Genomic DNA, 71,562 nt, shown 5'->3' on the forward strand with positions numbered 1-71,562 from the left:
CCGGCTCAAGTTGGGCCCATTTTCTCTTGTCCTATCACTCCTTACTTGGGAAAAGAGATCGATCCCAATCTTGCTATAGCCCGCTTTCGGGTAGTTGTAGAGAGTGATCACGTCTCCTCCTCTCAGCCTTCTCTTCTGCAGGCTGAACAGCCCTAAGGTCTCCACCTTTCATGTTACTCCATCGCTTCCCCTGAGCGGCACTCTCCTCACGCACGCCCCTGGGCCCGGACCCACGCTCGCACACTGCGCAACCGATGGCGACTGCCGCTGCCCCCAGCGGGGCGGGCGTGCCGTTCGCGGTGCCGGTGTCACTCCCGCAGCACCCGTCCCTGAGCCGCCTCCTGCTCATAGCCTCTGTCATCCCAAGAGAGGCTCCTTCTCCCCGCGAGGCAGACGAGGCCGGGCCGCACAGCCTCTCGCTGCTCTCGCTTCAGCAGCTGCCCGCCATCGGTGCGGCACGGGGCGCCGGTCTCCCGGCGGCGCGAAGCAGCCGAGCGGTGGGCGGGCAGCCGGCCCTCCTTCGCCACTACCGTGTTGGCAGCGGAGCAGTTGACCCCGCGGTACGCCCGGGGGGGCGGAGACCGCCGCGCGCCTTTCCCAGTAACTGCCGCCCCGCGGAGAAACGAAACGGAGCCTCGCGTACGTGCGCACGGCGCTCCCGCCGCCGCCCGCTCCCCGCCCTCTCTGCCGAGCACGCCGCGCGCTGCTGGCCAATGGAGCGACAGCGCGCCCCGGCCGCGCAGCGACGTCACCGCGACGTCACCGAGCCGTCCCCGAGCCGTCCCCGCGCGGCCTGCTGTGAAAGAGAACGTGCGGCACGGGGCGCGCCTCCGGCCGCCGCCGCGTCACGGCACCCCCCGCCTCTCCCCGCACCCACCGGCCGCCGGCACCAATCACAGCCCGCCTGGCGCCCTGGCCCCGCCCCACCCGCGCCGTGACCCCGCGGCCCCTCCTCCGCCGGCGGGCACGCGCAGCCAATCGGTGGCCGCGATCCCCGCCCCCCGGCAGTAATCCCCGTGTCCCCGCCCCCGCCCCGTCCCCCTTTCTCCTCTCCCCCCCGTACCGAGCGGCTGGCGGCGGCGGCGCAGCTTCGTACTGACTGGGCTGCCGGCGGCGCCTCCTCGGGCTCGGCGACATGGAGTGCGCTGCGGCGGGAGCCGAGTTCAACATCCTCCTCGCCACCGACTCCTACAAGGTGGGCGCGGGCACGGCGTGTGTGCGGGTGGGAGGGAGGGGGTCACCTCTGCGGGCGCCCTGGCGCCGCCGCACCGGACCCGCCGGGCCTGCCGCTGGGGCGCTCCGTGTGCGATGAGCCAGGCCGGGCCATTCCCTCCAACGCCGGCTCTCCCTGCCCACCCTCCTGGGGCTGGAAGCGCCACCCCCCTCCCACCTTCCCCCCCCTCCCCACGCCCTCCTCGCATCCTGAGAGAGGGTGCCTGGCCTGGGGAGGGGGCCGGGCGGAGGCCTGGCCGGGGGCCACCTCCCGTAGCCCCGTGCCACCGAGGGGCGGTCGAGCGCCCTCCCGCGCGGGGTGCTTGGGGCCGCGCTGCCGGGGGCTGGGCGAGAAAGGAAAGTGAAACCGGTTGGGGGTTACCGTCGCCGCCCTGCCGGAGCGGGGCGGACAGGGCAGGGTGCGAGGGAAGGGCGCGCTGGCTGCGGGGGCCGCTTGCCGCCACCGAGCATCCTCTGGCCCGCGGCGGCCGCGCGGGGCTGCCCCCTCTCCCTCGCTGGGAGTGGGCGCACAGGTTGCCTCAGGAGGACGGTGGAAAGCGAGCAGAGCAGTTACTCTTTTCTTTCTCCTGTCCGTGTGGCGAAGCAGTGGCGGTCGGTGGCTGCCTGCGGGTTTGTAGCTGGCTGTGAGGCAGAGTGCTCTGAGGTACCGGCTCACTCGAAATACGGATTTTGTAGCTTTCTACTTAGTGTCTGCTCATTGCAGTGTCAAATCTGCTAGTCCAGGTGTTCATTTAGAGTCCGGAATCACACATCACTATTCTGTATTCGTTGTGTGAAATTACTTGAAAATAGTGTTGCTTGATAGCCATGGGCCAAGTGCAGGTGCACTCTGCACGCTTCCAAGTGGTGATTTCTGACCCAGAAGCTCTTGATGTGCCTCACGACATGAGTATGCCCTGGCCTGAGTCCTGCTTGCATTAATGTCTGGCCTGAGTCTGCGTTGCATTAATGTAAGCGTACAGTTTGCAGTCGCTGGGCAAAGCCAGCATGTGTCTAGTTGGACAGATGTGCCATGTGTCCCCTGGGTTGAAATACTAACTTCTTTACTTTCAGGAGCTGTATTGCAATATCAAAGGGATTGTTGGTCACCTGAACAAAACTACCATATCAATCTTGATTGTCATTATAAAGTATTTATTATGCTATAGCTCTTTAAAGATTTGACTACACTGGTGGATTTTGGGGAGGAGAGGAGCAGAGTGGGTACTTCTAGGAAGAAGAGTTGAAAAAAGCAAACACAATGTTATGGCCAGGTCTTGCTACAGCTAACTACTAAAGTACAAGCCCCAGGTACTTGTGCTAATTGCTGACTTGTGCTGTGGTACCTTTCCAAAGTCCTCTGTGATATTGTTATCATATGATGTTGCATAAAGGTGCTTTTTTTGGAAAATAAATTCTTAACACTTCTTGTTGCTGATTGTGGGTAAGTGTGCTGGAAGACTGGAAGATGCCAATAAATCTTAGAGCAGCTCCGAGTATTGTAATGTTGCTACTGGAGGCTCATAAAACTGCTTTCATTAAGGACTTAATCTGGCTATAGTGCTCTGTTTTAAGTGTTTCTTATCAAACTTCTTGAAATATGCAAGATGCATTTTTATTCCATGTCTGAGACTAATCAAATATTGTGGGTCTGGGTTAAACCAGTATCTGTTTTAAATTTAATTTGCATGCTACTTTTCTAAGTGCAGTGGATCTGCTCTAAGATTAGTGGTGTTGAGGAGCAATGGAGTGACAGATGACCAGTTGACTCCTATTTTGTTTGTAGGAAAGATGCTTTGGTAACATTCCAGGAGTGGTAGAAATCTTAGCGGCCCTATTTAGTAAAATTAAGTAAAAATTTCAGCAAGTTACTAAATTTAGTCAAATTTAAAGCTCTGCTTTAGTTGGAGTGTTTTTTCCAGCTTAAAACTGAATTTGGATGAGATTTTCTGTGCCAGCTATTAGATTTTTATATTGCATTAAAAAGAGTTGGAATTGTCTACTTTGCTTCTTAGGATTATTCACATTGTCCCTCTTCCTGTATGCTTTTTTTCCAGATCTTAGTAACTTTAGTGTCTTTGAACAATGCTTAAACAAGTAGCTTCTTCTATCTTGTTAGGTAATGTGAGCAAATATCACTTATCTTCTCCCTGGATGGTACTGTCATTTCCTAATCGATGAAACACACTTAGTGAGAGTACTTTCAGTAACAACTACACTAAAATAGCTGATAGTTTGCAACATCAAGCTCTTTACAGGAGTTACCAAACACTTACTAGCAGTTAAAACAAAAATGAGAATTGATCTTTTCTCTGTCTATTTTAGATATTTCTGCTGTATTCACATTTGTAGCCTCTGCTTACAGTATGGTCTGTATATAACATTCAGGCTGGGGGGAAAAAATGTATCAGTTCAGAAGCTTACTTGGTGATCCTGTCACAATAGGCACTGATCCATTCAAATTAATGTTGATGGCAGAAGTCATGTGAAAATAAACAGCCTGGGGGATGGGGGCGAAGGGAGTGTGTGTAGAGAGGGGAAATGCTGTCTGTCCTAAACAGTGCAACCCTAACTTAGGCAGCTGTTCATGAGTAAAAAGTTATGGTATCTCAGGGTCGTATCTGTGACAACTCATTAGTTTGAGTGTTAGCTCCAGTGTACAAGTTCTGTGTAGGTGCAGTTGAGAAGCTGGGGTGGAGAAAAAATTGGTTACTGGTTTAGTACATGTCAAAATTGAGAAACAGTCATTTGGTAGGCAAAGGTTTGTCTGTTGACTGTTAATTTAGCCTCTTCTCCCTCAATTCGTTTTCTGATCGTGTGTGCATCATAGGACATTTCCTTGTCATAGAAGATTATCAAAGATTCAGTTTCAAAATCTTAAGAGATGTTTTTGAAAAACAATGAAGTGTCATGTTAACTTCTAGTGTATTCAAAATTTCTAGATAGGAATAGTTCCTAGTGGGTGAATTTGAGACCTGCTACACACTGGACCCAATATGAAGCTTCTACCATGAACTGGAACTTACTGAATTGTACAAGTGTTCAGGATTTTGAGGCTGGGCTTCAAATTGTCCAGTTTATCCATAACCCCCACAACAAAATAAATGTTTTTACATCGGTTCAGTCTTTTTCTTCCTGTGTACTTTGTTGCATTTTCTTAAGCTTCTCCAAATCCCCCAACAGTGTAATTCCTCCTGTGTGCTGGATATTATATGCCGTCCCTTCAGTCTAAGCGTGGGCATATGGTATGGTGTGTGTGCATCTTCTGACAAATAACAGTGGGCTTTTTAATTCTTTGGATCATAAGACTCTTAAGAGGTTCATCAATGTGGTGTTATCTGGAGAACCTTTTTGTGTAGATGTTCAGTATAGCAATGATGTTTTTAATAGTAAAGTTTTCTGATAGTGACTTGTTTATTATTGAAAAAAGGAAGCATTTGAAGTCAGATTCCGTGTTACTAGCAAGCTGCGAGTGAGGGGATATCAGAAGACTCTTTGAAGCTTTCTCTTTCCGCTGCTTGGTGTCTTACGCTTGTGTACCAAGCCATCCCATCAGTCTTGCCTCTCTGCCACAGCGAGGGTTCTGTTCCCTTCTTGCATTCCTGAGCAAAAGGGTCCATGCCCTTCAGTTCCTCATTCGTCTGACATCGTTGACACACCATGTCTGTTTTCTTTCTCATTGATTCCCAGTCCACCATTTATCCCACATTTATTTCTGCAAGTGCAGTAAATCTTCAAGGACATGTGTAGTCTGAAAGTGTATTGGCAGGACCAGCTTAGCAGAGCTGTATCGTTCACTCAGAAAGTACTAGTGTGTACCAGGCCTGGGTTGGATGGGCCATGAGCTGCAAGTGGGGAAAGGTTATCAAAATGGGGGCTGAACTGTGTTTGCTAAAGTAATAATAGCTTATTTTGCTTTTGCCAGTGAAATATATTACTCTTGCTTGGAATATTTTGTAATTAAGCTGATAGCTATAATAAGCTGCTGTGTAATTACCCCATAGGAGGAGCTGGCTTGCTATCTAGACTGTAAATGAGATCAGTTTCAGAATTCAGTTCTTTCTAGACACTTCAAGGAAGCCTCAAAGATGTATTTTAACTCTGTGTGCCTTATATGTTGAATTTTAAGTATATGTCACTTGGAATGACTTCTTTTGCTCTGTGTGGGTGTAGGAGAGCACTTTTGAAGCACTTCACGTGAGCGTCATTCCAGGCTCTGACAGCCTGTATGTTCTTTATTTAGAAGGCTGGAGGTATGCAGGGGAGACACAGGAGTACTCTTTAGTGTATTGGTTTTGACTAGTACTTGATGAATATAAAATATTCTTTTCAGCAGCCCCCACATATATTTTTTCAGAAAAGAAAATAAATCTTGTGGTGGGGGTGTGAATGTATTCTTTTAACTCCCGTAATTCTGTTGGTGAAAAAGCATTAGAAGCTTCTGGCTCAGTACTCCTCATAAGAAGCAATCCTCGCTCTATCTTGCTTCATTAACTTCCAAGTTTTGATTTGCAGTCACAGTCCTGTTACAAACCCCAAGTCGTCAGTGCTCTAAAGGAACACTGCAGCTCTCCAGAATTCAGCACATTGTTAAATTAACAGAAAGTAACCCCTTCCAGAATCACTGCTACTTCTGTTGTTGAAAAGAGGTAAATGTCTTTTCTGTTTTCATTAAGGCACAGGAAATTTATAGTGGTCTGTGAAGTAGTACAGCTGACTAATGACTGATATCTAAACAGTAAGCATAAGATATTTTGTCATCCTTTATTATGATCTTGGGTGCAAAGAACACAGAAAATTAAGAACTACTTTTTTTTAAAAAACATATTTTCTCTGAGCAGTTTGGAATAGATTCAGTTCTGGTACTTACGCTGGATCTTGTTCTTTAAATGAACATGGACATGGTCACTTACAGTATCTCTGCTGATAATGTGCAGCTTCTGTAGGAATTCAGTTACTTCCATATACTCTCCTCAGTTTTCTTAGTACTGACTGACCTCTTAACTTTTCTTTTGCTTGCCTCTGGTCTCATTTTTCGGTACACATATAAGGTAACAGATGAACTAGAAGAGAGACGTTAAAAGTGATACAGCCTTCAATCATAACCTGTGTTCGCTTATCCCTCATTTCATAAAAGCAGATGTCTCGCAATATTCTCACTTTAGTTCTTAAACATCTTAATCTGTATTTGCTTCACTTAAACATTCTTAATAAGTGGTCTGGAGTCTAGGGCAACTTCTCTACAGTAATTTGAAGCTCATGCGTAACAAAAATAGTAAGATTGTACTTGAGTGAAAAAAAAAATCTAAGTGTCAAGTGTCTTGCACTTCACCTGCTATTGTTGGATGTCCTTTTTGGTGAGTTATTAAAGATTGATTCTTCTGAGGTTTACCTTTTTGTTCAAATAAGCTTATTGTTTAATGACACTGAGTTTTGGTTTGTCTTCCATTTCCACTGTTGTTTGTGATGTGCATTCCTTTTGAGATTGCTTTGAAAGCTGCAAAAGCATCCTTGTTGAATATATCAGCTAGTCACAGTTGTGGCTTTTTGATTGGGTTTTTGTCCTGAAGTGGGTCAGAACTACATTATGACTGACTGCTGTTATGTCTTGTTTCAGTTAGGTATATCTGATAAAACATTCCCTTGTTCCCAAGTACCGATTCATCTCCTCTTTCTTATTAAAAGCAAAAGCTGACAACCACTCCGTTGGCTAAACCAGGTAAAGGGTTATGTAAAGCAGGCTTTCAAGCTTTGGTCTCTTTCCACAATGTTTTCAAATAATATGTAATAACCTAACAAATGGGGATCTTAGAGGGGCTTTGCAGAAGGCTCCTCAGTGTAAATGTCAGAAGTACCACTGCAGTAAAATCATCTGTGGTGGTTTAGGCCCTTCCAGGGATAAAAGCCCACTCTCTAAGGACAGGGAGGGCTCAATTGCCACTTATGGTCCTGGACAAAACAGACAAGACTACTCAGCTTGGAAGAAAAAGAACTTAATTTAATTTGCCTCGAACTAAAACATAACAAACAGAAATATCCAACGGAAGAACAATACAGAGTAGAGCCAATGATGGAAGTGCAACAAGACCTTTAAGATCGCCTTTCCCCACCCCTCCTCTCTTCCCGGGCTCAGAGTCTCCTATAAGCGGTGCTGGGGGCAGGGTGTCTCTGGTCCAGCTTGCTCCTTCTCTCTTTCAATCTTGACTGTGAGGTCTGTGTTGCTGCCTCCCTGTTACCTTACCATTCCACCTCCTCCTATGCACTTCGAATTTCTATTCTTAGTGATGGCAGAGGCACCAGATTGGCCCGACTGGTCTGGAGGTGAGACCAAACCCAGAACTGGGGGAAAGCCTGAGAACTCTTCACAGGGGCAGCACTGCAGCCCCCTCTCTCTGTTACCAAATAAAAGCAGCTCCTCACAAAAACATGAGATCATCTAATTCAGTAAGTTGTATATGAGGATGAGGATTCCCTGAGTTCCAGTGTCAACAAGCTGCTCTGATGCTGCACTCTGCAACAGTAGCTCTCAGTTTTACTTAAACCAGGTGCACTGGGTTTGTGTGGCAAGCTTGTGGTAGCAGGGAGGCTTCTGTGAAAAATCTACTAGATGTTTACCATATGTCAGATAGAGCCGATGCCAGCTGAGTCCCAAATGGACCTACCAAGGTCCAAGGGCAAGCCTAGCAGTGACAGCGGTAGCATGCACCTCTGACATTTAAGAAGGGTGGAAGAGTTCACATGCCACAGCAACTGCAGCCATACTGAGGAGTGAGAATATGTGAGAAACGGGGAGGAGGTGCTCCAGGCCCAGAGCAGAGGTTTCCCTGCATCCTATGCTGCAGCCCATGGTGAGGCCCTGTCCCTGTAGCCATGGAGGCCACAAGGGAGCAGAGATCCACCTTCAGCCCAGGGAGGACCCCAAGCCAGAGCAGGGAGACGTACATGAATGAGGATGTGACCCTCTGGGAAGCCCACACTAGAGCAAGACCTCCTGCCCCTAATGACCCATAGTGAGAGAGGAGCCTGTGCTGGAGCAGGTTTATTCCTGAAGGGCTGCACCCCATGGAAAGGATCCACACTGGAGGATTTAGTTAAGAGCTGTCTCTCATGGGAGGGACCCCATGCTGGATCAGGGGAGGAGTTTGAGGAGACCTTGTTGAGTAGGAAGGAGCAGCAGAGACCCTGTCCCCCTATGCTGCTGTGGGGCAAAGTGGTAGAGAAACTGGAAGTTAAGCCTGGGAAGAAGAAAGGGGTGGGGTAAGGTGGTTTAAGATTTTATTATATTTTGTAATTACCCTTATCTGATTGATAATAAATTAATTTCCCCAAGTTGGGTCTGTTTTGCCCATGATAGTAACTGCTGAGTGATCTCCCTGTCCTTATCCTGACCCATCAGCCTTTGGTCGTATTTTCTCTCCTCCCCTGCCCAGTTGAGCACTTTGATGGGCACCTGGTGTTGGGCCAAGGCCAATCTACCACACCAGGCTCCCGTCAATTTTCACCTACCCTGGAAAGGACACAGCTCACTTCAGTGTATGAAGTAGTACATAGAGGCAGTAGTACATGTAGGCTGTAGTACAGGAACCAACCCATGCCTTGGGCCCTCATTGTGCTGCAGACTGAAGTGCTTCAGCTGAGTGACTCAGTGACTAGCTTCCAGGGCCATGCTGCTTCTGGCTTATTGTTCACCTATCCCTCTGATTCTTCCTCTTTGTGCCTATACAGTGCCATTGGTTCAGTAACTGGATTCTGTACCCGTTTTCCACTAAAGATTTTTCAAAATAACACCAGGAAGTTCAAATATTGTGTTTATTGAGCTGGTGTTACATCACTTGTAGAGTTATGGTACAGGAAGGATACTCCTGGCTAGATATTTAGGGGTTTTGTTTTCTTTACTATACGCAGGGTTTAGAAGCTTCTTTCTGATGACTAATGTTAGCATCCATCTGACATAGATTAGCATCAGGAATAAACCACTGCTAGATAATTTGGCCACATTTGACTTTTCTCCACACGTCAGACCTACTTTTCTCATGTTTTCAAGTTGTTAAGTTATATAGATTTAAATAACCTTTCAAAGTAATTTCATTACAATCTCTTGTCTAAAAAAGCTTGTGTAAAGATTGATTTTTATACCAAAGGTTTTCTTGTCTAGCTTATAAAAATGGCATATTTTACTTCCATCATCCCTGTTTGGTGATGAATACCTGTACATTTCTTTTTCTTAAATTTTAACTCTTAATATTTGGGCTGGTTATATGGATGACTGATTAAAGTGGAATTTGTGCTTCATTATTGGTTTTTTTTCGAATGGCTGACTTGACTTAGTTAACTTGATGTAGTCCTTGTGGAGGAATTCTGTGTTCAGAGTATAGCTTTGTGTGGATTAAATTTAATAAGGAGCTATCACAAATAGAGTAGAAGTGCTCTATTTCAGTCATAGTACGTAAGTTTGTTGTAGGAGGATGTTCCATGGCAGGTTGTCATACTTTTTGCAGACAAAACCTAAACCATAGCCTTTGAACTAAATATTAAAAGACCTTTGAAGGTATTTTGGGGTTTTCTGTTCTTGTAAGGGTGTCTTAATCCCAGTATAGGCATTTGTTTGTTTGAATATTTGGGGGGAGGGGCAGGTCTGTAGAGAAAGGGTTTCCTATTGACTGTATAGTCAATCCTACTTATCAAGAGCCCCTCTGTACAAGTTCAGCTTCTGTCATCCCTGAACTGTAAAAGAATAGATTTATCAATAATGTCTTGATCTATAAGTCACATAAAATACGTTTCAGATCCCCTACATTGTTGCTGGTTGCTCCTTCCACTCTTCTTTAGAATACAGAAAGATGCAGAACTTCATCTGACATCAGGCATTTTTGAAGCATAGTTTTCATTGTACAAATGCCTTGTAGTGTTGCATTGGGAGTTTTATTCAGTTGTTTGGCTTGTTTTTTAGTGGTTCTGTGAAGTGTTCCTGCTTCCTAGATCTTGATCCTTTTTCAGATTGTTTTTTACCACCAGGCATTTCACTGCATGCCAAACCTCCTGACCGTTGCCATGGTGGATGGGTATTAGTTCCCCATGTCCTACTAGTTCAGAAATGCCAGAAAGTGGACAGAGCTGTCGTGATGTTTTATGGGCAGATGCTCCTGCTAGGTATGGTGCCCTGACTGAGAGCTTGGAAGCAAAACATATGGATAGATAAGCAAACAGGAGATGTAGGTCTTGTGCTTAACTTCTCATATACCTATACAGCATGCCAGGAGTAAGCAGTACTTGGCACTTTTAAGATTATGATTACATCTTTAAATACTGAGTAGTATGCAAGATGCCTTACAGACACCCAAAGGGTGTTTCAGCTTTATAGATGAATCTGATAGTGTTGTGGAATGTCAAAAGAAGCACAAGTTACTTAAAATTATGGAAGTAATGTTTGCTTAGATGTAAATATCTTAATTGCCAGGGATGTGTGTTTTTCCACTGTTTAACTAAATCCTAGTGTGTGAAGAATGTAATTGAATCTTACCGATAGAAGTTGCAAAGTTATTATTTGACATTGATCTCTTTCAAGTACTTGAAACAATTTAATTGGTAAAATGACATTTCTGCCATACGTAATTTTTTGTAATTAGGTCTGAATCCCTAGAAATAACTATTTTCTGGATACTAGCTGGTATATATTTTCAGGTTAAGATCTCATGTCATAAAAATAATCTAAACCTGTGATTTACTGTGAGGAACTTGAGTGGGGTTTTTAGGTTGAAATTACCAACTGGAGAGAGTCCAGTGCAGGGCCACCAAGATAATCAGAGGACTGGAGCATCTTCCTTATGAGGAAGGGCTGTGGAATCTGGGACTGTTTACCCTAGAGGAGACTGAGGAGAGATCTTGTTAACACTTAACAAGTATTTAAAAGATGCATGTCTGTTGTCTCCAGTAACAGGACAAGGGGTAATGGACATAAACTGGAAGACAAAAAGTTCCCTATAACCTAAGGAAAAACTTCTTACTGTAGGGATGACAGAGCCCTGGCACAGGCTGCCCTTGTAGGGTGTGGAGTCTCCTTCTCTGGAGGTTTTCAAAACCACCTGGATGTGTTCCTGTGTGACCTGATCTAGGTGGACTGGGGAGTCATTTCTGGGACATCTGCTGTTTACATTTGAAGCTGATGGGCTCTGAGCATTTACTCTGAAATAACATCCAAGCTGTAGCACCCAAGAGGATGATGAGTTCCCAAGTGATAGAATCAAATCATAAAGAAGCTCCAACTGCAAGTCCAGTCCCAGTCATCAAAAAAGAGCACAATGTTTCATACAGTTGCTAAAACTTAAATGATAACAGTGCGAAACAAGGAGTTTCTACTCTCTGTGCCTTGCAGTGAATGAACTTTCTAATGATTTGTTACATGCTCTTTTCTCGTAGTCCGTTTAATACTTTTTTTTTTTTCTAAGGAGATTGTGCATGTATGTGTGTTCATAGTTGCATTAGTTAGAGACATGTCAGGCAGCATATTTTTGACTGCTCCCCAGTAAGCGGGGTGCTGGGGAGGTGGTGTCTTTGGGGAGTGAGGCATTTGTTAATAGTAGTCTAGTTCATTGTCCAAACTGAGTTAAATACTAAATATAAGTGGCATTACAGAGGAAAAAGAAAACTGTATTTTAAAAATCCTTTATTATATAGTTATAGCAATACAGGTAAGGGAAACATTGAAATAATTTATTTTGTGCTAGAGGTACATTTGAAAAACCAGGACAATAAAGAAGTGGTAGAGCAATCCCTCTTCCAATTCTTTGTGATATTAGAAACAAAAAATGTTAAGGTGATTTGGAGTAAGAAATATCAAACTTATAATGAACTCGTGCTCTAACTTGTAAATCTGTGTTCTTGAGAAATTCAGACATGACTTTCACACCTTCCTGAGTTTTGTTCTGATGTGTGGTGATGCCTGACTTGACTGTAAGAAAAGTTTTTCCATATGGAACGTACAGAATTGTTCACAGACTTTTTGTCGTTAACTTAAGACTTCTGATAGTTTCACCTTTGGGAATGCCTTCTTAAGCATTATGTATCCTGTAACTTCAACGTTGATAGTATGAAGTTGATGTCATTGTGTATTCCTTGTGTTTAGAACGGAATTACGAATTTTGCGTGGAATTTTTCTTTTTACACATTAGACTTGCAAAATTTATCTCATAAGTTGCTAATGTTTAGCATCTGTTTGATTCAGATGATCCATTACTCAGATTTCTGGGTAGGTCTACTATCAGTAGCTGAAAACATCTGTTGAATCCAGCATAACATTGTATGTTCATATGACCAGTTTCCATGTAATACATACTTAAAGACTGCAACTTCATGTTTCCTTTTTGCCGAATATGAACTTCTCAAAAATTGGGAAAAAAAAGTCCATCTAGCAGACTTTGTGGGGAAATAAAAACCTCAGGTAGATTTTAACAGCATTACTGATAGCAGCAGGTTTGTAACCTGGCTTTCACATAACCAGGGCTTGAGACACTAACTCTGCTTATGGTGGACGAGGAGCTTGGGTAAAGGCCATTGTCAATACCTTCTTGAGTCTGGATGGCTTTTGTTTGAACTAGGTGATTAGAGCCTTCAAAACTTCAGCCAGATACAAGTAGGTACCTCCACTTTGGTAACAGCAGGGCAGGCTTGTGCTTCCTGTACCTCTTCAGCTTGGCCAAAGTGCAGGAGAATGAAAAATGACCCAGCACGTGGGTGTTCACTGCTCCTCCTGAAATCCTAGCCAGTGTGTTTCACAGTTAATCAAAGTGAAGTCATTGAGGGAGTGGAAGAGCTGACCATGAAGATTACTGTAAGGGGAAAGGCTTGTCACAGAAGAAAAGAGAAAGCTAGGGAAGACACTCTTTTGAACTAAAAATTGAAGGTGACTAAAAAAGGGGAAAACTCCTAAATATTTACTGTGTAGAATGTGAAAGGATAAACCATTATAGTCCAGAAGAGTTGGGAGTTACTCTAAGCTTTAACATGCAAATATGATTTCTCTTGTGCTTTGTAGTGACGTTTTGAGCTCTTACTGAAGTTTTTCTTAATGTAGGTTACACACTACAAGCAATATCCACCTAATACAAGCAAAGTATATTCCTACTTTGAATGTCGTGAAAAGAAGACTGAAAATTCCAAATTAAGGAAAGTGAAATATGAAGAAACTGTTTTTTATGGTTTGCAGTACATTCTGAATAAATACTTAAAAGGTAACGGTCTCAAATTCCAGTAAAACTTTACCTGTAAATAAGTATCTTAATTTTTCTCGAGCCTGGAGTCTTACAGTTGAAACAATTGCAGTTTATCTTGGTACAGTGTAGGTAGTGACATGCATAAGGTCTTATTTATGTGGCTCTGAAAATGAGATGTCCCCACTTGTAAAATTGTGTTGACTTGTTAATTCAGGCACTTCTCTGCTATGTTTATTTATACCAATGGTTTATTAAAAATGAAAAGCTGATAGTCTCCCAACCTCAGTGAGCTAAATTGAAATGAATGGAAATAGAGCAAGACTGCATAGAATCACAAGAAGACAGAAGATTTGGGAGAAAACACACTTCATGGTTTGAACATAAGCCAGCAAATACAGACTAAAGTTTACCATGTAGACTAAAAATGGTTTTAATTTCCCTTAAATTTTGATTGACATTCAGCTTAGACCATTGAATATGGCAGCTACATGTGAAAGTGTTTTCAAAATTGCAGTTTAATATTTTATTTGCTTTTTTGCATTATGTGCAAATATCACCTGTTCAGACCTGAATTCGAGTTGCCTTCTGCTAAACTCCAGAAGGGAAACTTTTTAGTCATGTGGCTTATCTTTGTCTTGATACAGAATCCATAAATATCTCTGCCAATTCTGCCAGATTGGTATTTCACTATATTCAGAGCACTTGATAATCTTATTTATTTTGTCTTTAGCCATCTGATGATTGTTCTGTAACTTTTGCAGTAGATGATTGGTCCTACAGCAGTAGCGATGCTCGTTCAAATAATGTGGCTAGTCTGTCAGTTCCTGTCGCAAGGCAGAGTGGTTGTAAAGCCTTTCCATGGGCATTCTCTCTGGAGCAGCATAGCCTAACCCTTGTGCTAGTCTGGCTGTGTCTTGTGTCATGTGCCACCCTGCACAAGCATCACATTCGTCTGAGAAAAGCACTGCTGCTAATACTCCTGACAGGCTTTTGACCGTCATAAAAGTAATAATCTCAAGTTGTTCCTGAGTCACCTGCAAACCACAAGTGTATCTTATGCAGTTGGGTTTATTGAGCATCCTAATCTAATGTAAGAAATGAATGTAAAATTTGGTTTTTTTATAGTTAATATACTGTGTTTTACATGATCTCCATGTCTTTGGTGGTATCAAAGTGACTATTCTCTGAGCCTTTTTGTTATTTATGTTATAGTTTGTTGAATATTCTAAGTTCCTAAGCTTTCATCTGTTTCTGAAATCACAGGTAAAGTGGTGACCAAAGAGAAAATAAAGGAAGCCAAAGAAGTATATAGGGAGCATTTTCAAGATGATGTCTTCAATGAAAAGGGATGGAACTATATTCTGGAGGTAAAAATTTGTGAAACTGGTATGAGATCATCACAAAGGATTTATGAATCAACTGTAGAATAAATACAGCAGTCATCTTCTAACTGTGATAGTAAAGACTGGTTAAATTTAGCTTTTTATGTTTAGTGTAAAGGGAGTAACAGCTGTCAAAGAATAATCATATAAACTGTAATTCCTTAGAGGAAAGTAATTTTCATCCATTCAGATGCCAAATACAGCTTTGCAGGTAATAAGGATTTATGGCTGCTGTCAGCCAGTTAGTGTGAAAGGGGGGCTTGTTGACAAGTCTCCATACATAATATAGGGCTTAGTGGTTGCTTGCATCATTTACATTGCTTTCTGTAACTAATCATAACCATTTTTATTCTAATGCAGAAGACATTACAACTTCTTGCATGTGTAACTAGTTCCAGGAAATACATGTTTTGTTCAATTGTTTCCTAAAGTTTTCAGATACTTCAGTTGAACTTTATGATGAAATGCAAGGTTTGAGCACTTCTGTCATACAAGTCCTTCCAAATTAAGTCTTTCCACAATCATTCTCCTTCCCTTTTGTTTAAAAAGTTGTCAATCTTCAAGTGATTGCAAACATCTCTTCTCCATAAAAGCAGCAGATTCAGAATAATAGCATGAATCAGAGCTGTTCTAATCTCTGCAGATTAATGAAATACTAAGTTTCATTGTGGGTTCTAGTGAACTAATATTTTTGGCATTTGAAAACACATTTTTCAGTTCTTTGCATTTATTTTTCCCTGGAGACTCTACTTGTATGTATTTTATGGTGGCATCTGTCTCTGAATATCTCTGGAAGTCATCTTTCAACCATGGAGAATGATAAGAGGTGCAAGAGAAGTGAATTTCAACTAAGTGTTGCAAATAGCAGCAGGATAAATAAATGCCCCGTTTTCTAAAAGGGAGTTGTGGAGTGGTTTCTAGAGGACTTGCTTCCATTTCAAATAACTGCAGATGTGAATCCAATCCAAATTTGCATTTAAGCTACATTATACATTGTGAGCTGCTTTGGTGTATGTTTCAAGTAATTTTGATCCCCCTTTGTCTGAACTACCAAATTAATACACTTAATGCTGCACGTCTGTCCACACGGAGTTTTAATGTGGTTTTAATTCCATTCAACTTTTGGTTTAGTCAAAAGAAGCCTTCCTGCATACTCCCTGTATACACTATTTATTCCTTTGGGAGATTTTCTTGTTAAAATTGTGCGTGTATATAAACAAATATGATTTCCACTTCTTGATCTTAGAAGCTGTTGGCTCTCAAATTGTAAGCGTGTCTACCTTTTGGGTCTTTGTGTGGCCTTATAAGCACACAGAGATCCTGCTTCTGCTCACTGAATTCCTGTATATAATCACATACCTACCACTTTGCTCTCTGGCTCTGTAACCTAATATGTAGTGTTGGCCAAAGTGGAGGAAGCAATGGCTGTATGAGTAAAATGCCAGCATGAATTTGAAATACACACACATGAATTTGTACTGAGAGTAAATGAATGAATATTGGTAGAGTGAAGGGCTGAAAGAAGGAAATGGACTGCCTGGAGAAGGAGGGGATGGTATAGAGGCTGGAAGTTGACAGGAGTTGATGAGTGATAGAGAACTGTACAATCTGGTTCTACCTAAAAAAGGACTATAATACAGTGTTATGGCGTGACCATACTGCTTTTTCCATGGACAAAATCAACATCTATAGCAACTCTGAAATCTGTTTTGTTTTTTCACTTAACTTCACTTTTGTCTTCATTGAATCATTAATAACTTATTTTGAGCCTTTCTGAAGGCTTCATTGTACTTTGTTAATCCTCAACAGACATCTCCAAGTCTGACAACTGAAGCCTGTGTGGTATATGAACACAACTTACTTCAGCTTTTGAAGAAACTTTTAAACTGTGGAGTATAAGAGGCTTCTGATCTGTTTTGGGCACTGGAGAATACGTTTTGATGCTACCCATGAATCTGTGTAATTTCTCAGAATTGATGCAATTTTTGTTGCCTTTAAATAACTCATGAGAAGCTTTCTGTCAAAAACTATTAATATACAAAACATTTTAAATATTATCAGTTTAGTTTGCAGAGTTCTTTCAGAAAATTGTAATTACTCTCTTACATTTGCTGTTTGCAACTCGCTCTTTTTCAGAGGCATAGTTCAAACAAAGTTTCATCCTTTGGGGGTGAAGGATTGAATTTGACCAAAGAATGACACTTCAAGATTAGATTCCATGTTTAGTGAATAATTGAGATGACAAAATGTTCTTTAAAATAGGTATTAAATGGACCCTACTCTAATAAATTAGCAAAGCACACATCTACACTCTGCAAAACTAGCCATGTTTTTGAAGGCCTAGGTAATAGCTAAACTTTGTTTTGCTTACTTTGTGTTAAAGCACTGAAGAAAAATGAGTTACAAATATTTCTTGTTCTGTGGGTAAAACTTATGTATTTCTAATAGACTGTTTAAGCCTTCTTCTCAACTTGTACAAAGAATACAATTAATAGTCATCACTTGGTTTGATAAAGCCACTTGGTTTTTAGCCTGACTCTTATTTGACTTCAGTGGGCAAAAGAGCGGCAAGTCCTAATCTTTCCTGTTGTCTAACAGTAATCACTGTTTCTTACACAGAAATATGATGGCCATCTTCCTATAGAAATAAAGGCTGTTCCTGAGGGCTCTGTAATTCCCAGAGGAAATGTTCTTTTCACAGTAGAAAACACAGATCCAGAGTGCTACTGGCTTACAAATTGGATTGAGGTCAGTTTTGGAAAGTTAACATGTTTTTTTCTCGGTAAATTTTAATGCACTTAAATGTAAGACTTGAACCCCCTATTGATTTAAGGGGAATTTCTGGCAGCTTTCATTTTCTGCTTTTCAGTAAGCTTGGGTTCTTTTTTATTTCAGTGCTCTTACACAGAGCTTTTCTTACTATCTGGCTAGAGATTGTAATAATTTTATAAGAAACAATTGTAATAATTTTACAACAGTACTCTTATCCATAAGGAAAGGAGAATGGGGGGGAATTGTGTGTCTGTAGCTTGGGAGTGATAACTCCTGAGCCAGTTAATAGCTGGTCTGCCTTAAAAAGGTGTGATAAAGGCTAATTACTTCAGCCCTAAAGCAAACTGTCAGAAACATCAGTACTTTCTGAACGGACAATGAGAATAAATAGACCTTTTTGTGCCTGATTAAGTGCCAAGTGAGGATTTTTAAGTCTAAACAAACATGCCTTTAATAATGTGATGGGTTTTGTTTTAGACTATTCTTGTGCAGTCATGGTATCCAATCACAGTGGCTACAAACTCTAGAGAGCAGAAAAAGATTTTGGCCAAATATTTGCTAGAGACTTCTGGCAGCTTAGAAGGACTGGAGTATAAACTGCATGACTTCGGCTACAGAGGAGTTTCTTCACAAGAGGTAATGCAGCTTGTCTAATAATTTGAGAGGTCTAATTGTTCTTGGCTATAAAGGATTGTAGCATGGATCTATTAGCAAGTGTCCCTGTTCAGCAGTGAAACTGTGAGTGCGTAGAGCACTGTTGTGTGTGGAGGGGACAGATTTGAGGTGAGAGGTGGGTAGGTGTCTGAACGAGACTGTGAGAGCTGTTTTCTTTTTGGAAGCTGTCTCTCCTATGTAAATCCATGAGGAGGATATTGGTGAAATAGGAACCGAGTCAGTTTTGCTGTTAGAAACTAGTTCTAGGAGGTGACTAGATTTAGGCTTCTATACTTGTGGCAACTGAAAGCTGCTTCTTTTTCAGACTGCAGGAATAGGAGCTTCAGCTCATTTGGTGAACTTCAAAGGAACAGACACTGTAGCAGGAATTGCATTAATTAAAAAGTACTATGGTACAAAAGATCCGGTTCCAGGATATTCTGTTCCAGCTGCTGAACACAGGTAAGGTAGCTTTTTTAAAAGTAACTTAACAAAATAGGTTTTTTCTTAGCCATCTTTGTATCCAGAATATTAAGCTGTTTCACTTCTGTCTTACAGTACTAGCCATGACTGATCTAGCTGTTGAGGCTGAATTCAACAGTGATGCTTTTGTATGTTCTAGGGGCACACCAGTTTGCTCTTAACTATAAATGTGGTTTTAAATGATTTTTAACTAGCATTCTTATCAGTGAATAAGTAAATCTTGATGATTCTTCTTAGAATAGACTTGAAGGCTTACAAGTTAAAGTATAAATTGAGTATTCACATTATAAACTTTAAATTTTGTTTTAGACATAAAATGACAAACCATGTAAGTCACAATTCTGGACTCTCCCAGACCATGTTCTCTCTCCAGAAGAGAGTGCTTCCCATCAGTGTAGCTAATTCAACTAATACTATCCTTGACCTCTCACTAAGAATTGTGAATGAGTTTTTAAGAGTAAGGCATTGATATCAGTCAGGCATTCGAGGTGAAGAGCTCTCATTTGTTTTATATCCAAATCCTGTACAAGATCAGGAGCAACTGTGAATCCTTGGACTTCACTGGATGTCTGCATACTGAAATGAGCAGAATATAGAGGAATACTTATTTAGTATAAAATCTAGTGGTTTCAAATAATGAGTAGTTCCTCTTTAGATCACAGGACAGATAATGGAAAGGCTTAAATGAATAGCACTCATAGGGTAATGATCATCTCTAAATGAATGCTGCTTCATAGAACTTTCTGGATGAGTGCTGTAGTGCTATTCTGGTAGTCCTGCTTGAACAGTAGAAGTGACAAACTTAAATGTCTTCTCTTAGCTTTACTTAGCACTATACTTAAATCCAAAAGTGATGGGTCAAGCAGCTATAAAATTCTTGGTAATGAAAGGAAACACATGGAGTGAAGAGAACAAGTGTCTTTTGCAGAGTATGTTGAAGTGGTGGTGTGAGAGCAGACAGCTTAAACTGCCCCAATTAGTTTATATTGCCCCTTTCCAAGTTAATACACAAAAAGTTTCCTGCAAAACACTTTTTTTTTTTTCAGAATTGTTCTCCTGTCCCCCAGCCTCCAATATGCTGTTGTTGTGTTGTACTTGCCTCTGGCATGTCACCAGGGTTGTCCTTGGTCTGCCTGACTTTTGACACAGATTTTGTCTCTTTGGTACTGTGATCTGGGCCTTGTCTGCAGTAGTTAATGCTATCTTTTTTATGGTAAAAATTCAATGCCCTCTAGCTCTTACTGCACACCTGAGCTTTGCATGAGAGTATGTTTAGGTGTTCACACACAAGGTACTGAGGTCAGTGATGTCAGCTGGTCTGTGACAGCCACACACAGAACAGCTGCTGCAGATCAACTGGTGTTCAGTAACTTATTACCCTTCTTAGCAACTCTGTTTTATGTACTAGTCCATACCCTTGCACCAAGGGTAATGCCACGAGATTCTCTAGAAGAGTGTTTGTGTGAGTGAGCATAATGGTTTTATATCGCTAGTAAAAAAGAAAATAAGTTGTTTTTTCTTCAGAGATTTTCCTAACATATGCTGCTAGTTCTCCACTTCCCATTTTGTAGCCTAAAGTTGCTGGAGCAGATGTTCTGTTCTTGAATCTGTAGCTCTCTAACTGTCTGAATCACAGATTTAAGAGAAACAATCAGAAATGTTAAGTCTCATTTACATGTGAAAGAAGTTTCACGTGTCAAGTCTCTTGTCTGAGTTGCCAAAGATAAATCCAGAGTACTGTTTATTTAGCACGTAGTATATTTACTATCCATGCAACACGGAATTGGCTAGCATGTGGGTTATACTGTGGTGTAATCATGTTGCCTGTCATTATCTTGAGCTGTTGCTGGTAGGAAATACAGAATGTGTGATTTAACACATAAACACAACTCTAATGTGCATTTTTCCATTGACTTTACAGTACCATAACAGCTTGGGGGAAAGATCATGAAAAAGATGCTTTTGAGCACATAGTGACACAGTTTTCTTCAGTGCCTGTATCTGTGGTTAGTGACAGCTATGACATTTACAATGCCTGTGAAAGGATATGGGGTGATGACCTACGGCATATAATTGAAGCCCGAAGTCCAGAGGCACCACTTATTATTAGACCAGATTCTGGAAATCCTCTTGACACTGTTTTAAAGGTAATACTTTTCTTGAAGACATTGTATACAAGGTTGGGAATTGTTTTACTGGAAGTGTAATACAACTACAATTGGGAATTTTATTACAGGATTGTTTTGTAATGACTGGCTAACAACCATAGGCAACATAATGCTGTAACTTGGTATGCATAGTATGTAGTTGCTGCTGGATAATTTGGACCTGCTGAAAATGTGAACATTTCCCTCATCTCAATATAGATGGGGAAACTCTTTTGCAGCCTGAATAGTTTAATCTCTTCATCAAACCCATTCTTGCATAGCTTTCGTGAAGCTTTTACAACAGTTGCCAATTTTGCTAGTCTAATGCTGCTGGAATGATTCTGTAAAGAAGAACTTTCATCATGTAATAACAAATAAAATGGGAAACAACTTGAGTATTAAACACTAGACCAATAAGACTTCTCACCACCAAATTTAGGTATCTTGTCATCCTGTGTTAATCTAATTCGCTGTGCTACAAATAAAACTTTAGCACTCTACTCCTTAATTACATGCGTTTAAGTCAGTGACACACAGCTTCCAAGTTGAAAAGTGCTTCTTGCCTCATGGCTCTTTAGAGAGTGTAATGATTGTTGCAGTTCTGTAATGAAAGCTGTTGATACCTCTGAATTTGAGTAGCTGTCAGTGCTGCTTTAATAAGGAAGTAGGGGAGATTTTAGTTGCATTGGTACTCTATCAAATTAGATCCATGCAACTTTAGCAATTTTTTCTTTGGGACAAGTAACATAGCACAAATAGGAACTCTGAGTAATCTCTGTCAGAGCTGATAAGAAAAATGCCTAACAGAAGTGTTTAATTACTGGTGGCTAACAAAATTGCAGAAAACCAAAAGCCGTATCCACCGTCATAATAAGGGAGGTCAAAAGAAGAGCAGAATCTTCAGTTGACACATTTGACAGCAAAAACTCACAGCAACCAAAGAGAAAGGAGGGAACTGTGGTTGTGATTCGCTCTTGGGTACAAGTTCATAAAGATCCTGTGGTCTGTGACTGCTTTAATGGCTTCCACCATGATATGTGGCACGCTTTTTGTTTGTGTGGCTGCGTGGATGGATTTGGAGCAGGATATGTGGGTGTATTTGTGGCTTTTTCTTTTCTGGGGGGAGAGAGCAAGCTCAAATGTGGACATTTTTATTTTATTGAAATGGCAGGTTTTTATTTTCATTTTGAGATGTCTCCTCCTTCCAACAGGTCTTGGAGATTTTAGGGAAGAAGTTTCCTATTACAGAGAACTCAAAAGGCTACAAGTTGCTGCCACCGTACCTCAAAGTTATTCAGGGGGATGGTGTGGATATCAACACGTTGCAAGAGGTAGGAGATCCCCTTCATGTGTCAGGGTGACTATGGCAGTGTTGATATTTAATCTGGACGCTGTTATGACAAGGCCAGATGTTGCAAGAGAGACTGCTGACCCCACCCTGCCCTTTGTTCCACACACTGGCAGCAATATCCCAATCTGTAAAACAAATTCATTAAAACTCCACAGGAATTTATTAACACACCTTAAAAAAACCTAAAAGGCATTTCCTAACCTTCCTCTTGTAACCCTTCTCCTCCCATTGTCTCTGCTCTTTGTTTGCTTTTATGCTGCTTGTCAAGTCTAATTCAAGTCAAGATCTGGCAGTGTTTGGTCCTTTCATTTGTATCAAAGGCACATTGCATGATTGCCCTGCTATAGCGATAGTAGTAATTAACTCTTTGCTCATTAGTTACGTACCATCTGAAGTGTGCTTGCGCTCAAATATTGAAGGTGTAGTTTTGAATAAAGCTTATTGAGAACAAGGGTAAGGGGGGCAAATTCATTGACTTGGCAGCTAGTGGAAAAAGGATTGTTGAAAGCCCAGAAAATACGTATAACTGACTAGACTGTACTGAGTCAAAAGCACAGTTTCATCAAGACAAAAAGTGGTTATTTAGTGGATGCTGCATGCTTGAACCCAGTTACAAATTCAGTGTTGGTTAGATGGAAATATTAGGAAATATGATGTGGTTGCAAAGGTACTGACTACCTGGAGTAACTACAGAGGGGGGGGCCATAAAAGGAAAATTTAACTTTATCACATTTGTCTTGGATCATTCATCTTCAACTGTATTAAGGGTTCAAAACCAGAGATAAATTGGATAAATTGAAGATTAACTTTACTTGATTTTATTGATGCTTGTCTTGGCTTTCCAGATTGACACATCCTTAGATTCTTCTTAAAGTTGACTTTTACTGCTCCTCAAAATTAGGAATGAGACACACATCAGACTTTTGTAGTCTGAAGCTATCTGCATATGTGACGTGGGCACATAATGTGAACCTCAATGACAGAACTCAAATTTGTCACCCAGATCATTAGAGAGCAGTTATTACTGAGATTCTGAACCAATGTGCCACCTCTAGTGCAGTCACACACTATGGTTTTGTTCCTTCTCCAATAGCCTTTAAAGCAAATTTTCTTTTACTTTATTTTTTTGTCCCATGTGGCTTTTACTCTTTTTATTTTTTTCCTAAGTAAACTTCTGCTTGTTCTCAACAACTCTTTAACAGGGCTGATGCCTGTGCTAGTTAAAATAGGTTGTGATTGAGATTTTTTTGAGTCATGACAGGAAGGAAACTGGACTATTAATCTTTTCCTGTAAGGAACTTGAAGGCTGTTTTCTGTAAGTTATGCTGGATAAAATTCAGGGAAGCTCATATAGCATCAACTGTAATCAAAATATTAAAATTACTATTTAAAATCTTTACATGAGAAGAAACAATGCACTACTTCCCAGGTTCTAGGTAGAGTAGGAAAATAATTCCAGGAGCAACTGGGAGACACTAAGAGGCAGAAGGAGCAATTCTTTGTTCAAATGATCTAAGTACTTTCTTCATCAAACTGTAACTGATTATAAGGAAAAGCCTACCTCTACTATGTAGTAAAAGAGTTGAAGATCTGTTTCCACAAGATATGCAGAGCAGACACAACTCAGTGCTGCCTCATGGCCACCACCTCATCTGCTCCTGACCTTGTTATGCACTTCATGCCAGCTTGGTCACTGAACTGCTGGTCATTAAATTTTAGTCCACACATGTACCAGCAAACTAAGGCAGTACTCACCAGCACAGCACAGGAGAGAAAATTAGCAGTTGATTTGAGCTGGGAAAAGCAGGCAGGAAGGAAAGAGGTGCTTCTTATTTGTCAGTAGCAAGTTGCGTTGAAGCAAGCCTAACTTTAGTCATGTTTCAATTTCATGGGTGTCTTCATCCTCTTATGTCAGCAAAACCAAGGTTACTGTGATGACTTTTGGAAGACTGTGTAATAGCTTTCCATTAAACAAACAAACCCCACAACAAAACAACCCACAACAAAAAAATCCAAACCACCACCAACAAAAAAAAAAGCCTGCCCCAAAAGCAACCTAACCCTGAAGTATAATGCATCTGTTTCATTAACAGCAGTTTACATAAACAAATATGAATGTATTGCTGTGGCCATCTCTCTTTTTCCCCTTCTAAAATCCCATGCAAGTGATTGTTCTAATTACTCCCTATCAGATTGTAGGTATGATTTATTGTTACAGATGAGAGGAAAGGTAATGGATACAGTAGAAATTCTAGAATGAGTAATGACTGATCAGTCTCATTTAACCAAGCTAGCTGAAACAACAATATAGAAAACAACTCAGAGTATAAACTGGATTTTAAAATTCTTTGTTTTAATAGGGGATGCTGGTAGAACAGGTAAGGAACCTTTTCTGACTTTCTTCTAGCATTTTCACTTTTAAAAATCATTCCAATCTGCTAACTCCACAATATACTACACTTTCAAAGGATTTTCTTTGAACATTCAATTTCCAGATGTCTTGAATTTTTATACAACAAAAATCCTCTAATCTGGAGTTACAGTTGATATATTAATCATGCTCATAATGTTCAGAAGAAGCTGGTCAGAACCTTGACACTTGAACTATTCTCCTGTATAGGTTTGAAAATGTGAGACAAGACACTCTTCTATATTGTTTTCTTTTGGAGGAGGTTTCTGTTGTTTCAGATCTTCCCCTTTCTCTGTTACTGCTGCTGTTTGCCATCTCTTCATCATACTTAAGGAAGCTGTTACCTGGTCACTGATAGAGTCAGAGCTATCTTTCAGCTTAGTCTCAATTTCCTTCTACCACTCACCAGCCAAAGATCAGTCTGAGTAAGGAAACCCCTTGGGAGAGTGTGGAAAGGTGGAAGCCACTTCTTCACCTAGAGTAAGTGAAGGGGTAGAAGATGAACCTGTAGTAGAAAGTAGAAGATGATGCCTGTGGTAGAAGATGAACAAACCATCTGTAAGTGAGAGCAGGGACACTGACTGGAAGGGAGTTCATGTTTCTTCTCGCTCAGATAAGAAGGTTAATGGGCCGTGGCCCAGCTATGCCACACTTGTACTGACATCTGTTAACCTGCAAGTATCAGTGAAGCACCATGTGCCTTGGTAGGGTGTTGTTTATACCAGGTAGTTTGAGCCACATCTTGAAGGCATGTTCAGGCGAGTTCAGTGCCAGACTGATGTATAAAACTGGATAAGGAAAGGAGTAGAATGCTCAGGCATGGCCAGCAGTTCACATGGCATCAGGCTTGGCCAGTGTCTGGATAGAACTCGATAATCGAGTTCAGGTTTGTGATTTGTGTTTCCAAAAGACAGTGTAGACAAGCAGAGTCTGTATCCAGGCCCAGTCAAGTCTGGTTTTACTATTGGGCCTTATGCTTAAGGGGAGAGGGTATACAAGATCCTTTCTCTTACTCTTGGTTATCTTCAGTTACTTCTGAGATGCTTAAGGGAGAATTTAATTCATTTAAATCCTTTATAGTCCCTCGGCACTGCTTTTAACTGCTTTCAGGAGAACCTATTTGTGAAAGCAGAGATTCCTTTTATGCACGGTCACTGTCTGAGAGGATATGATGACTACTGCCAAAAATACACAGGATTGTCACATATTGAAGGGGTATTTGTTCAGGATACAAAACTTCCAAAGGTTTCCATTAGGTGAAAGTTGTGATGGTAGGGCCAGAGATTTGTTTTGCTTGGCTTTTTAGAAGAGGCTGAGTAAGCTGGTGCCATTAGAATGATGGAAACTCCCTGCGAGCTTTACTAGGGAAACCTCTGCTGAAAATACAGTGGGGAAAGTGTTCAGAGCATACTCTGAGAGGTTTATGGCTCTGCAGTCTACCTCTCCTGTTGGCTGGCCTCTGTCAGGCATTCAGAGTATCAATCTGGTTGTGACTGAATGGATAGACAAAATACTAGAGTGACTTTTTTACATTAGCTGCCCGTTTGCCACTGCCTGAAGCTGGAATTGAGTCTGTCTTTTTAGCATATGAATTACACTCATTTTGCCTTAGCTGTCCTTTTAAAAAAGTGACTTGTCACCAGGAGCTCCTGAAATAGTCCTGTTCAGTGTTGCTCTGGCATTTCTTTTTGATGCAGGAAGCCTAGACTGCACAAAAAGATCACCAGACTTACAACAATGTTGGTGTTTTAAACTGTTCACCATAGATTGTCTTCCTCATACCTAGGAAAGTTTTAGGAAGAACGTTTTCACTGAGGGGGTTGTTAGATGCTGGCACAGGCTGCCCAGGGACATAGTGGAGTCACCATCCCTGGATATATTTAGGAGACACACAGATGAGGTACTGAGAGACATGGTTTAGTGGTGGCTTTAGCAGTGTGAGGTTAGTGGTTGGACTGTCTTAAAAAGGTTATCCAACAAAAGTGATACTACAAAATTCCATGTGCTTCTGCTTCTCCCCTTCCTTTTAATCCGGATGGATGTGACTTTGCTGTTGCACCCACTCTGAAGCTTTTTCTCACTGGCTTTTGTTAGTAGAACGATTAGGAGATAAGAGTTCAAAACACTGTCTTATTTAAACTAGAATCATCATTTCAGGCTGTCATAAGGGTAAATGGTCAGGGAAGCAAATCTTGGTCGTTTATGAGCATGACTAAACTGGCACCAATTACTCCAGGCTAGAGGATCCCATGTTTGTCTGAATGAGGGTTGGGAGGAAATGGTACAGTAAGTTTAACTTGACTGTTGATAGCAGTGCAGTTCATATTGATCTGTACCTGCCTCAGAAGGTAGCAAAGCAAACTTTTTGAGCAGCTTTATGTATTTCTATTCCCTATCTATCAAAATTGCTAATCTAATTCTAGTCAATGTGATTTCTCAGGAGAACTGCTCTGTTAAGTCACTGGTCAAAGTGGATCATAACTTTGTGGAGTTAATGAGCAAGACAACTGTTTTATTTCAGGATACATGCTATGGTTTGAGGTCTTCCCATAATTCTGAGGCATGGAAGACTCTAAAATACTCCCATGAAGCCTGTTTATTTTTCTTTAGAGCTCTGATTTTTCTGGGCATTGCATTACTGTGCAACCCTACTTTAGGTATATGCTGGCATAATAGTTTTACAACAAAAGCTTTCTATGATTATGCCATGCAGGAATAGCAAATGAAAATGGAAATATTGTGTCAAGTACGGACAGAATTGTTACATACACCTCCTGGAAACTGAATGTCAGTTGGTTTAATTGTCTGTAAAAGCATCTTGTTGAAGTAGTGTAATATTCTTACAGAAAATGGCACGGCCTGAAAGTATACTCCATCATAATTCTCTTTTTCTTATTAGATTGTGGAGGGAATGAAGAAGAATAAATGGAGCATTGAGAATATTGCCTTTGGATCTGGTGGAGCTTTGTTGCAGAAACTAACCAGAGATCTCTTAAACTGTTCCTTCAAGTGTAGTTACGTGGTGACCAACGGTCTCGGGGTACGTCCTTATATAGCTTCTGCCATTTTGTTTTCAGTAGAGGCCTCCTCGCTCGAAAACCTGTTTGACATTGCCTGTTACATGACCACCACCCTCACTAGGTACCCAAACCCCATAAAGCCCTTTCCTTTAACCCCCGTCCCTTGTGTTTGGTTTTAGGTAAATGTCTTCAAGGATCCGGTTGCTGACCCAAACAAGAGGTCGAAGAAAGGCCGACTGTCGCTGCACAGGACGCCTGCCGGGGAGTACGTGACGCTGGAGGAAGGCAAGGGGGATCTGGAGGAGTATGGACAGGTAGGAGCTTCCAAAATGTATCACATCGTTCTTCATACAAAAATACAAAATTCAGGTGTTAACTTGATTTCAGAAATTGTTTTTTAATAGTCTTTTTGTTCAACTCACATCTTGCTACCTCAGAAGCGTCCCCACTGCTAAATGCAGTAACAGCACAATGTTGGAATGCCAGTAGAATGGTCAGGCTCTACAGGCAAAGACATTTCTCTTTTTTGCCTTCAGAAACAAGAGAATGTTGTTGTTCTCTGTGAAAAGTAATGTCCCAGTTTTGCAAAACGTACGCTAGACAAGTAGTTTTATATGAGCTATGTTGCACAGTTTGAGCAGTTGGAGGTGGGAGAGGAATAGACATAACTAAAATGTGTTTCTACTTCTCCATTATGATTTTTTAAATGATTCCTTCTATTGTTAGGGCTCTGTATGTGGAGTGGCTGCACAGTTTTGAAAGATGTAAATTTAATCCAGGAGTTCCAGTTTAAAATTGTTTTACAATTGCAAAGGGAAGTACTATTTCAGTAAAATAAGCACAAACTTTATGCCAGTCTGAGGCTTTTGGTGTGACATCTCTTATGCTTTCAGTGTGTGAGCAGTGAAATATTTAACTAAATGTTGACTCTGCTTGAATTGAGGACTGAAAATAAGTTAGAATTACACTTGGGCCTTTAGAAGCTGGAGGTTTATTGAGGTTTCTGGTCTAGAGAAGCACATTTCAGTGTTCCTAGGCAGAGAGGTAGTAGAAGACATTCTGCTTCGTGCAACAGTGAGCACCAAACACAGATATCTGAGAAATTTTGAGACAGAAAACAGTTATATACACTGTAGATAACATGCTCTTGATACAGAGATTAAAGAAAAAAGACTTTCCAGCTTATGTATTTCACTGTTCAGGTGAGGGAGCCCAGGCACAGGCTGCCCAGAGGGGTTGTGGAGTCTCCTTCCTTGGAGGTCTTCAAGACCCGCCTGGACATGTTCCTATGTGACCTGATCTAAGTGAACCTGCTTATGCAGGGGAGTTGGACTAGATGATCTCTAAAGGTCTCTTCCAACCCCTACCATTCTATGATTCTATGTACATACATACATGTGTATATGTTTGTGATGAATGAGATATGTCTATCTAGATAGATATGTAGAGAAGGTGGGACCTAATGGGGAGAAATCTCTTCAAAACAATTACAAGACTTAGGCTCTGAAATGAGGTATTATGTAGTTACTTCACTTTTGACAGGTTAAATAATTACTTTTTAATTGCTGTCCTGAGATATTGGAGAAGCCCGTTTCCCTGAAGCCACAGGTCCTTGCAATAGATCCTCAAGAGTAACAACTGCTCAGTGTTGCTTTTGTACTAACTTCTGCGTCCAAAGCTGTGCTTGTTGCTCTTGCAGTGTGCTGTTTCAAGCACTCGTTGATAAGGCTGTTATATGAAATACATGTGTAAATGGGACTGTGAAGAAAGGGGTTTTTTAATATAGTTTTTTTTGTAGTTACTGTAGAGGAAATAGATTTCATTTAAGCCTCTGGAGTTGATGTGTGTTGAATTGGTTGAGTATTGCCTTTCTTCCTAGCTGCTCTAGCAAGGTATGTTAAGCATGTGTGTATTGGGCTTTGGCCAGATGTTGGCAACTCACTTCAGGGACTGCTCAGCACAAAGCTACTGTCTGCGCCCAGGGTGGCCTGAATCCTTTCTTCTGTCTAACCATTAGTGAAAGGTGTCGGAAGGGGCTGCAGAGACTTAGTAGCTTGACAGTCTAAAGATCCGAACTCACCGGGCTCGAGGTTGCGTAACGGATTTGTTTGTTTGCCAGATCACTCTTTGCTAAAACAGTGGTGTTTCTTGCAGGATCTCCTTCACACAGTATTTAAGAATGGAAAGGTAACGAAGTCGTATTCGTTTGATGAAGTAAGACAAAATGCCAGGCTGAAGAACAGTGAACTAGAAACGGCATCTCACTAAGTTCCATTCCATGTCTGTGTATGTGTGTGTGTAACAAGTCCGTACTGCATAGCTACTGGGTTTATTGTACAGATTCGTGTGTTTGTGTTTTATGACATTGTAGCCAAATTATTTGTTGGTTTATGGACATACTGCCCTATCTTTTGCCAGTCTTTAGAAGAGATGAAGTCAGGAAATGGTACTTACATTGTAAAACATATTTAATGCTAAAGTGTGCTTTTTAGGGCCCTTTGCCAGTAGTGATTCAATCTGGTATTGATCTTTTCACAAATGAGACAGAGCTGAGAAACTTTTTTATATATAACAGAATATCACAAAATGGATTTACATAAAATTATCATAATTGCTTTATGTTTATATTTAACTTGTATTTTTGTACAAACAAGATTGTGTAAAATATATTTAAAGTTTCAATAATTAAGTCTTTCCAACTTTTCATGATTTTTATGAGCACAGACTTTCAAGAAAATATCTGGGGGGGAATCCATTGCCTTTTGTCCATTAATCAGCAAATAAAACATGGCCTTAAAGTTTGTTGTGGCATTGTACCATTCGACGACTCAATCAGAACTCGTTATCTCCTTAAGCTCCCATAGAATTGCTGACCTCACCGTTTCTTGTAGTTGTCTGTGTTAGTAAATCTGCATTAAAGAAAATTGCTGTTCTTACTAGAAGGCTTAGGTACTACAGACCTTGCTGGCACAGTAAGGTGTGTAAATGAAATGCCAAATTTGAAAGGATTCTCTACTGCAACTTAACTTGCCAAGTCTATCCCACTTGGCATATGCACCTCAATATTTTAAGAGTAAAGTTTTTAAGAGATCTCCTCTTCCACTATAGAATATATGTGTAAAATACTGAAATATGGAAGCGGTGTATTTTAAAGTAATTACACTTCTGGGTTTATTTTTCATATACTGTAAGTGACATGACTTTAAAGCAAAATACTGGACTGGGTAGTGCACTTTTTTACTTTTTTGTATTTTTTTCATTGATTTGCCTTTTGTCAGACTGGATGTTAAATTGTAAAAATGTTCAACTATTTTTGTTAACGACTTTAATAAAACTTGATGCTAGCCAAACTCCTACATGAATGGAAGACCTGCTTCCCCTTCTCACCCTCTCTCCTTGGGGTGAGGAGGGGCTTTTATTTTGCAGAGGGTAACTAAAACGATACATTTGAGTGATCCTTTTTGAACTGCCTGCACTTGATTGTATTTGCTCTCTGAATATGCTTGATTTGGAATATCTGCTGGAAAGCACAGCTCTTGAGGATTTTATTTGAGAAGCTATGTAGTAACCTGTGAAGTGTTTGATAGTACTGTAGGATGGCGCTCTCTAGAAAAAGTACCTCCCTTACTTCAAAGCAAAAACCAGCAGCAAACAGCTCCTGCGTTATGCTGACGATCAACTATCAGCCAACGGCTTCATATTCTGACCTGATCAATGCTTCTAATTAGTAAATGGTGTCACAGGTAAATCTTAGGAGTCCTCTAAAATAGTTAAAGCCTACGATCTGCTTTTAAAGGAAGACTGAAAAGCCATACTTCATTGTTCTTATTCTCTTGCCAAAAAGGGCCACATTGAAGCACCCATAGTGTTTCCAAGGTTTGTGGTTTAAGACGTTTATGCCCAGTCTCAATAGTTCTTGTTAAGAAAAACTTGTTTTCCACTTGTAGTTTATGTAATTATACATTTAAGTGATGTACTGTTAAAAAAATAGTGCTTTAGTAAGACTCTAAATGCTGACCTTTCACACTGAGGAACTGCCTTCCCTTTGCTAATAACGATACTGTTTGTATTTGGCCAGGAATGATTTTAAGTCTGGACCTAGGATCGGTAGCAGGTAAAGAGTACAGAGCCTGTTTCACTCCTCCACATGTGTACTAGGGAATTTTATGATGTATGGTTTAAGAAATAATAAAGTAAGTGCTGCTTTCATTCTGTACCAATAAAAATTTTGATAACTATTGACTACCCATAACTGCTATTTTTGTACTTGAGAGCAGAGGATATACTGTGGAAGCACTGATTCCTTCTGTACCATTGGCATACGTTAGTAATTGTTCAGTATATTATCTCAGACTTTTAGCTTATTAGCTGAAGACTTGAAGCAAACTGTCTACTTGTGCATGTCACTTTGAGAAAGCTGTCAGTTCACTCATTAAATGTTAATATCTTGGGAGGGAGGGAGGGAGGGAGAGGGTAGAGGAAGAAAAAGAAAAACACCTGGTGCTATTCAGACCTGAGTACGTGTCTGTCTGTGTGCAGTGGGGTGACATTCAGGGCATCAAGGAGCTGACAGAAACGACTGCAGTGCTTGAACCATACAATATCCTAATTCTTCCACAAGAAAGCAAACAGCATGTTTAAGTTTGCTTTAAATTACTAGATTTGTAGTCATTGATATATTTTAACTATCCCCATTTCATAATATAATACAGTATTTGTATTTAAAAATAGGAATTGGGAGGTTTGTGTTTAATACTCTTATTTGTAACCATATTTAGCGTAAGAAATGGTTTTTATAAGACTTATTTTTTTCCTTCGACTGCATGGTTATGAAAAGAATGTTTTTTGGTACTTTGAAAGATCAGAGGTGAGAACTGAGAAGAGTACTTAACTGATTGGTTTGCCAAAATTAGAACAAAGCTTAAACTTTTTTTTCTTAAAGGTTTTTACATTCCTTCTTAACCTGTTTAGTGAAGAATAAATATTCCTCACTGAAATCCTCTGTTACAATGTACTTGGCATCAACTACGAGTATGTAATACACATGGAAATAAAGTTTAGTTCTGGCAGTGAAAATAATAGCTATTTGACTGTGTTTTAAAGTCTTGATGTTGGGCATTAGCTGTCATCCCTGTGCTCTTTGTTGTCAAACACAGCCCGAGCGTAGCTGTGCTGTCAGTGCAGCCCTCGGCAGGGGAGCTGCTCAGTTGGCTTGCACACAGTTTATTGTTAAGTGATTGAATTTACAGTCAGCTTGGTTCTAGAGGAGGGAAACTGGGCTCTCTTTTTGCTTTTTTGCTCTTTTTCCTGTTTTCTGAGAGGCCTGAGCACATCTGGGCTTCAGCATGGAGCCTGGGCTTCATAACGAATCGTAGTTGAAGGAATCTTCTATTTATATTTCTCATATAAAGATGCATTGCTTAAATTTTAACCTTAAGGCCCCTAAAAATGCTTCTATAAGAGCAAAGTAACCAAAGTCGTTGCAGCCTTCAGTTTCTGTTGAAAAATGATGTCAGCTCCTCAATGGCAAGTACATCTCGTGTCCCTGTGGATGGGATTGTCATAACTAGAAGTGACATACCTTTAAATTGCAGAGAGTTCCTCACCAACCCAGATGCTGTTTAGGTGTATAGGGCACCTCATGTGAAGGTTATTTATCCTCATGTGTTGCCAGGGTCATACTGTGGTGTAAAGAAGGGCTCTTGTTGCCTACCATAAATGGCCTTTTTAGCAGTTCAAATGCAAGTCTCTGCTACAGTATCTTTGCAGAGAACATGCACTGCTTAAGTGGTAGATAAGCCTCTGCTTCCTCCTTTCCATCCTGTTAAAACCTTCCAGGTGCAACACTCCAGCTTTTCCCCCTCATCAGCCTTTGTGCAGGTGAAAAGTTTGTGTGATGGGAGCTCCCAGGTCCTCAGGCACACGGGAGTCTGCAGGGACATCACAGGCCTCGGGCCATGTGGGAGAGGGCAAGGGACTCGCCAACGTGAACCTTCCCATGTCCTCCAATTCTACAGCAACAAATGAAAGAGCATCTGTGCTGAGCTGCTCAAGGCAGGAGCTGTGAGGATGCATTTGAGTGATGGTAACTGCATCTCTTCCTGGGAATTTACGGGTTTTTTTTAATCCATGAGAGCCCCCTTGGGGTCCTGTAGATACACACCTTCTCTGTGAAATTTGCAGCCACTCCAGTGAATGGTCCTCTTGTCTTAAACCTGGCGGACAGAGGCCCTTTGTGTGAAGAGCTGCATGCCTTCTAACGAACCTGCTGATCAGAAATAAGGAAATGCTGAGATTAATCAACACTTACACGTGATTAAAGGTTGTATATTTCTGCAGTGCCAGGCAACAGGACAAGGGGTAACGGGCACAAGCTGGAACACAAAAAGTTCCACTTAAACACAAGGAGAAACTTCTGTAAGGGTGAGGGAGCCCTGGCACAGGCTGCCCAGGGAGGGTGTGGAGGCTCCTCTGGAGATTTCCAAACTCACCTGGACACGTTCCTGTGTGGCCTGATGTAGGTGGACCTGCTTGAGCAGGGTGTTGGACTGGGTGAGCTCTAGAGGTCCCTTCCAACCCCAACCATTCTGTGACTCTGGGATTAAACATGCTCTGTAAAGTCATCCTGAAATTACAGTTGCTAATCATGGATGTTACATTTAGGGTTTTTTCCCCCCTGCTTTACTAGTGGCACAGCTGACCTTGTTAAAACACCCTTCACAGTTATCTAAAGGTGTGTGGTTTTAATTCATGGTGAGGGATAAAAGCCCTTGACAACGGAGCTTTTCCAGAAAGTTATTTTCCTGTGGCACAGTGTTTTGTTGAAAGGTACTCTCATTTCTGATGTAACATTATCCAGAGCAATTCGAAGGCTATGGGAACGAAGTCATCACAATTCTCCAGTAGCATATTTTGAATAGAGTTTCTAGGATTTTTGGTTTCTGGTGACACTTCCTGGTGTCAGGATTGCAGTCCTCTCCCCTGCTCCTGCCTGGAGCAGAGAGGTCTCTTAAGGACACACAGGGAGCCATCATGCCTTCAGCAATGTTTTTACTTCCCTCTTATGCAACTCAGATTCTGAGTAGAAGGGCAAGTTTATTGTTTGTTTACCTTTGAGACAAAAATTGGGTTGTATAACTTCTTTTTTCAGCCATTTGGACTGAGTCTGAATCATTTGAAGCTGTCTCTGGATCACAGGTATAGTCACACAAACATACTCTCAGTTATTAATACCTGTAACTATTTGCATTTTCTTGTGTTTCATTGATTAGTATTGATCAATGAGATCTGAGGACCTGATGGTTAGTAGTTCCCCAGTGCTTTTGTAAGTGTATTTTATGTAGCCAGGTAATGAACAGTTCTTGAAAATGGCTTTGGAATTGTCTGTAATTGTCGTGCTTAAGTTGAAGTGGGTAGAGAAAAGAATGCAGGGGAAGATCTGAGGGCTGGACGTTTTTACTACTTTGTTGCTACTTTAAGTTATTAGTGTAGCTAGTTAAAGGTTTCACATTAGCTCTTTTTTACAAAAATAAATAAGGACACTTATTTTTTTATTAGCTGAGTATTTTATTACCAAAATAGCACTAAAAGTAATGCACATGTCAGACCAATTGCATAGACTCTAAACTTTGTATCTTGTTAGTTAAAGTGAAGAGCATCAGTCTCAAAGGTCCTTCCCTTTCCTACAAAAGGGAGAAGGAAAAAAGCTGTTTTCTCGGGGTGTTTGGGATGGAGTTTCCTCAGCTCTCAGGCTGCAGAGAAGGCTGTCATGCTCTTCCCTTTCAGGGAAGTTTTCCCTGTTCTGAAAGATGTTAACTTCTTTTAAGCATAAGGAATTGAGGCTCGTTGGATGTGCCAGGAGGATGATTTGAGATTTGAGAGGATAATCTGTGAGTGCAATGGCTTTGGGGAGAGAGATGTCTGTAAGTTGCAGAAAGGTCAGAGCATGACAACTAATCTGCCTGCGGTGAGGGTGCCTGCCTGTGATTTCTCTCAGCTGAGCAGGTTCAAGTCTATCCTGTAATCTGCTGTGAAAACATTGAGGCAGTTCAACCAAAACAGAGCGTGGCCGTGTTCCTCTGATAACAAAGCAGTGGTCTGTTAATGTGCCCCAGTCTAACCTGAATCCATTTTTCAGGGCTTGTAGCTACTTGTTAAGCCAAATACCAGTGACAAACTTCATTAAAGCTACTGTTCTTCCCACACACTGGTTTTTGCAGCCTCACCTCCAGCATTGTTGCTTTTACTGCAACTATAAATTGCCAGGGGATCAAAGGGAGATTTCACCTCTGTACAAGGTTTTGCCATCTTTACACTCAGACAAAAGCAAACAGATTCACAAGCTAGAACCAAAAGTGAAAGCTGTCCCTCTGCTACCCTTCCTGTCCTGAGCTGTGACAGTGAAAATGTTAATAGTCACATGAGAATCTGGCAAAACTAAGAGTTTGTTTCCTTTAAAAATTGGATTTCTTTATGAAAGCCAAATACTGAAGCATAATCTTTATAGTGTCTATAATAAAACACAGCTGAAAACCACTTTAGCTTGGGTACTGCAGGTACTTCTTGGCTCACCGATCTGAATCAGATTCCAGGTGGTTTACACACAGTTAATCCCACCAGAGAGGCTCCTCTGGCACACTGAATAGCAAGAATAAGTACCCTGGTGTATAGAGACCACAAACTGGGTCTTGTGTCTGCTGGGGAAGTCCAATGCCATATGAAATAGCCCATCCTGCTGCCACCCTGAACCCCAAAGGAAAACCCCACATTTTTTTGTGGCTTTGGTGAGGCTATTTCATCTGTGGGAACTATTCCCATGGCTGTTTTGTTGTGAGAAAGCATGTATGAGTCTAATCCCTGGTCTTCTTTCACAGCCCATACTAGATTAAGCAAAACCTGGAAGGGGTTTCACTCTTCCCTGTTACAACAGGGTCCTGCTGGAATGTGTTTGGAGACAAGAACTCATATGGCTACCAAATATGTGGTGTGCTGTAAACCAGCATGAGAAGAGGGAGTGACTCTGCAGGTTGTGGTATGGTTATAAATAATAATTCCTTCCCAAATCACTGGATTAGACATAAATGCTGTCGCTGAGCTGATTGTTATAACCCTGCAGCAGAGGCAAGGCTGTTGGTGTGCATATTGGCTAAGGCTGACTTTATCCACTACTCTCTTAAAACACATGGGATTTGGAAAGTACCACTCTCACCAAGCAGCCACCTGTAATTCTCCTACAGTGGGGTAAAGCTCTGTGTTACAGTCTCTGTTTTTGCCTAACATCTGAATTCCCCTGGGTTTCTGTTTGTTTGTTTGTTTGTTTTAGTGCTATTGAGCTTTATACTGACATCTTAATGAAGCTATTTTTATAACCCCAGGATTTTGTGTTTAAATGGTAGTAGGTGAATCATAACTCATCACCATGCATGTGGTTAGGGTTATTTTTTCTTGTACACATCCATTTATGTTGAATTTCATCTCCCATTTTAATTTGTAGTCACTATGTTTCATGAGTTCCTTTTGCAATTCCTTACAACCAGTTCCCATCTCTATTACCCTGAGTAACTCAGCACCTCCAGCAAACTGTCACCTACTTACTCATCCTTCTCTAGATCATTTAATAACATCTTGAGCAGCATGAGTTCCAGCAGAGATCACTGAGTAGAGTTTCACACGCTGTGAAAGATGAGTATTTTCCCTACTCTGTTTTTTATCCTTTGATCAATGTTGTATCCTTGCAAGGACCTCCCCTCGTGTCTCAAATCTTCTTAGTTTCCTTCAAGACTTGATTAGAAACCTTGCTGAATGCCTTTTTGAAATTAAAGTAAGTTACATTAAAAAGGTCTCCCTTATCCACACAGCAGTTGATGACTTCAAAGAAAGTGTCTTTCTCTTGCATATGTCACGTGGAGTCTTCCCCAGGAGCTTAAATTCTTTCCTTCCCCTGTAGCTTCAAAGTTGTTTGTCCACCTTCAGCATCCAGCCCCTTAGTCTTTCTGTGCCTTTGTCCACAGGATCAAAAGTCTCTTGAAAATGTAGAAAATGCAACTCCAGACAATTCAGAGATTTTATGAAACTGATTCTTGTTCTGCTGTCTTTGCCCCGTTGCAATACAGTTCTCAGCGAAAAGCACAATGCCAACAAGATTCTGCAGTCTCTCCCATGTGTTGGTAGCCACCTATTTCAGTGGAGTAACCCAGGATATGAACAACAGGTCTCCATTAGGAGAAATCTGTTCTTCAGTTTTGAAGTTACCAAGTGACAGACCAACTCATGGAAAGCTTATCACCTGGTGATGCTTCTCAGGGACTCGCATGAACAGGAAAGCTGGATATTATAAAAGAGAACAGCCTCACCAGCCCCTTCACAGGAAATCTGACATGGACTAGAGGCTGACAGAATCTAGTTTACACAGTGCTCACCCTTGGGCTCCAGTAATGCCGTTGTATTCAGCAAGGGACTCTGGAGTAAAGTAGTCTCCAGGGTACTTTGGAGTAAAGAGCCATTTGTTTTACAACTCCATGCAAGGCTCTGTGGGCATGTCTCATGTCCCTAAATAACAGGTATATAAACCTCATCTCTGTACTTTAAACAAGGATCTATTGAAACTACTGAGGTGCCTCTGACATGGTTGCTGGGATGAAGTGAGCACTGGCAATTGGTGTTTTACATATACAAACTGTCCAGGGATCACATGCATCTAAGTGTGTGTGTGTGTTTTATATACACAAAGATGCAAATCTATCATATGTGATATATTCCATGAGCTGTGATCTTCCACAAGCTCTGCATACAGGGGTCCTTGCCTTATTTCTTCCTGGTAGCTTCATTTTATATACAAAAGAGTTGTGTAAGCAGCCTTTTCAGCTACCATCTGACTGGTAGCTTATGCTGAAATGATCACCCATGATTACTCCTAAACCCATCTCTGAATTACTGCTTGCCAAGACAGCCTATGTGGCAGTCTTCTGTTGTGTAATTTGGCACTTAGCTACCTGTCAGTGGGTGCCATGGAACCATGACCAGGCAAGTCAGGTTTGCATAACAGCAACCTGTCTTTGTCCTTCTATTGCCCTTCAAATTACGTGTCTTCCCCAGACATTATCAGAAGTTTTATGTCATTATCTAGCTCACCAATGAATAAACTGAATTATGGCAAACAGGCCCCAGCCCTTTGGCATTGCTGCTAGACATGGTTGTGCCCAGGCCCCAGCCCTTTGGCATCGCTGCTAGATGTGGTCGTGCTTATTGGTGACTCCCAGTGATCAATATCTTGAGATCAGTGGAAGAACCTGTTTTTAATCCATGTGGTTAATCACCTGGCAGTTACATATTGCACAAGTAAACCAAACACATTGCTGTACTAATGCCTTGGAGGAATTAGCATTGCATTATGATGGTTTTCTTTATTCAACAGACCTGCAATCCCATCAATAAAAAGACACCAGCCCCATTTAATTCCTTTTGTTACCACTAGCCAGTGAAGTGCTCTGAACTGAAAGGCTGAGGCTGAGCTCCTTCTCCCTTGAGCTTCGAGCAGGGAGTGCTGCCATCCAGACCCTGGTCTCTACAGCAACTCCTAATGAGTTTCCTTCGAGAAATGCCTTTAGGTAAGGAATGTGCTGGGAATATTTAGCTGCAGAAAGCACAGCCCTAGAGGAGAAGTGGGACCTGTGTGTAAGCTAGGTACATTCAGAGGAGAAGTGGGGACCATCCCCCAGGGCACTGCCCTTCCTGGCACAGCCCAGGCCTGGCAGCTCATCTGGCCCTGGGCAAATGTCTGCCTTGCACCAAACTTGCTAAGCCATGGGACCAGGACTCCAGCTCAGCTGCAACAGGGCTCCTCAGCCATGGGCTGTGGGTGAGGGGAGGTCTCGGGTGAGGCAGGCAGGACTTTGGAGGAACTCAGTACCCTGACAGAACCATCAGATGATCATGCAGCTTGCAGTTGTATTTCTATTGAAAGTAAAACCCTGGTGCTTTGGTGAAGGTGGAAGATAGCTGTGATGGACAAAATGTCCCCAACATGCTGTTCCAGCAACATTTAGAAGCTTCTGAAGTGAACATAAATGTAGCGTTCACCCAAAAATCACCACAAAACAGTAAGCAAGGCTGATAAGGTAGGAAAAGTCAGTAAAGGAACAACATTTTTAAGAGCCCAATTTCTTGAGATTCACGTGGTCCAGGGTAAGCTGGTGATACCCACTCTCCAGTGGAAAGGCCAGTGAGCCCCCAGCCCTTGTTACACCAGTGGCAGTCATACACACATGAGGGCCCAGGTGGTTTTCTGTCAGCACTGATTTCCTAAAGATAACACACACATGGTCATAGAAGAATGAGACTGAGGTCCCCTTGCCTTTCAAGGAAAGCCAACAATTCCATCATCCAAGATTAGGAATTTTGCCTGAAGGGGGTGCAAGGCTGTGGGGTGTTAGGATGCTGTGGCCATAGAAAGGATGTGGATGATGCCTACCTGGACTGTCTACCTTCAACACTATTTCCCACAGCATCCTTGTGGAGGAGCTGTCTGCCTGTGGCTTAGATGGACATACTCTGTTGGGTGGAAAACTGGATGACCAGGCCCAGAGAGTGGTGGGGAATGGAGTTAAATCCATTTGGCAGCCGGTCACTAGTGCTGTTCCCCAGGGCTTGGTGCTGGGGCCTGTTTTGTTTAGCATCTTTATCAATCATCAGGATGAGGGGATCAAGTGCACCCTCAGTAAGTTCGCAGATGACACCAAGATGGGTGAGAGTGTTGATCTGCTTGAGGGCAGGAAGGCTCTCCAAAAGGACCTGGACAGGCTGGAGTGATGGGCTGAGGCCAATTGCATGAGGTTCAACAAGGCCAAGTGCTGGGTCCTGTACTAGGGCCACAACAACCCCATGCAACGATACAGGTTTGGGGCAGAGTGGCTGGAAAGCGGCCAGGCAGAGAGGGACCTGGGAGTGTTGATTGACAGCAGATGAACACAAGCCAGCAGAGTGCCCAGGTAGCCAAGAAAGCCAATGGCATCCTGGCCTGTGTCAGAAATAGTTTGACCAGCAGGGCCAAGGAAGTGATTGTCGCCCTGTACTCAATGTTGATGAGGCCTCACCTCGAATACTGTGTGAGGAAAGGCCAATAGGCAACAATAGAAAGGAGAAATTATTTTGAAAGTGGCAGAATCCAGGATTCTCTGATGCCTTCCTCTGCTGGGTGAATAACAAACCACACAGCCACAGTGTTTGTAACTAGACTCTTCTCCATATTTTTAGCAACTGATCTATGAGATCATTTTGCTATTTTCAGTTGTTTGTGACTTGGGACTTTTCTGCTAGGGATATGCTGAGTGGGAAGGAACACACACTCTGGGCTTCCAGCAAGCAGCCAAGCAGACTCTACAAACCCAGTAAATGAAACTCATTTTCTGAGCACTTTACCTCCCCAGAGTACCAGCAGTCTAGGGCATAAACAATCACTGTGGAAATGCCCTGTAGGTTGTTCCTCCAAGGCACTGGACAACAAGCATGTAGGCAGGAAAAGCCCAGAGAGTCTTGATTAAACTGACCCGATGGCTTCGATAAGCAGGCAGGGTCTGTCTGTAAACCTGGGTGTCATCCCCTGTGCCCCATTCACAAACCATCAGTGCCTCCCTCAAAGACAGAAACACAACCCCCACGCATGCCCTTTGGTGAATGGGTGGTTTCAGTGAGAAAGGCCCCTCTGGAGATCACACATTCTGTGTATCCTACACCATTCCCAGCGTTAGCACAGGATTTGCTGCAGCCCCCATGCCTGGCAGCAGGCCTTGCCCTCCCAAAGGGGCAGCTCGATTGTCCCCTCCTGCCTGCTCCTCTCCTGCTCTCCCTGCTGCCTTACACACAATGCACCTTATCCCTTATCTCAGAGACCCTGAGTGCTGCTCTTCATTCATGAATGAATAAAGACACAATAATTGACTGAGTGATAAGCCATAGCTACAACTTTACATTAAGCCTGCAAAACTACCTGCAGGATTCTCCCTAAGGCTACCCATGCTGTGCTCAACCTGCAGCTTCCTTCATCTCTGCCAGAACTCAGCTTTGAAATGTGTTAAACAGAGACAACCACTTGCAAGCAGGGCCAGGCTCACAGAAGACAAGCTCCTTGGGCCGTCTGTGAGCAGTGTGGGGCTAGGCCTGGGCAGTGCCGGCCGCAGCTTGGCAGGCTCCTGCCTGGCGCATCAGGCATGGCTCTCACTGCTTGTTCCTGTGGCTCACAGCTCCCCCTTCAAATTCATTTCACATTGCAGGTGTGATTCCTCAGTAGCAGGATCCTCCTGGTGTCAGCTCCCACCAGCCCATCGCTTTTTCTCCCCAGGTGTCTTTGCACAGACAGGCCTCGACCACTCCCCACACACTCTTGGACAGGGTAAATCACCTCCCATTGCAAAGGGCTTTACAACGAAGTCATGCTCCTTCCCCAGCAAACCTGCACCACACCAGCAGCCCTCCAGAAGGCCCAGCAGCAGCCGTCACCCAGGTGCCACCTCCCTTCAGCTCAGTCCCCCACAGCTGGGAAGGTGCCATGGCAGGATGCTGGGGTTCCGGTGAGTGAGCACTACTGACCTTTAGGACCTTGGCAGAGCAGCAGGGTTTCAGCCAGGTTGAAATTCTGGTTCTGGAAATCCAAGAGTAAATCTAGGGGCAGGAGAACTCAATTTTGTCTGAGCAGACCCCCAAGTTCAATGTAAGGTTTGAGAATTTGGGGAGCCTTGGCTCCTTGCTGCCCAGTTCCAGAGAGGCTGGAACACCTCTCTGACGAGAACAGGCTGTGGGACGCAGAGCTGTTTAGCTTGGAGAAGTCTGAGAGAAGACCTTACCAGTGCTTATATATACCTAAAGGGTGGGAGTCAAGAGCGTGGGGTTAATCTTTTTCCTGTAGTACCCAGTGACAGGACAAGGGATAATGGGTACAAGCTGGAACACAGAAAGTTCCACTTGAACATGAGAGAGCCCTGGCACAGGCTGCCCAGGGAGGGTGTAGAGTCTCCTTCTCTGGAGGTTTCCAAACCCGCCTGGACGCGTTCCTGTGTGCCCTGATCTAGGTGGCCCTGCTTGAGCAGGGGGTTGGTCTGGATGATCTCTAGAGCTCCCTTCCAACCCTGACCATTCTGTGACTCTGGGATTGGCAGGGCTCTCTGGCCGAAGTGCAGTGGTGGGACCACAGAACTCTGGGCAGCCCCTCCAAACCAGCAAGCGCAAGATGTTTCAGCTGTGAGACTTAAGTGTTTCCACAGCTTTAAGTTCTTCAGCTGCAGAAGTTTTCATCTACTTAATTACTTTTTCTATAGTCCTTCAAATGTATGAAGTGCTTGTAACAGTATGAAATGGCACTTGTACCATCAAGTGGAGACTGTTTATGTATTTTTATTTCCTTTTGAGCTAGAGGGAGTGGAAGAAAATAGGAACTTGCTTTCTCCAAGAAAATAAACTGACCTTTGAGTGTTATGAAAGCTTTTGTACAATAATTTGGGCAAGGACAACTGGAATTTCTCCTATGAAGCATATTTTTCCTTAAAAAATGTTTGTTTGCTAAAACCAGAACAGTTTGCAGAAAGGCCTGGTTTCAGTGAATCTGCCCTTTTGACAGCTGGTTAGAAAAGTTTTGAAACTGCTGAAATGCTGTTTGTCAGCATAACTGCTCAAATAGGAAGTTTATCCACAGCTGGAGTTAAAATAGAATTATAGTTTTTAAAATAGAAAAAAATAGACCTGAAATAAAAAGGAAGTATTTTTGCATTATTTAAAACCAAAATGTTTAAACTGACCTAATCCAAAACACATTGTGACCATCAGCTCCCAACGGCTTTGTGGATTTCTGAGGAGTGGAAGGTTCATCCCACGCTAGAGGAGACTGGTAAGCAGCAGGAAAGCTGCAGTGTAGGTGAGGACCTACACTGTACTGAGGGGCTTGAGATTTCCAACCTTGTGCAATGACATGATTTGCTTTACAGATATCTGTTCCAAAATTATCTCAAATAACTCCCTGACCCATGGCTGTGACCATGGTCATGCAAAACATGGACTCAGCATTTGAACAGGTGAGCTGGTTTTGGCTGGGTAGAGTTAATTATCTTCACAGCTAGTATGGGACTTTGGTGGATTTGTGCTGAGAACAGTGTTGGTAACTCGGGGATGTCTTGTTTATTGCTGAGCAGTGCTTGCACAGAGTCAGGGCCTTTTCCGCTCCTTACCACAACAGCAAGGAGGCTGGAGGAACACAAGGAGCTGGGAGGAGACACAGCCAGGACAGCTGACCCAACTGACCCTGTGGATATCCCACACCACAGGACGTCATGCTGAGCATGTAAAGCTGAGGAAGGGGGAAGGAGGGATGTTTGGAGTGATGGTGTTTGTCTTCTCAAGTAACTGTGACACATGCTGGAGCCCGGCTTTCCTGGGGATGGCTGAACACCTGCCTGCCCATGGGAAGTGAGGAATCAGTTCCCTGGTTGACTTTGCCTTGTGTGCATAGCTTTTGCTTTACCTATTATCTTTATCTCAGCCCACAGGTTTCCTCATTATTACTGATCTGATTGTCTCCCCGACCCCACCAGTGAGCGGCTGTATGAGGCTTATTGCCAGCTGAGGTTAAACCCTGACAACAGGCTGGCATGCAGCTGTTAACTCCTCCGTAGAGCTGCACACAAAATAAATACACCTGGTACTCTGAGGCAAAAATAACGTTAGTTAGAAACCAGGAAGCACCTTCTGCCTTGTGACTGTTTTCTCTCAGCAGCTTGGAGGTGGGACACGGGCACAGTTTACCTGAGCCTGCACATGGCACAGAGAGAGCTTGGGCCATGTTGAGTTGCCCTCATTGGCACTTGTTTTACTGCTCTGCCCCTAGTCCATGGGTTTGTTTTCAGTTTTCAGAATATCACAGGTTCAAAGCAATAGGTAAAGCATTTCTGATTCTCTCCCTCTGCACCAAGGGCAGTGCAAGGCATCTAATGGAAAGAAGCAAACATTGCACTGAAGGCATGTGTTGGTCTTACTAACCAACACTAACTAGCCTTGGAAGGCTTTTTTATTGTTTTGCTACTGTTTGGCTTTTTACCCCAAAAAGGAAATATTCTGGGCTAGAACCACTGTGAGGAATGTTCAGAGAGAGGAAAATATTCAGCCAAGATCCCACTCTCTGCTGAAGGCATTTTTGTGTAGGAAATACATTTGGAATAACTGGTGGGTGGGAAAACCAAAGGAAATAATTAAAACTAGATGAGTAAACTGTCTTTCCTTATTTTTCCCTGCTTTCCACACCAGAGCAAGCACACTGTCAGGAGCCTGCACTGGCAAGGCACTAATGCACTACCCAGCTGGGTGGAGTAATGCTGCCTTTGGCCTTATGCCCCATGGCACACCAAAGGCATGAAACTATAGCTCATGGCAGATAACTTTTATTGTAGCTTAAGGCCAAAAAGGCAACAGTAATGACTTATATTTGCACAACATGTTTCATAATCCACCAGGGTTGCAACTAAGCAGGTTGTGCAGAGCTGTGTCATTCTCATTTGAATGGCCAAGTACCAAATTAATGCCCTGGTTTGTGGTTGTTAGAGAAGACACAAAGTGGCCTGTCTTTCCTCCTTGTTGCTTGGTGATGTGTCCTGCTGCAAGTCCTCCTCAGAGCTCCTGGTGTTGATTTTTATCCTCCTAGGGCTGGAACATCATTTTAGTACCAGGAAGTGTATAATCAGTGTGAACTTGCCCTTGCTCAGGGCACCAGCTGAAGCAAGAGATGTATGTATTTGGAAACCAGAAAGACAAAACCATTCCCTCTCACAGTTGACAATCTCCAAACTGCTCTCCCTGGAAGCTGGGCATGAATGAATCTCCTTCATGTGGAATTAATGTCTGCTCTTCAAAAAAATCCCCCATTGCTTATGTTTTTGCCTCCTTGCTGCTTAGCCTAACATTTTCCTGGATCACCAGGAATAAAGTGCCATTGTGGGGTTTTTTAAGTTCACAGGGCTATGTGTGATTAACAATAGCAAAGAATCAAAAGCGTTATGCTTAAATACATCTCATAAATGTAATGTAGAGAGAAAGAAGTCTGAAGGCTTTTCTACACTGAAATGGGTAATTCAAGGGTCATAAAAAACTCAACAGCATAAAATGTAAGCCCCTGAAGCATTTGGAGTAAATGCAGTCTGTACCCAAAGAGCATCAGCCAGGGATGCCTTTAGTAAATGATTAATCAATCAATCATTGGATCATGCAATTCCTAATTCTCTTCTAGTAGGCATTTTACCTGGTACTTAGTTGATCTATGCACTGGGCTCACTCCAAAGCCCAGTGTCTCCCTCTTGCTGGATGTTACCACTGGTGGATGCTCATCTGTGATCCCCAGTACAGTCACACTGGCTCAGTGCCCACAGCTCCACTCAGTCACCCAAACCCACAGTGCCCAAACCGCCAGACCAGGCAGGTGCCTGTACCCGTGCCCAGGGCTTGAGAGGCGTCTGGGGACCCAATATCCCTCACAGCAGGCAGAGGAATGTGTCCTCCCACTGAGACCTGGGGTGATACAGCAGCTCCCCCCTTCACCTGGGGTTTTGTTTTTGACTAGGAGTCTCCTGGCTCCCACTCACACTGTCCTTGGGAGCCACAGGGTAAGGATTTAGCTGGGCTGTTGGAAGCTTATGCTCACCCTCCAAGAGCTACAAAGCTCCCAAGGCAGCCAGCGGGGTGATGGGAGGGATGAAACCCAGACCATGAGCATCCCAACTAGGGCCTGGGGGTCCTCAGCCACCTGCAGTGCTCTGGCAGGAGCCCACAGAAGCAGAGCAGTCCAAATAATGATGTTTAGCAGCCCAGAGCAATGCTATTGAAGACAGGTCAATGTCACCTTCAACATGCTTATGGGTTATCTTGCCCATCTCTGTTGTGGAAGAAACAGTGAGTTGTACACTTGTCTGATATGGTTCCTTCAGGCACAGGCGCTGTACTAGGGGGAAAGCCCAGCCCAGCTCCTGATCTGTGGCTATCCAGCCCAGGAGATGAGCCTGCCTCCTGGGATGTCCAGCACACTGGGATGTCCAGCCCAGGCTACAGCCCCAGTTCAAAGAGCAACCGTATGAAATTGTATTTCATTGAACTCAGCTTTGCTTTCTGTAAAAACATGTCAAGAAATTTTCTTTCAGCAGCAGAACAGGGAAAATCCATTAAAGAATTATCCCCATCCAGCTCTCTGAACTCCTCTGTCATTAGATGGAACTGGTTTCTTTTGAGGACTATCTTAATTTTTACCATTTCTTTAGAACACTTATTTTGACAACCAAACTAACATAAAAAGTGCTGCCTTGACTCCAGACACAACTAATACCTTTGAGGCTGATCTGCTTTAGATTCCATAGAATTATAGAATTATTTCGGTTGGAAAAGTCCTTTTAGGTCATCAAAACCAACCACTAAGCTCACACTGCCAAGCCCATCACTAAACCATATCCCTCAGCACCTCATCTACATGGCTTTTAAATATCTCCAGGGATGGTGACTCCACCACCTCCCAGGGCAGCCTGTGCTAGTGTCTAACAGCCCTCTCAGTGAAAAAGTTCTTCCTAATATCCAATCTAAACCTCCCCTGGCACAACTCTAGCCCATTTCCTCGTGTCCCATCATTCATTACTTGGGAGAAGAGGCTGACCTACAACCTCACTACAACTTCCTTTAAGGCATTTGTAGAGAGTGATCATGTCTCCTCTCAGCCTTCTTTTCTCCAGACTAAACACCTCCAGCTCCTTCAGCCATTCCTCATCAGGCGTGTGCTCCAGACCCTTTGTTGCCTGTCTCTGGACACACTCCAGCACCATAATGTCCTTTTTGGAGTGAGGGGGTCAAATTTGAGCACAGTATTTGAGGCAAAGGAGGCATTAAGTACGTCAGCCTTTTCCTCCTTGGTCACTAAGCTTCCCCATGCGCCAAGGATGAAGATTCCTTTTGGCCTTCCTTCTTTTTTTTTTCTGAGAAAAGTGTAGAAACATTTTTGCTGATAAAAGTATGGAAAAGAAATTACCTTTTACAGCAGTAAAGCTTCTGATTCTAGAAACCAATGCTTGGCTTGCAGAGGGTGCTCAGCTGCAAGCATAATGTATCACACCTAGCTTTGCCTCTTGACCATAACACAGCCTGAGCCTTTCCCAGCCTGCTTGCTTTCTGGGGGAGCTTCCTCTCAGAAGGTCTGTGAGGCCTTCTACAGGGAAACATTTTGTAACCTCTGCTAATCATTAAAGAAATTAAGTAGAAACCCACATAGGAACCCTTTAGATGATTTAGAAATGCTTCTAAGCACAGGAGGGCAAGGATGTCTGGGAGGGATTCAAGGAAAGGAGAAGGAGATATCATGTAGACAAACGGGGCTGTTTTTTCAAGGAAAGACCTACTTTTCAAACAAAACCAGGAAACTCTGGAGGAGGTGGGGATAATGCTGCTGCTTCATCCTTTGCTTCCACCAGCAAGGCAGGGAACTTCAAAGCAGTTGCCAAATAAATCCCAGAGGCTGTGAGTCCAGGGCACATGGTAGCTACAACAGGCACCATCTCTGCCCCAAGGCTTTGTCCTCCTGGGCCTGAAAACCCCCAGGGTGGCCGTGCCTGACTCAGGCCTCTTATAAATCACTATAAGCCAGATATATGACCCATTGAGTCAGTAGATGCACATTACTGCCATCTGTACCTCATTGCTCAGTCTCTCTTGTAGCACTTCACAAGGAATCCTCGACTCCTTGGTACAGGTCTCCTTTTCCACACATTTTAAGGAAGGGAAATGAACCCGAGCTTCTTAACATGACAACCAAGATGAAACACTTGCAGGTAGAACACAGAGCTCAGGTTTATAGTGACAACTGGAAACATCACTAGAGCAAAATATAGCGTCTGGAAACAAACCAGCTGGGGATGCAGACAAGGCTATTGAGCTGGTTTGATGGGGAGCATTGATTTTCCACTGCAGTCAGCTACTGCCACACAACTTCACAAATATTCAGTGCTACCATTTTGTTCAAAAGTTAAACATGGCGTGTAGAGTTGAGTTGATGAAACGATGGCTCTTTTTCTCTTATCTTTTCTCAGGCCTACAGGGAGAGAAACTTTAAAGGAAAAAACAAAACAAACATGTATCTGCCCAGATGAGGTTTGTCCTTATTGCCAGTGGGCTGAACAGAATGCGTAGCATCTTCCTTAGAGGAATCACAACTGCAGTGAAAACTACAACTGAGCCAGCTCTGGTGCCAGGAAATCCCAAGTTTTCCCACATTAAATGACCAGAGAAGATGTTTTGGTTACTGAAGACTATTATCCTCTTCCCAGAAGGCAGCATAGGAGTTAAGAGCGCAAGCAGCTGCCCTCAAGTGACAGGACTATAAATCTCTGTCTCAAGGGCAATGAAAATGAAACTGCCTCAAGTGCTATTGGAAAATCCCTCCTTGTTTCTTACCAGGTTCAATCAAACAGAATTAAATCACTATTTTCCCCTTACTCAGGGCTGTGCATCTTGTAGATAGAGGAAGATAAATATGCAACTGTTCACCCCTGGCAGCTTGCATGGTTGATGCTCTGTGCACAAAGGCTGTAGAAAACCACCTTCCAGGTGCCAACTCATCCATATGGGTATCGGGCACTATTTTTGTTGAACTTGCTTTTTTTTCTTTCAACTAGGAAAGAAATATGTAAATGGCGAGTGTCAGGAGGATAGAACCAGGCCCTTCTCAATGATGGCCAATGACAGGACAAGGGGCAATGGGTATAAACTGGAATACAAGAGGTTCCAAAGAAATACAAGGAAGGATTTCTTCATTGTGAGGGTGACAGAGCACTTGAACAGGCTGCCCAGATGGGTTGTTGAATGTTCTTCTCTGGAGACATTCAAAACCCACCTGGATGAGTTCCTGTGACCTACTCTAGGTGGTCCTGCTCTGGTAGTGGGGTTGGACTAGATGATCTTTTGAGGTCCCTTCCAGCCCTTGAGATTCTGTGATTCTGTGATCAACAGTGCTGCCATAGCAGCTGTGCAAGGAAATACACGTTTTCCTGTCTGAGCATGTTTCACCACTCTGCACTTTATTTTTGTACTAAACCACAACCAGGTGTATCACCTCACCCTGTGCTGGGACACTCTACCCCATCTCCTGTCACCAGACAGGCACTGGGAAAGCATCATGGAGGCAAAACGTGACACAAAGCGCTCGCTCAGTACTTCTGCCAAACACCTTGCCCAGAAAGATGCTGCCAAGGCAGAGTTTTATGGACTCTTGGAGTCAATGTCATCCAAAATTACATGTTCTGTGTCTGATCAGGTTTTAATCTATTCTCATTACTAAATAAGGCAAAACTCAGAATAAAACATGGCTTCAAAATGAAAAAAATACCCTTCATTTTAACTGAAAACATGTAAAAAGGAAATCTTGTTTCTATACATGCATATTCTAGATGTATGTAACAAATTAACAAAAACATTTAATATCTTCTTCTTCTCTGTATATACCATACTGTTACCTTCATCCAAAAGATCTGTCCTGAATTAGATACAATTTTTGGCCAATGCAAGAGAGGTTTGAGAGCAATAAGGCATCTATCAGAAAGGAGGGAAAAAAAGAAAGAAGACCCAAATAGTTTTCTAATTCTGAGGTTTTTCCTTCCATTCACTTTTTCAGTCACCAGTAGAGCTGTTGGCTCTTCTGAATGCACCTGGAGTGAAACTCAATCCAGTCTTCAGGTCAACATGAATGTCAGCGTTGCCTAGATGGAGAGGTCCTACTTGAGAGGTACATGATCTATAGACTTGTGCTGATTCATTGCACCAGGCTGAATGTGACCTTTAGATTGCTCCTTCAGCTCATTTGAGACTTTGTACATTATCTCTGGGACATTAAGCACAGCAGGAGGAGCTCTCCGTGGAAATTCCGCAGTGTTGCCAGCACTCTGATGGCTGGTCCTTTGGGACGCAATGTACTTCTATCTCCAGCCTCTGCAGTCATATGATTATGTGAGGATCTCAGCTTTCATGACAATGAAAAGTAGGTTTCCAGACACTGAGACTGCAAGAGAAAAGCTGGCAAATGCCACCTCCTAAAGGTAAAGGATCAGAAGACAGACAAAAAGGAATCTCGGCCTCATCAAAAGCCTGATTTTTACGCTAACTGCAGAACTTAAAACAAGCATAGTTTTGAGAACCATCTATTAACTTTTGAATACTTGGAATAAGAAATAATATAATGAAGTTCTTGAAGAGAGAAAAAAAATGTTCCTTGCTTTTTCCTTCTTCTCTCCCTGACTTGCTTCCTTCTTTTCTAAGGCTCTAGCCTATTGCGTACTCTCCTGATGCTTCTCAGTCTGGAGATGCTGTGGGAGGAGCATGCTGGTAGCCAGTCAGATGGAGTGTGAGTACTGGGAATTTTCCAGGGTTACAAAATGTTTTCCTTGCATCTGCCAAAGCTAGCGGCAGCAGCCACCGAACACGTGCCACTGGAAAATCACAAGCGGGCCGGCTGCCAAGTATGCAGAGCTCTTTGGACAGAGGCATGTCAGGGTCTTGTGAGTGTGAAAGGACACAGCCGTGTCTGAGCTAGCAAGGCAGAGGTCCAGGCTGGCCCTGGGCACATGGCAGCCCACGACCATGTCCCCAGCCAGGAGGCTGCCTGCGGCCTGCACTGTGAGGGGCCAGGCCTGGCAGCAGAGCGGGCCCTGTGCTAGCACTGGCTACTTGCCCACAGAGCTGCACCTTGATTTATTTAATGGAACAGTTTAAGTGGAAGTGGTCAGCATGGAATAAACAATCTCAGCTAATGGCTTGCTGAAATTCAATCACAGTTCAGTGGGGACATCTCCAGCACCCCTTGAATCTTGTGCCAAGCCACTAAACCTCTCTCACTTGGCAATGGGCATTTGCCAAAAAGAGGCTAAAAAGAAAGCTACTGAGGAGTTAGTTTACTGTGAGCACGTGAAGAGCAGTGTTACCATCGTGGTGTGAGGAATTCCAAAGTTATACCACCCATGTATGCCTATACTCAATCAGACCCGGAGCCTGTCTGAGATTGTAGTCTGTTCTCTGGCAGCACCAATATCAGAAAGATACCTAAAACTATGGAAGTGTTTGTGACATGCAGGATTTGGTGAAGGAGTACATTCTCTACTGGCATTGTAGTCAGAAAGGAAACCTTTTGTACAACTCAGTGAATCTCATGACTGTTATAATGTCTCATCCAGACAAACGCTGGTGGGAAAGCATGAAAGTTTCGGAAGAACTTTTTCACCAAGAGTGTTATTAAGCATTGCAATGAGCTGCCCAGGGAGGTGGTGGAGTCACCATCCCCGGAGATATTTAAAAGACACATAGATGAGGTGCTGAGGGACATAGTTTGCTCTACAGATAGGCTTGGCAGTGTTGGGTTAGTGGTCTTTTCCAGATGAAACGATGCTATGATTCTATGAGTCCATGTAACTTAGAAAGATCATAATTTTTCATGGAATCATAGAATAGTTTGGTTGGAAGGGAAATTTAAAGATCATATAGTCCAATCCCCCTGCCATAGGAAGGAACATCTTTCACTAGATCAGGTTGCTCAAAGCCCTGTCTAGCCTGCCCTTGAACATTGGGCAAACTGTTCCAGTGTTTCACCACCTTCATCATAAAATTTCTTCTTTGCACCCAGTATCCGTCCAGGTGAGAATCTCACCTTATGTATACAGAAGAGAGTGTAATATTCCCATAGGAACACACACCTCTGTATGTCACTGCTCTCCTTTGGGTTGATTTCTACCTTCATGCTTTTGCACCAAAATCACATTCTTCAGTTTAAAAGAAGAATTTCTGTTCTTCTGTTCATTTCCACGGGAGATGTGCGGTGACATCTATTTTTTTAGGATACAGCTTCCAGGGAGTGTATTGGGTTTACTTAAACCATGACAGGGAGTTATTCTTAATATATATCAACTTAATGACAAAATCCAACGAAGCTCCACGTTACAGAAGATTTTGTCAAAACAGCTAGGTCTTAAATTCTGCCTCCCATTAACAATGTGTGTTTTCATCAGGTGCTTGAAGTTTATACCTTAAGGTACATTATGTGTGCATGTGTTGTGTGCCAAGCCTACATATACCTGTTTGAAGGAGCTCCAAAAAAAAACCCCAAACACTCTCTTGGATATTAAGCAAAAATCCCAGAGAAGGCAGAATTTTTAGGTGCTACGTATAGACCAGAATTTAGCGTGTGCTCAGTACAGAAGGGACGAGGGGAGGAAATAACAGTGGATTTATGCCTTTGCAGAACCAGCCAAGCTGAGACAGCTTCACAGTTTGCTGCCCTTGGCCCTCAGAGGTTGTTCCAGCTTTATGTTTCACTAATAACACACTACCAAAATGCTGCCTGGGGGCTGACAGACTACCAGCAAGACTGATTAAACCAGCTACTGGAAAAATCCCCAGGAAGCTAGTCAAAACACAGCATTTCCAGCGCTGAAACAGAAGCTGTATTAGTTCCTGGAACTGGTCCGTGGGTTTGGTTGTTTGAAGCGAGCCGTCTGCACCCACACACACGCAGAGCAGCCCATGGCCATGAGATGACGGCACAACGGGCATCACTCACAGCACAGCAGAGCTGGAGGCTTTCACGTGCTGCGCACAGGTAGAGCACATCTTACTGGCTGTGCTCTCCTCACAACGTGAGTATTTGCTGAAGCACGTTCTGCAATGACAGTGGCACCAGGATGTATAAATGACCCCAGGGTATCTACGTAATTAGGCAACTTAGACTTTCCTTCTGAGCTTTCCGTTCTTCAAAATTTTCTCCAAGTAAAGGGCTCATTTGTGAATATGATGAATGGCTCATGAAATGTCTTGTACAGCAGGATGCTTACAATAAAATGGGTTTGGAGCAGACAAGGCAGCATTATTATTCCCCTGTCAGCCTGGCTTCTTGCCAACCTCCTGCTGCCTTCTATCTCGCATCACAGGAGGCTGGAAAAATTCCCCCAGGACTGATTAACATGAGAGAGATCCTGTGAAAAATGGAGGCGGTGTGAAGTAGGGAGGTGATGGCTGAAGGGAGAAACCAGGCTTGCAAGGACTGACACAAGTAGTTAAGTGCCTGGAGAGGTGGGAGAGCAATGAGTGTCACTGCAACAGGGAACAAGAAGGAAATCCCAGGCAAATTCTCTCTCTGTGGGTGCTCGAGCCCTCCCACAAAAATGCTGCTTCTATATGAGACAATTCAAGGGTGGTGAGGACAGAGACCTGCCTTGGAGCACTGACAGACAGCAAACTGGTAAAGCACTCGGGGGCAGGAATTGGCCACATGGACACGCTCCCAAATAGTTCCCAGGAGTAAACATGGTTCAGGAATGGTTCCCACCAGGTCATACAACCGTCATGGTTTGGAGGCTGAGGCTTTGTGACTCAGGGAGTCAGATAACACCACATCAAGCTGGTCTCTGCCCAGGAAGCCCCCAGTCACATTTCATTTACTGCAGCTAAAGCATCTTGAGAAACTAAAGTTTTCTTCTGTATTTTATATTACATTTTACACTGCATTTGTACTGCCACTGACCACAAGGATAAGGCTCTGGAAAGACAAGAAGACCTTTTAAAACTTGATCTGGAAAAAGTCTTAAAGCGAGTCTTAAACCTGATTTTTAAAGCTCTTTCTGTGAGGACTATTTTTTTTACAGCCCACATATTTAAAGATCTGGACTTGGCAGGTAGCCTAAAGGAGATCTTTTCTGTGTGGTTACTCTGATATTGTTTTCCTAGGATAACTTGGTGACATTGCAACATCATCTTTCTTTCTCAGCTGGTATCCTCATTTTCTCCATTTTCTGCCAAAAATCCTTCTCCTGTTGAAGCCCACAGTATGACTGGCAGGTATTGGCAGTGGCCAAATTTATTCCCTGACTGGTCACAGCAAGAAAAGGCCAGTGGTCACCGTGGGCCTACTCAGCTTGTTTCTGCTAAATGTCAAGTGGTGAAGCAGCCTTGGGGGAAAGACATTAAACACGGAGCTACCAAATTACAGTCTCAAGAGTCTAGTTTGCTTTTTTCTATGTCAAGTTGGACTTGGCCAAACTCTTGGCTTGCATCAAAAAGAGAGCTCACCCTTTCATTTGGAAGGCTATGAGCTATTTGACTAAGGATTTATGAACTATTTTCTTTCACTGAGTAGCACTGACATTTAATGAAAATAAGAAAGGGGTTTTATCTCGTATTTAAGCTGCTCAAGACTTGTTTGGTTTGTGTTTTGTTTTCTAGAAAATTTATTCAGGCCAGATAATAACTGAATTACCTACATAGCAACACTTTTATTATGCCCTCCATTTTGGTTTCCACTTTACGTCCCATTGCTGTTTGCATTCCGCTTAATCCATACGGGGGTTTTTTTGTAATTTGATACCTAAAATATATGATCTACCCAGTGCATTTCATCACTTCAAAATTCTTCACAGGTTCTTTAAGAATATCTATTGTGTCTCATTTGGCAGACAAATAATATCTGCTTGACCATCTGTCCTTGCCTAGAGTTATTCCACCCAAATACACGAGATTTCCTTTCTCACCATTTAGAATAAGAAATATTTGTACTGTTTAATAGATCAGTCTTCATTTCTTGGCCTGATGTCTATGACCTTGATTTGAGTTAGAAACCTGTCGTGTCAGGGCTCATTATCCACTGATTGCATAAGCTATTGTTACCAGGATACATTTAGAATTCATCTGAAAATCACAATTAATCATTTGGCCAGCTCTACGAATAAGGTCAGCCAACATCGACTGTCTCTAAGTTCACGTATATTTAAGTTTGCTGCCAGAATATCTTCTGAGTTTTAGCTGCCTTGGTTTGTGTTATAACCAGAAAGATCTCATTTCAGATTCAAATTACTGCATATAGTTAGCTCACTGACTCAAGTGTGTTGGCATGTCTTTTCAGGACTAACATATTCTAAGTATGTGCATAGGCAATAAAGTGGAAAGATCTGAAATAATTACTATTTATATCCTTCCATTGTTTTCTCAAAACCCAGTATTTTATACTTAGATATTGTTTTTAAGAGGATTAAGATGACTCCTACAATGTTTTTGTTTTTTCAAGTCCAATAATGCTTCAGGACTATTTCCATCTGGTAGTAATAGTCCTGTTTATTCTGGAACATCTCATTTTATATTATGCCTCTGTGTCACAAAATCTATTGAAATCATGCAAAACATCCATCTCTCTGCCAAAGTCAATAAAATTACTACTTGTTTAAGAAACCAGTAAACAACAGAACTTCATAATGATGTCATTAACACATCCTCTGTCAACAGTTGGGAAAGCTGGAATCTTCAAGAAAAACAAAGAAGAAAAAAGTAATGCGTCCAGCTTCGTCATACAATTAATTATACATAAACTCCTAATGAGGTTTGGTTAGAAATGCAAACAACTTTTATAGCAGCATTAGCTGCACAGAAGCACAGCAGCAGTAGTTCAGCACGTAGAGTGGATGCTGCATTTTACCCATCCACCAGACAGACAGACACACACATCTAAAAACTTTAATTCTGAGCCACTATGCTACAAGAGGCCCTTTGCAGCTGATATATAGATCTGAGCTGATCTTGAGTCCAGTTCAGGAGTCTGACTCAGTACATTTGGGAGCTCCTGGGGGATTTTGTCCTACTCTCCTTTTTCCACTGCGAAACAAATTCTCTTGCTCTTTGCATCAGGACCCTCCGGCAATGTTGACCCAAACTACCTCTTGCTTGCTGCCAGCACAAGCTTTTGTGCATCCATTTGGTGTAAAGAAAAAGAACATATTCATGGGGTTGGTTGTTTGGGTTTTTCTTGTCCCAATCGGTTCAAAAGTGTGACAATTTCCAGCCCTGCAGAGACCAGTGCAGCCGTGGATGGAGGATGTTTATTGAACTGTCAGTGCCAACCACGCAGCACACAAGGCATCAGAAAACACGGTGGCCGGCTGAAGTGCACTGGGCAGATAAGGCGTGAAAGTGGCAAAACTGAACTCAGTATATTAGTTCTCAGTGCTTGCTGTCCAGAAATTAAGGGAGGTAAAGGGAAGGGGTTTTCTGATTTCTAGATCATTCCAAAAGTAAATTAACAATAACACTGTAGAGGTGTGCTTTGCCATAAGGCACAGATCACACGTAGCAGTAAGTGCTAGGCTTTAGTGAGACTGATGTAGATTCAGACCTACACCAAGCTTAAGTGGTCTGGCTGCAAAAGACTTCTGCCACCTCTTCTCCAAGTTTTCCACCTTAAAACGGTATCTATGGCATTATTAATGCCTTCCTTTCGGCCAAGAAATTCTCTTGGGTTTCACAGATGACAAACATAATTTATTAATAATTTATTAAATTAATAATAACCGCCTTGTCCTGAAAACGAGCAAATTTGCACCGTGTGCACTACCAGAACAGGCCACTAGATGGTAGCACAGGATTCTGTCTGCAGAACTCCGTAGCCACTCAGCATTCCCACATAAAACCCTTCCAGTAAGCAAGTAAATTAATTCTGGCTGAAGAGTCATAAGTCGAGAGTGTAATTTAAACATTTTATTCCAACTGCACACAGTATATTCTTCTTCCTTTACAATTAATTGTTATGTTCCAGGACTCTGTCTTCAGCAATGACTTTGCAAGGTCTATTTACAGAATAAGGCATATAGAAGGACAGAATGGTTTGGGTTGAAAGGGACCTTAAAGATCATCTAATTCTATCCACCCCTGCCATGGGCAGGGGCACCTTCCACTAGACAAAGTTGCTCAAAGCCCCATCCAACCTGTTGATGGAGCAGCCACAACCTCGCTGGGCAACCCCTGCCAGTGCCTCACCACTCTCACAGTGAAGAACTTCTTCCATATATCAGCATACTGTAAGAGTAGGTCCTGCAGCTAACTAATTAACACCAACAAAGTGATGAGCTATGAAAATTAAGCCACAGAATTCATAGGTAAATTGTGATCCCTTGTGGGAAATCACACTGCCTATGAGGCAAAAGCAGCTGTGAGAAACTTTTACTCTGAAGCATCCTCCAGAGGAGCTACAGCCTCTCTGGGAAGGGCTGCCTTCCCTCTCATCCTCTGGAAACATATATAGAAATGTAGGGGGTAGGGGATACGACTGTCTGCCTTTCAGCAACTTCCACAGGGATCAAGGAGAATAACAAGAATTTTTACATGTGCAGCAGTAGAAAATTAAAATTCAAGGCAGCATGGCTACTAAAAAGCAACGTATCAGTTCAGAATTAACTAAGCTGCTGTGAGTAAATGAAACAGAGGCAGTATAAAACGCATAGAATTTATTTTTTAAATGCTGAAACAGTGTCTCAGAAAATCTAACTTGTATTAACCACAGAACCTAAAACCTGCCTGGATATGACAGATGAATGCCACATGCAGTGAAATATGCCTCCAGGACTTTTAGCAAAGGTCAGTTTTAAGCAGTGACATCCAAAGTCTTGGAGAAAAGGCAAAGGGTTGCCACAGAAATTGAGGAAAAGGCACAGTGTAATTCAGTGTTGCTATTAGAGAGCCAAAAGAGAAAGATGTGGAATAATAAATACACTAACAGGTCTAAAGAGGAAAGATGGAAAACATCAGAGTGCACGAGCAAATAGAAAACAGACAGTTAACGAAATGGACAGAAAAATGCAGCTTTTAATTACATGACAAGAAACTACCTGTAGACAGCAATTTGGCCTGTGAGATTTATTTAAGAAAATAAATTTAAGAAAAGCACTTTCCCTGCCTGGAGATTCCCAAGTTACAGGAGACCTGCTGAATAGGCAGTATTTTGGACAGAGAGGTCCTGCACAATGGTGTCTCCACTGCTAGGTAAGTATTAATCACCCACTCCTGCTTTATCCATAAACACAGAGCTCAGGATTTCCCTGAATTAATCCTCATTTGGACTGCATAGCATATTAGGATGGGAAAAGAACACTGAATCATCAAGTGGTTTTTCCACTGCTGTCACTAGTAATCATATTGCAAATATTCTGAGCTCCCCCTTAAAACAATTTCCAGTGTTTGCCTTCTGTTGGAAGGCATTTCCAGAATCTCATACTTTCACTTTATGTTCAGCATAAATTACAGTCTTTGAATATATGCAGGGATCCCTGTGGTAAAACTGTCTTTTGGTGCAAATCTCTGCTTTCCCTCCATCTACTTCCTCAAGTATTTCAAGCCAGCAGTAATACCTTCAGTTACCCTTCATTTTGCTAAGCTAAACCACCCAAGTTCTTTCAGCCTAAGAAAAAGAGCTCTCCGTGACCTTTCATCATCCAGGTAGCTTGAATGAATCTTCTGTAAGCCATCAGCAAGTGAGCCTGCTGTACAGTGCTCCAGAGGAAGCTCGCTCGCTGCTCGCAGAGGGGCACGAGCGCTGCATCTCCCCAGCGCAGGTGGGAGCCTGGCTGGCCTCTGCCACAGCCTCATTGGACACCAGGACACCAGCTACAGAAACCCCACAGCTCTGTTCTCCTTTATATTTCCACAGAATGAGACCCAGTAGACTGAGAAATTACTTCTTTTTTTTCCACTAATAATACCGGTGTTCAGTTTAAGAGCTACCAGTTGCCTAGTTTATAATTGCACCAGTGCTTCACATTAGCTTTTTATCTTTCCAGAATCATAGAATCACAGAATGGTTTGGGTTGGAAAGGATCTTAAAGATCATCTAGTTCCATCCACGGCAGGGACACCTTCTGCTAGACCAGGTTGCTCAAAGCCCCATCAGACCTGATATTGAACACTTTCAGGGATGGGACAGCCACAGCCTCTCTGGGCAACCTGTGTCAGTGCCTCATCACCCTCACAGGGAAAAATTGTTTCCTGATATCTAATGTAAATCTACCCACTTTCAGTTTGGAGCCATTACCCCTTGTCCTATCACATGTACCAGGCCAAGTACCAGTCACCACATATCAGGCCAAATACCTTGCAGAACTTGAAAGTATGTTACACTAACAACTCCTCTTGGCCTGGACATTTGACTGTCACTGTTTAAGCATCATCTCATCAGCTAAAACTAATTCCCAAATGACCCTGTAGCTTGACATTAACTATTGTCTTCTAATTTCATTCTCTACCAAGAGGGTCTGACTCAGTCACCCCATCTTTTTTCTTAGGAATAGTGATAAATGGATAAGCCTATATTATCATAACATCAGACATCTGGATCTCGCCCAGTGTTTCAAAGATGACCAGCAATCACTGCTCATACTAAGAGAGCTTCTTTAGCAGCCCTGTCCAAACTGGGGTTGCTGGGTACTGGCAACTGATATAAAAGCTTTAGCAGACATGACTCAACAATCCCCTGAGCCTCGCTGGAGTGGAAAGGATTTATTACACAATTAGCATATTAATACTTCCCTGCTTTGTCCCAAATACAGAATGTAATATCAGCCATTACTGCATTTATTTAGTTTTTTAAAGTTGATTTCCATCATTTCTGTCTACTCACTTTGGTATAACCTCTTTTCTTCCTCCTATGTTTCAAAACCACATTGCTGTTGTCTGCAGGGCTCTGGGCCACATACTGGTCCCTTGGGCCATTTGCTTTCTAATCACTTTTCCAGTTCAAAATTATATTAATTATTTCCAACTTCTCCTTTTTCCCAGTTGTGATATAATTTTTATACTTCTTTCTAAGCCAAACTGATTTTCCAAGCAAAATAACACTCTTTTTCTATAGTGGGCTTTTTCTGTGTTCTTAAACAGTATATGTCTACCTGCAGAAATTCTTCCTTCAAGAGATTTGATTTTGAATCTGTTTCAGCTTATGAAATTAGCCCTGTGGAAGTACTGTCTATATTTAAAGTGTTTGATATCACTTTGGAACACGATCCACTAGCAAAAATGGTTCAAAATACTTTTAAACCCAGCAGAGAGATGTTACACAGAGTGAGAAATTAAGAGCCTTTTCCAATTTTGAATTAATGAACCCACAGCTAGAACACAGTATACAGTTCAGAGTACATCCACACCAGACATCTGCCACCTGAAAAGACTTGGAGGAGAAAAAAATATCAATTAGGGCCGAGAGCATTTTTGAAGAATGCTTTAAATAATGAAATGCTTTTAAGTAACTGACAAGTGAAAAAGAAGAAGAACCAAAAAAAGTGCCTATGTGTATTTTTAGGGAGATACATGGCTTATAGGGTTTATGCAGAAGATGGGGAAGAAAGAAGACAGAGGGGAAAAAAAAAACCACAACAAACCCTGAGGCATATTGGATGGGGGGTGGGGAGTTACTTGGTTCATTTAGACTTTATATGTCACTTATATATGGAACAGTTTTTCTTGGGAATGGAGGATGTGGAGATGATAAGCAAAGAGCTATTCCATTTTTTTATCTCGTTCTGTCCCTTTTCTGTATTCCTATTTTCCTCCTTGCAGGCTATTCAGGCAGCTGAGCTGATCGTTTGAAGCCTCAGTACTGCTTGTCTGGATCGTGGCAGGGGGTGTGTCAGATTCATATAAAGAGTAGGGAAGCATAGACAGTCTCCCATAGGGTATGTTCTCCTGGATTGGACACTGCTCATTTAATTCTATGCCAGACCGTGATGAGATCAGAGGGCATTTCACCACATGCCTTAGAAACACCATCATGACATACAGAAAAACAGTCAGTTCCACAGACTCCCCCACTCTCCTGTCATCCTACAAGACTTGCACAGCCCAAACTAAAGCAACATTTTAGTTGTGCCACTGCAATATCCCCATAAAAGAGGCCCTAGAAGACTTACAAAGCTCTGCTGTGGTCTTCTCCCCTAATTTTCACCCACTGTTCAGCTCTGTTGCGCTGAAGAGGGATTAATTTAACAGTATAAAAGGTAACAAGCACAAGCTGGAACAAAGAAAGTTCCACTTGAACATGAAGAAAAACCTCTCTCCTGTGACGACAGGGGCCCTGGCACAGGCTGCCCAGGGAGTGTGTGGAGTCTCCTCTGCAGGTTTCCAAACCCACCTGGACACATTCCTGTGTGACCTGATCTAGGCGGACCTGCTTTAGCAGGGGGTTGGACTAGATGATCTCTAGACGTCCCTTCCAACTCCTACCATTCTGTGATTCTGTGACTCTGTAATTTCAGCACCAAAATCACAGCTTAATCTTCTCTCCTTGCAACACCAGTCAACAACACACTTTATGAAGTCAAATGACAAATTCATTATAACTAATGACATAAGGTTTAAGACAATAAAATTAATTATATTGGAGGTACTCAGACAGCCTTTGATGAGCATACATCTCTAAAGCACCCCTTGAAGCTGTTCACCCAGGTGCTGCTGAGCAAGGTGCTTGCAGGAGATGGAGCTTCCTCAAGGTTGTGTCCAAGACCTTGCCAGAACACACATACGAGGTTCAGACCAACACAGATTTTATGACCTTCATTTGGAAATGCAGACTGATGGTTTAGACCCCTGTTACCAGGCTTGGGGGTTCCCATTCCTGTGACGCCCCACTGTGATTTCCTACAGTACTAGATGTGTTTTAGTAGCTTCCTCCAAGGAACAGCTGATCCTTTTTGTGTTTCAAAAGCCTGCACACATCTGGGAGTGCTCTACTCCCACAACAGAATTAAGATAACATAACGTGTTAAAAATTAAAATTATAATACATTGATGATAGCTGTGCACTCTGCTGGGGTCCTGGGAGGCTAGGCACCCTGTTCCCAGCTCCCAGGGCACTTGCAGAATAGCCTCACTCTGCCAAGGAAAGCTCCACAGGTAGCCATGCAGATGCTTTTCCCCTTCAGTGCACTCTGCACCAGGTGTGCTTTGTACCCACAAATGCATAGGCGGAGATTTTCAAAAGACAGGCCAACTAGTCCCCATTGCTAACTAGTTACTGATCTGGAAGTGAATCTTAACAGCAAGCTTATACATTTGTAACTATCTCAGTAGTGATGCTAGCAAGCCTAGAGTTCCATGAGATTTAAAAGTCATTTGCAGATATTGGAATTAATAGAACCAGCTAGAATAATTAATTTTCTTTTGAAGTATCAATGATGGCATTTTCATGCAATAAAGGAGACTGCTTACTTCATTTTAAGAGTTTATGTAGCCCTCAAGGACTGGCACATCCACACTGGACAAGTGGGGACTGAGCATGTTTTGGGGGCAGTGCATGGTACGCTCACAAGCACAAGCCAGAGCAAGGCAGAAGACACCAGGCAGGGAGGAGGCTACTAGGCGGGGTGGCAGCTCTATTTGTAATGTAGCAGTCAAAGAAAGGAAAGGGCCATCCTTTCCACAGCTTTAAACATGAGCTGCCTCCAGGAGCCCGTAGGTCTAAGCACCTCTTTTGCTTATTGTACAGAAAACTAGGGTCAAAAGTCCTCTTTGAACGGAAAGGCAAACTGTGGGAACGCCAGCTGAAAGACTGATGCTTTGCTACCATTCTCACACATATTCCCTAAACTGGAAGCTTCCTGATGTATTCTCACCATGGGCTGGCCTCCCACCACTTATTCACAGTAGTAAAACCTGTTACAGAACAAACTCAGCCAAGGTTGCCTCCAGCCCCCATATCCCTGACCAGTCCTTCCTTACCTGTTGGTATCAAGTCCATAGAGCACCTCACTTTGTCAGCTCTCCCATCACCTGTGGGAGTGACCTATCACCATTACACTCCAAAATCCTCCTGAATTGTTTGTGTCCAGCTGCACAGCAGCCAGCAGGAGCTTAAAGTTCTCCCTGACCAGAAGGTGGATCTGGTTCTTAGCTGAAGGTCTCCTTTACTTCTTCCTGATAAAAGTAGCTTGTAGCAGACAGCCACAGTACCATCACCCATGTTGTTCTGCCCTCTAATACCTCTAATCCTTTGTATCTCAAACTCAGCTGGCACAGAGCCTTCTTTGGAGAAAGCTCCCAATCCCCCGTCTGCTGCCAGAGTATCGCCTTTGTTCTGTAGCTGCAGATCTGCAACTGCAGCCATTCCCACAGTGCCAGGACTCACAAGCTACTAGCCTTCACCATCATCTGCACAAACTGCTGCAGCTGCTAACTGTACCCAAGAGCCGCACTCTATGCCAGCTCTTCCATTGGCATCCCCTCAGCATCTGCTGCAAGGCTGCCTGGAAGCCATAACAAGGCTCAGCTGGGACAAAACCTCCCAGCACGCTTTGGCCAGCAGCAGCTCTCAGAGACTGCTAGAAGCTGCTAGATCAGTTAGATCTTGCTAGCAGCAGCCACAGCTTCCCATAGCTATCCCTTCCCAAGAGGAGAAACAGACATTCTGATGTACCTTGGAGGGTCCTCAGGAGTCACTCAGCAATCCCAGAAGCTTCTAGAAGATCTTGAGTAAGAGCCAGGAAACTGCTGCAGTAGGTGTTGTGTCTGTTGGCTACCTTGGCTAGCCATGCTCTCCAGTCAGGGAGCCCCTCTCACAGGCCTCAAATTTTCAGCACAAGTTTTAGCTCTTCAGTTTCACCGCAGATAATGTAACAACAATAGAGTAACATCACAAAAACAGATTTAAAACTTTAAAAATTAAATGTAGTTGATTTCAGTAACCCTCCATTGCGTGAGTTGTCAAGAGCCTCTGCCTTTTTTGCTAACCAAATCACTCAGCCCAAGAAGGAGGCCCGGTACAGCTGGCCCCCAAAGGCATGCTGTCCTCTGCCTGCTGCCAGCCACCTATCCTGGACTGTCTGGCCACCCGGGGACACAGCCCAATGCCCCAGCACCCACAGCCTCCACCACAGCAGCACCTTCCAGCTTCTGCTGATCACAGCCTCCCAGGGAGGGAACAGAGTGAAGGAAGACAGGACATCACTACTGCCCTACTTCACAAAATGGCCAAAGCCGTTCCTTCTCCCCAGCCCACAGACAAGGGTCTCCATGGCAGTGATACTCACCTCACAGCCTGGCTCTCCTCTCACGCTGGGGCCAGTCCCCTCGGCCTCTGATGCAGTGCCATCCCAGTGTGAGGGGCCAGGACAGAGATGGGCCCATCCCTGTATGACAGTGGATCCCTGTGTGAGGGCAGTTGGGAAGAGCCCATTCCAGTGTGAGGGGATGGGACAGGGGAAGGGGCCATCACGGTGTAAGGTGACAGGGGGCACGCCGTGTCAGGGCGGAGCGTGTCAAGGTGGAGCGTGCCAGGGCAGAACGTGCCAGGGCGGGCCGTGTCAGGGCGGAACGTGTCAGGGCGGGCCGTGCCAGGGCGGGCCGTGTCAGGGCGGAGCGTGTCAGGGCGGGCCGTGTCAGGGCGGGCCGTGTCAGGGCGGGCCGTGTCAGGGCGGGCCGTGTCAGGGCGGGCCGTGTCAGGGCGGAGCGTGTCAGGGCGGGCCGTGTCAGGGCGGAGCGTGTCAGGGCAGGGCGTGTCAGGGCGGGGATTGGCAGGGCGGGGCGCAGGGCCTGGCCCATAGGGAGGTGCCGGGGCAGGGCCGTAGGAGAGTCGTGGTGGGGTCGTCTCTGGCTGCTCTGGCGTCTCCCAGGATGGCTGGCTTGAGGGTAGATTTTGGCTTGCTCCTGGAACCTCTGGGCTTCATTAAGGTCCTCGAGTGGGTGAGTGTGGCTGGGGAAGCGCAAGGGGAGAGTGTCTCCTTCCCCAGGCGTGGCTTTGCCCCTGCGTTGTAGCAGTGGAGACCTGAAAAATTGTGTGCTGAGGAGCTGCCTGCTCCCCGCCTCGTGTTCAACCTAAGGCTGCTCTTCAGCCGAGCCCTCTGGCTTGGAGGGAATGCAAGAGATCTGCAGACACGTAAAAGCTGTGTGTTAACTACAGGTTTGTCATAGTAGCTGTGCAGTGTGTTGCGTGTTCTAATAACTGGCTAGCAAACAAAAGGAAAGGAAGGGCTAGAGTCAAGATGATGTGTGAAACTCTGAGCATGTACTTTCTAGCTACTCTAATCCACAGTTGTGGACGTCTCAGACTCCTAAAAATACTTCCCTTATCAACTGCAAGAGTTACTGTGCTGCCTTTTAACAATAAGGAAAAAAAAACAACCAAAAAGCCAACAACCTTCCTCCACAAAACTCCTGCTGTAGAGCTAAGAAAAAGATGAAAAGAACTTTCAAGTGGGCTTTTATTAGCACTGTCACTCATGTTTTTGTATTATAGAAACTCAGTGTTTTCATTGCCTCTTGACATCATACCTTACCATTTCTAACTTTGTCCCAGTCTGTTGCTTTCATTAGGTGTTTCAGCTAATTATTGAATTTATTCCCTTTGATTCCCTTCCTCTGCTGGTGTGCTCTAATATATCTCTGTATCAATGTCTACAGATTTTTTCTATCTTTGTTTTTGCCACATGTGGAAGCTTTCAAGGTGAAACTACCCTTGTGGTTTCCTGCAAAGGTGTGGTAAACAAAACTGTTACAGCTGCTTTTGCTTACCCATTCAGGTGAGTATTAGCTCTTTGGTTATAATTCCTACACTAATTATTATTCATTCTCCTTTCCCCCATCTGTCTCCCTATGAGTGTGTACTTAGTGTATATATATGAATGAAAATGTGAAACCTCTGGCTTGCTCTGTGGTAGCAATGAATATTTAGTTGTAAGTGTTCAAAGCATTGTGGTTGTCAGTACTCTATAGAAAGAAGTGATGGCATATTGTTACTGCTTGGTATCATTATACCTGAAGCTCTAGTCTAGCAGTGCATGAATGTTACAGAGGATAATTAAGTAAAACAACAGTTTTAACAGCTTATTTTTTTCAACAACTTGTAGTTGCTTTGGAGGCCCGGATAATCTTATTTTAGATGTACCATTGTCATATTTTTGTTTAAAAACTGAATGGCAAATACTTACTCCTCAGTTTATTTTGCTATGATCTTGATGAAGGTGTAAGATATTTAAAAATTAATTACTCCTCTGCCATTGTAGTGCTCTTGATAGACAAACTGCCTTCATAGAATGGTAGAGTTTCCTGGAGCATGAGAAGGAAGGACTCCTCTTTGTTTTTGTAGCTGTACAGTTACAACAAATGCAGAGTTGGTGTTCCATATGAGTTCAATAAGCACAGATGCAAATACAGAAATGGATTCAGAGGCCAGCTAGTAAAAACTACTGCAGAACTTGGTCACAAAACCCAGCATTGTAACCCTATTTGGGGAGCAGGAGTGTGCAATGATTCTGTGCTGGTCACTGCTAGTCACAAAGGTTTTATTGAACTTCCTGTGCTGTAGTGCAACTTGGTGCCTTTTAAGGCCTGATCCCTTCAGGTTTCTAAATGAATGTTAAATCTGCCTCCAAATTGTGGTTTCTTTCTTCACTTGCTCTAAAGATAAGAATAAGATTCTTCTCCTGAATCTGCTATTGATATCCCACGGTAGGATGGGGAACAATCTTTTAGATATCTTTACAATTGTCCTGTAAATTTACACAGCCAGAATGCTGAAGCACTCTTATTGTGAAGTACAACTGTATGAAGCTTGCACTGTATAGGAAACTCTAACTACATGAAGGATGTTATCTTTGCAGATTGAATACTGTTGCATTTAGTGCACCAGACCCAGAAGGCTGTGGTGGTGCTTGGACTGACATCTATCTTGTGGGCAACTTCTCCTCTTCGGCCCAGTTCTTTGTTACGCTTGCAGTGTTGGTATTCCTCTACTGCATTGCTGCCCTTGGGGTATATATTGGATATAAGCATGTGTATCAGCAAAATAGCAAGTTTCCACTGACTGTAAGTAATACTAAGATATTTTAAACAATTTGTAACAACAAAGAGATTAGAAATACTGTTAATACAAGAATATCTGAGTGACTTGGGAATATTCAGTAGTTCCAAAATTTAGCTGAGGTGTGAACACAAGCGTCTCGGACTGATCACTACAGCACTCAAGCAGAGAAGGAGACACAAAGCCCTTGAACACCCATGGCGTCATACCTTATGCAGTTATTGAAGCACAGTGGAATGAAGTTCTAACTTCTCAGGTGAAGTGTCTTCACCAGAACTTTTGTATCATGTATTTGAATATACAGTTGTTCCATAGATAGAACCTCTTCTGTTAGTCTCTGGGGATTTTCCCTGTGTGGAGCACCTGCAGATACAATTCTTTGTGAATTCTAGCTCCCTTAAATACCAAAGCCTTGGCCCTTAGAGTAAGGAATTCTGGAGCATGCCCAGAAACAGACCTGGCAACCTTTTTCAAGACATTTTAGCATATCAGCCATCCAGAGTTCTGATCTGATTTTTAGAATCTAATTTCTTACAGAGTCAAAGATTGCTTATGCTTGATAGATGCAGAAGACATACAGTTTTGTGGAGTGTTGTATTCAACCCAGAATATAAATTGTGTTGTACTTACAAAACTGCTAATGGCTAAATTTGCTTGTGATCATTAGCATTGATGCAATTGTTTTACTGATAGAATTGCTACTGTCTCTGGCCTTGCTCTCCTATGTACATTCATGCAATTTTTTCTTTAATAATGAGTATGTCTCCCCTGTAGGATTTGGCTATCACTGTCATAACAGCTTTTCTGTGGATGGTCGGTACTTTTGCTTGGGCAAAAGCACTTGCTAACATCAAAATGGCAACAGGGGCCAGCATGATTCCAGGAATTGAAACTTGCAAAGCACCAGGAATAACTTGTCGTCTTGCTTCTGTGACTAGCATGAAAACTCTGAATGTGTCTGTGGTATGTATGCCTTCTGCGCTGTGGGTACAATAATGGGTTAGAAAATAGCCAGCAACACCTGAGAGCCCTGTTCTCCTGACTGCAAGTATTGCTCTGTGTATTAAGCTTGCTTTACGGGTTACCAGTCAGTCAGCCCCATTATTACTGTGGTAAGACACTCACCAAATCTTTTCTTTAGAAGGAATTTTGTTTCTCCAAAGAAATTAAGAGAAACAACTTGCAGAATTTGTCTCTAGAGCTGTTAGATGCAGCATTTCCAAACACATTTAAGCCTCTGTATTTTTGTCTGTAGCCAAAAGTGTCTCAAAATATGTTACTGAGCCACCCAAGTAGTTTGACTGATTTAAGTAGGGAGGAAATAATATGCTTCCTGCTCTGTGTTGTAGTGCTGGACCTAGATTTTTATCAACTGTAAGCATTTTTACCCATCAAATAGAGGTTTCTTGTAACACGATGATGTGAAGCTCATGTTCACAGAAAAAGCTTTTCAGAGCAGAGCAAATAATGCTTATTGTATGATCTTCCTGGTAAATCCTGCTTTTCAAAAATCTGGCCGTCATAAATCATGTGCTCTAGATGTGCATTTGCAGAGGTGCTGAATGACTAAAAAGAATTTTTCTAATTCCATGGAGAGGATAGAGTAAGTTGACTTCCTGATTTCAAAAGAGGCCTGTTAAAATAGCTTATAATACTCTAAAGCACTGTGCCCTCGTGGCCAAGGCCAATACAATCCTGGGGTGGATTAGAAGGGCTATGGGCAGTAGGTCAAGAGAGGTTCTCCTCCCCCTCTACTCTGCCTTTATGAGACCACACCTGGAATACTGTGTCTAGTTCTGGGCCCCTCAATTCAAGGACAGGGAGCTACTGGAGAGAGTACAGGGACATAAAGATGGTGAAGGGAGTGGAGCATCTCCCTTATGATGAAAGGCTGAGGAGCTGGGGCTTTTTAGCTTGGAGAAGAGGAGACTGAGGGGTGACCTCATTAATGTTTAATGAGGTCAAATATGTAAAGGGTGAATGTCAGGAGGATGGAGCCAAGCTGTTCTCGGTGATGTCTAATGAGAGGACAAGGGGCAATGGGTACAAGCTGGAACAGAAGAGGTTCCAAAGAAACACAAGGAAAAACTTCTTCACTGTGAGGGTGACAGAGCACCCAGGGTTGGGTTGTGAGGGTGAACAGGATGCCCAGATGGGTTATGGAGTCTCCTTCTCTGGAGACATTCAAAACCCACCTGGATGAGTTCCTGTGTGACCTACTCTGTGGTCCTGCTCTGGCTTGGGAGTTGGACTAGATGATCTCTCAAGGTCCTTTCCAGTCCTTGAGATTCTGTGAAATGCCTTGTCCAAATCAAAGGGATGCCAAAGACAGTGGCTGTGTCTGGCTTACCTTGAGGTCATATTCTGTCTTTTTAGCTTTTGAATTTTAAAAAACAAAAACCTCCACAAATGAAAAATCTGTCACTTTTTTTCTTAACCTACAGGTGTTTGGCTTGCTTAATATGATTTTATGGGCAGGAAACATTTGGTTTATATACAAGGACACCAACCTGTTCAACAAATCAAACATAATTTCTCAAAGTCCAGCAATGTATTCAGCTCGAAGAATATAAATCAAGGGGATTCTTTGAAGTGCTTCCAGTTTTACATCATACTGCCAAGATCACAGAGCTATTAGGATTTATTTCAATAGTAACTAATAATACTTCGTACAAGCTTCTTATGTCAACCTATAGTACAAAACAAGTCTTGGATACTTCACTTGAAGTGTTTAATTATCTCATTATATATTATGCCTGTCAAAGTTGTGTGTCTCTTTTATAACAGTTTTTGGAGAGCAAAATGTTGAGACTATCTGAATGCTGACCTATTAGCCTCATAGGAAGAATGGATGAGAAGCAGCTACATTTTGGTTATTACTGCATCTTCTTTAGTTCTAATAAGCCTTGGCTGGAAAATGAAATGTAACTAGAGCATGTGACAATGCAGTTCTGCTTCCTATCACTCATATCTTGCAAAAGCCAGCTGAGTAGAACTTGTAGCTCTGTGAGAGTTGCAGCTATGACATGTAGGTTTCCAGATACTCCATTTAGATTGTTGTATCAAATCAGCTGACAGACCTGTCTGGAAGGACATTGCTTCTGTGTCTAATATGTTGTTGTTATTTAATGGCTTGGTGCAATCTTTAAACAAGAAGATAACTTACAGTTTCACTATAAAGTTGAAGATGGGAGTGTGTATATGTGTACAATAGATGACTTAAACACATCGGGGAGGAAAAAGTGAAGTATGGCCCAGAACTCCTACAAATCCTGGACATCAAAGCTGACACATTCTGACTGTTAGTGTCTGAGCTCATACAAATTCAAGTTGCATGAACAATGCTTGTGTGTGGAAAGATATAAGTGGAGATGTCTGAGTATGATTGAGTCTTCACTGACGTTTCTCAGCATATTCATTTGGGAGCAATATTTGGTCCTTCTCATGTGGACTTCTTTGTTAAGATATTTGTCTGTTTGTGATTGCTCAGAATGAATGTTTGTTTTGACAAATAAAACATCAAACTGCTCACTTTGTTTTTTGTTTAAGCTGTTTGTGTTTAAAATAGACATAATAGTGTCTATATAACACACAATAATTGTTAGGTGTGTCAGAGCTACTGACTTTCTAATAACCAACTTCCAGTCCAAAGATTATAATAAAATAACTGTGCATAGTGCTGAAAGCATGTGCCTTGAGTCCTCACTGATATAACAGCGATGTAATTGTGTTGGCTTTGTGGCTTCTGGGCCAAGGCTTTAGCTGCTGCTGTGTGAGTTACCTATGCCACAGAAGGCTTTTTATATGGGTGCGTTGGGCCTCCTGGAGAGAGGCTTGACTATCACTGTGGTGAACTAAAGCTACCTGGTGCTGCTTATTTGGATTTCCTTTTGGGAGAGGCAAGAAGTGCCATGTTCAGGTGTCTCTTCTAAAAAGCATGATCTTCTGTTTCTTCCCTGGTCTTAGATAAGGGATTTGAAAACAATGAGCTGCTGCTGTTTCCTGTTTGACAATACTAGCTGTGCTACTGCCTCAAGAAAACAGGTTTGCTGGCGCTCCGCGATTACTTGACTACCAGGTATTATTGCATTTTTACAAAGGCCTCTGGAGGGAAGCAACCAAGCACTGCTTTTATCAACTCTTGCATCAAAAGTTTAGCACTCAAAATTATAATGTAGTCTGCTTGTAACCTTTCCTGTGTGTCCTGGGCCTTCTGCAGCCTAAGAGGCAGTTCTCAGCAGAAGACTAGGACATAGGGTTTAGAGAGGACAATATCATTCTTGTACCA

The 71,562-nt window shown here is 42.8% G+C and overlaps 2 protein-coding genes across 2 annotated transcripts; both read left to right on the forward strand.

The window, feature by feature from the left end:
- Positions 1–1,052: 1,052 nt before the first annotated feature.
- On the forward strand, positions 1,053–31,878 carry NAMPT (nicotinamide phosphoribosyltransferase). The gene is made up of 11 exons (XM_062018900.1): positions 1,053–1,195; positions 13,283–13,439; positions 14,685–14,788; positions 17,423–17,551; positions 18,053–18,211; positions 18,555–18,691; positions 20,634–20,859; positions 22,071–22,190; positions 27,520–27,660; positions 27,820–27,954; positions 29,795–31,878. Exons 1-11 carry the CDS (start codon positions 1,136–1,138, stop codon positions 29,906–29,908), a joined length of 1,482 nt encoding a protein of 493 aa, XP_061874884.1. The 5' UTR covers positions 1,053–1,135; the 3' UTR covers positions 29,909–31,878.
- Positions 31,879–65,089: 33,211 nt separating this feature from the next.
- SYPL1 (synaptophysin like 1) lies at positions 65,090–69,847 on the forward strand. Its single transcript, XM_061989070.1, has 5 exons — positions 65,090–65,158; positions 65,876–65,994; positions 67,075–67,279; positions 68,049–68,237; positions 69,719–69,847. Exons 1-5 carry the CDS (start codon positions 65,090–65,092, stop codon positions 69,845–69,847), a joined length of 711 nt encoding a protein of 236 aa, XP_061845054.1.
- Positions 69,848–71,562: the final 1,715 nt, after the last annotated feature.

The sequence above is a fragment of the Colius striatus genome, chromosome 1 (assembly GCF_028858725.1).
Source record: "Colius striatus isolate bColStr4 chromosome 1, bColStr4.1.hap1, whole genome shotgun sequence".
In the NCBI taxonomy this organism is placed as follows: Eukaryota; Metazoa; Chordata; class Aves; order Coliiformes; family Coliidae; genus Colius; species Colius striatus.

Excerpts from the sequence above, each read along its gene's own strand:
- SYPL1 (XM_061989070.1), top strand. The coding sequence starts at position 65,090 with ATGGCTGGCTTGAGGGTAGATTTTGGCTTGCTCCTGGAACCTCTGGGC. Across the intron at positions 65,995-67,074 it reads GCTTTTGCTTACCCATTCAG|ATTGAATACTGTTGCATTTA; the intron begins GTGAGTATTAGC and ends TTATCTTTGCAG. Across the intron at positions 67,280-68,048 it reads ATAGCAAGTTTCCACTGACT|GATTTGGCTATCACTGTCAT; the intron begins GTAAGTAATACT and ends TCTCCCCTGTAG.
- NAMPT (XM_062018900.1), top strand. The coding sequence starts at position 1,136 with ATGGAGTGCGCTGCGGCGGGAGCCGAGTTCAACATCCTCCTCGCCACC. Across the intron at positions 14,789-17,422 it reads GATGGAACTATATTCTGGAG|AAATATGATGGCCATCTTCC; the intron begins GTAAAAATTTGT and ends TTTCTTACACAG. Across the intron at positions 20,860-22,070 it reads CTCTTGACACTGTTTTAAAG|GTCTTGGAGATTTTAGGGAA; the intron begins GTAATACTTTTC and ends TCCTTCCAACAG.